The sequence below is a fragment of the Oncorhynchus clarkii genome, chromosome 23 (assembly GCF_045791955.1).
Source record: "Oncorhynchus clarkii lewisi isolate Uvic-CL-2024 chromosome 23, UVic_Ocla_1.0, whole genome shotgun sequence".
In the NCBI taxonomy this organism is placed as follows: domain Eukaryota; kingdom Metazoa; phylum Chordata; class Actinopteri; order Salmoniformes; family Salmonidae; genus Oncorhynchus; species Oncorhynchus clarkii.
This window is the reverse complement of record NC_092169.1, coordinates 26,079,215-26,151,303: the sequence shown is the minus strand read 5'-3', so window position 1 is coordinate 26,151,303 and position 72,089 is coordinate 26,079,215. Positions and strand designations below refer to the sequence as shown.

The 72,089-nt window shown below is 42.4% G+C and overlaps 3 protein-coding genes across 6 annotated transcripts in view; 2 read left to right on the top strand and 1 right to left on the bottom strand.

Moving 5' to 3' along the window:
- LOC139381066 (homeobox protein Nkx-2.5-like) overlaps positions 1-2,962 on the top strand; it is a 3,991-nt gene extending 1,029 nt beyond the window's left edge. Inside the window, exon 2 of the mRNA XM_071124274.1 lies at positions 1,761-2,962. Coding sequence (XP_070980375.1) covers positions 1,761-2,395 — 635 coding nt within the window. The 3' untranslated portion in view covers positions 2,396-2,962. The remainder of the gene's footprint in view (positions 1-1,760) is intronic.
- A 9,387-nt stretch (positions 2,963-12,349) lies between these two features.
- On the top strand, positions 12,350-13,976 carry LOC139381900 (homeobox protein koza-like). Its single transcript, XM_071125756.1, has 2 exons — positions 12,350-12,698; positions 13,167-13,976. Exons 1-2 carry the CDS (start codon positions 12,350-12,352, stop codon positions 13,679-13,681), a joined length of 864 nt encoding a protein of 287 aa, XP_070981857.1. The 3' UTR covers positions 13,682-13,976.
- A 32,272-nt stretch (positions 13,977-46,248) lies between these two features.
- On the bottom strand, positions 46,249-62,112 carry LOC139382064 (mitoferrin-2-like). Of its 4 annotated transcripts, none has more exons than XM_071126030.1 (5): positions 60,144-62,112; positions 54,857-55,085; positions 50,529-50,588; positions 49,887-49,943; positions 46,249-48,796 (listed from the first exon to the last, which is right to left on the bottom strand). In XM_071126030.1, the coding sequence occupies exons 1-5, from the start codon at positions 60,492-60,494 to the stop codon at positions 48,231-48,233; spliced, it is 1,263 nt and encodes a 420-aa protein (XP_070982131.1). In that variant the 5' UTR covers positions 60,495-62,112; the 3' UTR covers positions 46,249-48,230. The 4 variants fall into 4 exon arrangements, with proteins under 4 accessions (XP_070982131.1, XP_070982133.1, XP_070982134.1 ...); XM_071126032.1 differs by having other exon boundaries at positions 46,249-48,656; XM_071126033.1 differs by having other exon boundaries at positions 60,136-60,349.
- Between the last annotated feature and the right edge of the window lie 9,977 nt (positions 62,113-72,089).

The window sequence follows — 72,089 nt, the reverse complement described above, 5'->3', positions numbered from 1 at the left end:
AACATCCTTCGCTTTTCAGAAATAATTTAAAGAGCCATGATGTTTTTCAGATACATGTACCTACTGCACTGAAATGAACCTTTAGATAAGACAGAAATGTTGTTCCACGCAATTTATTTCCTTTTTTAGAAATTACAAGTCATATTGGGCCAAATGCTTTAATTAGGCCTATACGTTGCATATACCCTAATTATTTAATGCATTTACTCTTTAGGTTGATGTCAGCATTAGTGGGACTTCAAGTGTATTGGGACATTTGTGTTTGAGGGAACTGTACTATAGTAATTGTGCAACCCAAACACAACAAATGTCATTGGGTTTTTGCTAAATGGTTTTGTTTAGTGTGATTTCATTGCAGTGTGTGTGGTCAGGTTTCTTAGACAGGGTGACCCGTTGAAACGCACGAAAAAATACCATACATATGAAACCTTGAGCTAGAATGATAAGGCTGTCGTTCTGTCAAGTATAATTCAACGATCTAGCTTTTTAATAACCATTCATGTAAACAGAGTTGCAGGAAGTAGGAGTGCTGAGGGTGCTGCAGCACCCCCTGAGAAAACAGCATTGGATGACAGAGGAAGGCATTATAGGGAAATAAAAGAAAGGAAACACAAATATGTACGAAAGGGAGGATAGGCTCACTTTATGAAAGGGGACAGAATTTGGGGATAGTTGAGGTGTTTCGGTTATCCGGTAAAAGCTGTTCGGACGTCTTTAGTTAGATTTTCACGAAGAGCTTGGAATGTCCCGAAATCAGTGTTCTAAGGGCATGGAAAGGGTTCAATAAAATGTAATTGTATAAAAACAGAGAGTATGTTATCTACAAGCCTGTACAAAGGCTTATTGGTGAGTTAACAAGTGTGAGGTGAAGTGGAACACTAATGTATTTCTAATGAGAAAATAGTATCCCAGTTCATATTTTCTAAAGTGTCCCACCAACACTGAAAGCCACGCTTTAGCAAAAGTAGGGATCTGAGGTTGTTTTGGGAGTTTTAGCAACCCCTGAATAATAAATGATCAAGTTGTTTCATCATACAATTGTAGATAAGACCTTAATTCATTAAAATAAACATCACCTGAGTGTGGGTAGACTGATTTTGATTGTCTACATAGTGATCTACCAAAAAGTGTCCGACTTCTGCATATATCACCCTATTTAGACCAGGGGTGGGAAAGTGGTGGCACGAGGCCGTTTTGTAGACCCGCAGACCCCCCCAGCTATCATGGTTGAATTACCAACCCGGGGCACCCATTGATTTTGTTAGCCACTCTCACTCAGATATCATATTAAAAACTGAAAACATTTATCTCCATCCCAACTACATTTAACTTAGGGCCCCCAAAAGGCTAGGGCCGGCTCTGACTACATGTGTGGCGGGTATGGATGTGAGTATGCAGACCCGCAGCCACTGCCGCTATTCATGACGAGTTCAGATTTCTTGTGGCCTCCACCCCCATCAAAGTTCCCATTAAAATGAATACATATATTTGAAGTAAAACTGGTTTCAAGCCAGGGACTACACTAAAACAACAACATTTGAACAACAAATCATAGGAAGGACTATCTGATTTAATTTTCTCTGATAGGCTAAATGTATATTTGTGTCATTGATTAGTAAAGACTCGAGATTACTTTTGAAAAACATCAGTAGCCTAACTATGGACCTCCAGGATTAGAATAGCTATTTTGTATAGAATGAAATAATTGATAAATCTGTCGTCAAATATGACTAAAATCTTTCTCCCCTCTCTTTCTGGAGAATCTTGTGGCCTAATAGGAGTGAGGGACTGCGAGGAGTCCACACAGGTGCACTCGGATTTGGAGAAACCCCCAAAACAGCAAAGGGCCCGGCGGAAACCACGGGTACTCTTTTCTCAGGCGCAGGTGTTCGAGCTCGAGCGGCGCTTCAAGCAGCAGCGTTACCTATCCGCCCCGGAGAGGGAACACCTGGCCAACACTCTGAAACTGACCTCCACACAGGTCAAAATATGGTTCCAGAACAGGAGGTATAAGTGTAAACGGCAGCGGCAGGACAAGACCCTAGAGATGGCCGGACACCCACACCATCATCCCCCGCCTAGGAGAGTGGCAGTCCCGGTGCTGGTGCGTGATGGGAAGCCCTGCCTGGCTGGATCTCAGAACTATAATACATCCTACACTGTTGGAGCGGCCAGCTCCTATAGTTATAATGGCTACCCGGTTTACAATAACCCGGTGTATACTAACACTTACTCATGCACGTACTCTAGCCTGCCTGCTCTAGTAGCGCCCAACACTAGTGCTAACGCCTTTATGAATATGGGTCTTGGGAACCTGGGCGTGTCGCAATCTCAGGCCCAAACACCACAGGGAACAGCCTGCCAAGGAACTCTGCAGGGCATTCGGGCCTGGTAGCTGAATGTGTTGATCTCCAGTTGAATAACATTTGCTTTGTTGATCAAGCGTTGATGAAGTTGATAACTAACTTACAGTATTTTGAGATAAGTAAAAACCTTTATGTGTCCCTTGCAGCACAATAAGGATTTATCGTTGAAAGTCGTCATATTGAGACAAATTTTGTACAAAGAGATTAGATGTTTCATCATCAACGGCAAAAACGTGTTTTTAAAAGTTGGACTATTCCAAAGTCACTGTTGGATATAGATATATACTGTGACAGGATTGTATACTGCCTAAATACCCATGCGCAATTTGGGATAAACTATTGGGTGCTTATCACTCAGGATGTGAATGGCCTATGCTGGCAAACATTAGCAACGATTATATCTGAGCGCTTTACTTAAAAAATATGACTTTACATGTAGCCTACTACAAATGGCAAAGGGGGCGTTACCAGTGAAAACATTCTACATCATATCAGGACATCCCCAAATAAAATATACAAAATCCATGAGGATTTTGTTTTCTGTATACTTTTTTTTTTGTTAATTTGAGATGTATCCTTGTGCATCTGAACAATGCCTGCTGATTATGTTTTGTTGCTGAGGAAAATAAGCATTTATTGAGAAATAAAGTGAAACATTTTGGTATCAAAATGAAGGCATATGTTGATTATATATTCAGAGGGAAAATGCAACTGTGGTATCTTTTGCACTCTCCATCGTAGTTTCGAAAACGGTGGAAATCTGTGTGTGTGTGTGTGTGTGTGTGTGTGTGTGTGTGTGTGTGTGTGTGTGTGTGTGTGTGTGTGTGTGAGAGAGAGAGAGAGAGAGAGAGAGAGAGAGAGAGAGAGAGAGAGAGAGAGGTGTCTGGTCAAGTTCCTTCAAGCCCATTTAGAAAAGGTGTGTTGTGTTTCTACATAAACGCATAAATATGTGCGCACAAATTTCGGATTTATTCATGGCGTTTTTAAAAGGCTTTGATTGACAGTGGTTGAAACCGTAGGCCTAGCCTACTTTCTGATACTATATGTTCTCATTATTGGCCAATGGTTTGGTTTTGTACACGTTCTCCAGAAGCGCCCCGCACTTCAAGGGCGTTTGGTCTCTGCTTTGCATTCAGTTTCACATTTCTTTTCCAGAACGACGCTTATGCTGATTATTTGTAATCTAAAGATACAACTAAACTTAATAAAATATCACCAAAAATACATAACGATTAAAGCAAATTGATTGTATTCATGTTATGCTATGTTAGGCTATTCCAAAAATAAATGCTTGAGATATGGTTCTAGCATACTGTTCGCCATGGAAGGCCGTTTTCCAGCCGTCGCTTTGGAAGAGCTGAAGAGAGAGGCAAATATAGCAGAGTAGGCCAGAAACACAGACAGACACAGACAAGAGCCAGAACTCAGACAGAATGGAAAATTGAGAATTTAGGCTAGAGACGTTATCCAGACAATGCGCTATAATGGTCTGATCGCGCACCCACGGAGGGCCCACAAAGACACTATAGGCTAGCATACTATGCTGAACTGATCTCTTATTAATGGCCTAGTATAGAGGCCCACAGTGGAGGTATCTTAATACCCATAAAACCTTGCGGTCAAACAGGGAAATGGTTCCTGTCGTTTATCCAACATTAATTTTTTTAGAAACACTTCTAACAAGGGCAGTGTTTTTTGTAGGCTTACCCTGTCATGACGATTTGTTAACCATGTAAATCTCTCTCGTGACTTTTATCAACATAGTCGGTTCTATTTACGCTCAGATTTGAAAATAGTAGTTAGTATTAAATTAGAAACTATGTAAGACTACAAATCCCTGAAAGTTCCTGCACATTATTTCTAGCGGACATTTTTTTCACTTTGCTAACAGGTATTGTGTCAATTTAAAACTTGATCAAGACAGTTCAGCTTCTAATTAGGGTTGTCACTCATCTGCAAATCAGGGATGTGGCTTTTCTGGTCTACCTGTACACAAATTAGTCACAAAGAAATACATAATTATATGGTATGGGAGCGGGAGCGGGCACCAAAGGCAACTCACGAATCAACCATCCCAGGTGTCCGCTCACCTGAATACGTCATATCAATTCATTAGACATCCCACAACAAAGGACATCAAGCACAGTCATTCATAAATTTGTGGGGCCAGCTAATAAACAATATGCCAAGTCTGATATGGTGGGTGTTCTTGTATAACAGTCTAAATGTGGCTTATAGGAAGGAGGTGAAATCTAATTCATAATTTAAACCATGTGGAGACAAGCTCTCACAGTTTCACTGCAGAATAAGACGTTCATCCACATTCTCCAAATGTAAAATGTCGATGTCCTTTTGTTTTTCCTACTGCTCAATATTATTCAATTTCTCCAAATGTCAAATTTCGAAGTCCAAGGTTAAGTTAAGGAACTCACTCAATGCAAATGGTTACGGTAAGGGTTAAGGTTTGGGATAGGGTTAAAACCAAAATTAAAAAAAATAGTGTCCACGACTGGGATCGAACACACAACATTCTGATCCAGAGTCATGCATGGGATGACTCATGGGGTAATAGTGCTCCCTGTTTCCTCTATTGGCCGGTTTTGAAGGCATTTCCCTCAGGACATCATAGATGTCGAATTTCGATGTCAGTCTTGAACAATCTTGATGGTCTAGGAATGGTATGAGTGGGGAGAGGAAAACTGAAAGCTACCTGTTATTAGCAGAAAGGTTTGGAACTCTCTTTGTTATTGGTCTATTAATGAATTTACCACTGCCAAAACTCCCTCCCACCCAAAACATTTCAGGCGGTCTTTTCAAACAGCTTTTACACTAAAAAGGGCATTATCATAATTTTCACAATTTCACAGTATTATTCCAACCTCATAGTGTGGAAATATATGACTGCACCAGGCCTTTAACCTGTGAAACTGAAATCAGACTGATTTGCCTTAATTCGAGTTGTCATTGGATGAAGGCCTAAACCAATCAGAAACACTGATTGCATAGTTGGGTTTTTCCACTACTTTTGCCTTTGAGGAAATGTCACTGTGTTCTCATGGTAACTTCCATCCAACTTCCCACCTATAACATGGGAAACATCCAACTGGGCACACACTGGTTGAATCAATGTTATTTCAACGAAATTACGTTGAACCAATGTGGATAAGACATTGAATTGCTGTCTGTGCCCAGTGGGATGGTCTTCCTCACAGTCCCCAAATAAAGGATGATGTTCAATTGGACGAGAGAGTGGCATAGTTTGGGTTTACAAAGGAGGAATTCATATAACTTTGATCTCTAGGTCTCCATATCACTGCAGCTCATTACAGACAGCTAACCGTTTTAAACAAACGGCCTGCCTCTCTATATAGGCCTACACAGGACTGATCCGATACGAAGACGCCATTAATGGAGATGAATAGAAACGTAAACAGTGTTTGTCTCCAGTGATAGGCCGCTTCCCCTGGCTAGTGCACTGCCGGTAGAGGATACCTGTGTCAGGGTAAGTGGCAGAGAGACGCAAAAGTAAATAGCGATGGCGACAGGAAGGCGATGCCTGAGGACGCGCTGTGTGTATGTGTGTGTGTGTCACAGCGTGTGTGCGTGCACGTGTGTGTGTGTGGAGAGAGTAAGTGCCACAGCCGTGATTGCTATCTATTGCTGTCAAAGACTGCTCATCCAAAAGGCGCACGGCGTTAACAGAGTTTCCTATAACAGTCTCCCAGTGTTACAGAGAACAAAGGCCAAATATAGAGTAGACCTATAGACAGCTATAGGCCTAGCGGAGGAACTTAAATATTGATAGCCCACATTACTCTCTCATCCTGGTCTACCCGAGCAGCAGCAGCTGTCAGCGGGGTTGGGGAATGACAGAGATGTGCTCCGGATCCCCGGATGGAAAGAGGAGAGGCATATATAAACATGTCTAGGCTGTTAACGGCATTATATAGGCCTATTTAGGCTATATGTTTGCAATATCTATGCCTCTGTGTAAATGTGAATCATACAGTATTTTAGGAGATTGTGATGATGCTGAAAAAAGTAATTCGTCGTTATGCATATAAGCCTACAATAGCTAGCCTACAAAGATCCTGTAATATAGGCTACCATGAACACCTGTAGGTTTGCTTAACAGAATTTCCATGACTTCTTCTCCAGGCATGTTTTGACACCTTAGGGCTGTGTGTTCTCTGTCGTCAGAGCAGAGAGAAAGAGAGACCTATCTGTTTAGTCAGGGGACGAAAACAAAACACAACCAAGGAGCAAGAACACTCACCTGTCATCACATCATCACATCATCTCATAAATGAAAGGTAGGCTCGAAAGTTGCCCAATATGGACAGAGAGACAGAGAGGGAGGTGTGTGTGCGTGCGGAGGGGGACTGCGAGTTGCTGCGGATAAAGGTAATGTGTGTATTTAGGTAGACTATTTTAAATTAGGTTATTGAGCTTTTTTAAAAAGCTCTATTGCGTAAAAGGGCACTCAAGACTAGGCTAATGACAGAAAAATCCAATCACAAAAAAATATAAACAACTGAAAATGTAGGACAAAAAAAATCCCAAGAAAGTAAAAACAATGGAATGTCTCAATAAACGCATTATCAAACATGAAACATTATTAAAATAATGTGTAGTGACGTCTTATGTAAACAGTTTCCAACAATGATTGTATTTATAGGATATATAGGAAACCCTAATTATGTCATCAGGACACATTTTCATTTAAGATCCTGATTTCAGGGTTGTCTCGATCATATTCAGATTATTATTGTTCTATTGTGAAGGTGTTCTATTGTTCTATTGCTCTGTGTTGGAACCACTCCTCAAGGCGCAGGGCTGTATTTCCATACTCTCTCAAACCCATGTTATGACTGAGCCATTTTACTGAGTGTGGTAATCATTACTACCACAGGGCGGCGCTACTTACTCATTAACTAACTAACATTGACAGCAAGTTAAATGAAGGTGAGCGGATTACTTCAAGAATGTAGGCTATTATATTCCAGGGCAAAGATCCTCTGAGTCTTCCCTTTTCCAAATCAGTTTGCCATGGTTGCCAGAAGAGCTGCTGTAAGATGGATGATGATGTTCTTTCTGTTGCTGAAATGTTCTAGCTTCTAAATCACCTGTCAAACTCATTCCAAGGAGGGCCGAGTGTCTGCGGGTTTTAACTCCACCCTTGTACTTGATTGATTAATTAAGGTCACCAATTAGTAAAGAACATCCCTTGCCTGATTGTCTAGGTCTTAATTGAAAGGAAAAAACGAAAACCCGCAGATGGCATTGAGGAGTACACCACATCAGTCACTGGCTTCATCAATAAGTGCATCGATGACGTCATCCCCACAGTGACCGTACGTACATACCACAACCAGAAACCATGGATTACAGGCAACATTTGCACTGAGCTAAAGGGTAGAGCTACCGCTTTCAAGGAGCGGGACTCTAATCCCGGACGACTGTACTCCCTGTTCACTCATGACTGCATGGCCAGGCACGACTCCAACACCATCATTAAATTTGCCGATGACACAACAGTGGTAGTGAGGCCTGATCACCGACAACAACGATAAAGCTTATAGGGAGGAGGTCAGAAACCTGGCCGTGTGGTGCCAGGACAACAACATCTCCATCAATGTGATCAAGACAAAGGAGATGATTGTGGACTACAGGTTGAGAGCTTTGAGTTCCTTGGTGTCCACATCACCAACAAACTGACATGGTTCAAGCACACCATGAATGTTGTGAAGCAGACACAACAAAACTTATTCCCCCTCAGGAGACTGAAAAGATTTGGCATGGGTCCTCAGGTCTTCAAAAGGTTCTACAGCTGCACCATCGAGAGCTGGTTGCATCACTGCCTGGTATGGCAATTGCTCAGCCTCCGACCTCAAGGCACTACAGAGGGTAGTGCGTAAAGCCTAGTACATCACTGGGGCTAAGCTGCCTGCCATCCAGGATCTCTACACCTGGCGGTGTCAGAGGAAGGCCCTAAAGACTCCAGCCACCTTAGTCATAGACTGTTCTCTCTGCTACAACATTGCAAACAGCTTCTACCCGCAAGCCATAAGACTCCTGAACATCTAGTCATATGGCTACCCAGACTATTTGCATTGCCTCCCCCCCTCTCCACACCACTGCCACTCTCTGTTGTCCTCTATAGATAGTTACTTTAGTTAACTCTGCCTACATGTACACACTACCTCAACTAACCGGTGCCCCCGCACATTGACTCTGTACCGGCACCCCTCTGTATATATTGTTATTTTTTACTGCTGCTCTTTAATTACTTGATACTTTTATCTCTTATTCTTATCCATATTTGTTTTAACTGCACTGTTGGTTAGGGGCTCATAAGTAAGCATTTCACTGTAAGGTCTAAAACTGTTGTATTTGGCACAGGTGACTAATACAATTTGATTTGATATGATTATAAGAAATCCCGCTATGCCCTCCGACGAACCATCAAACAGGCAATGCGTCAATACAGGACTAAGATTGAATCGTACTACACTGGCTCCGTACTACACTGGCTCCGACACTTGTCGGATGTGGCAGGGCTTGCAAACTATTACAGACTACAAAGGGAAGCACAACCGAGAGCTGCCCAGTGACACGAGCCTACCAGACGAGCCTACCAGACTAGCTGGTATCAATATTGCTTGCTCGCTTCGAGGCAAGCAATATTGAAGCATGTATGAGATCATCAGCTGTTCAGGACGACTGTGTGATCACGCTCTCTGTAGCCGATGTGACTAAGAGCTTTAGACAGGTCAACATTCACAAGGCCGCAGGGCCAGATGGATTACCAGGATGTGTACTCAAAGCATGCGCTGACCAACTGGCAAGTGTCTTCACTGACATTTTCAACCTCTCCCTGTCTGAGTCTGTAATACCAACATGTTTCAAGCAGACCAACATAGTCCCTGTGCCCAAGAACACCAAGGTAAACTGCCTAAATGACTACAGACCTGTAGCCCTGTAGACCTGTCTGTAGCCATGAAGTGCTTTGAAAGGGTGGTCATGGCTCACATCAACACCATTATCCCAGAAACCCTTGACCAACTCCAATTTGCATACCGCTCCAACAGAGCCACAGATGATGCAACCTCTATTGCACTCCACACTGCCCTTTCCCACCTGGACAAAAGGAACACCTACATGAGAATGCTATTCATTGACTACAGCTCAGCGTTCAACACCATAGTGCCCTCAAAGCTCATCACTAAGCTAAGGACCCTGGGACTAAACACCTCCCTCTGCAATTGGATCCTGGACTTCCTGATGGGCTGCCCCCAGGCGATAAGGGTAGGGAACAACACATCTACCACACTGATCCTCAACACAGGGGCCCCTCGGGGTGCGTGCTCAATCCCCTCCTGTACTCCCTGTTCACTCATGACTATATGGCCAAGCACAACTCCAACACCAACATTGAGTTTGCAGATGACACAACAGTGGTAGGCCTGAACACCGACAACGATGAGACAGCCAATAGGGAGGAGGTCAGAGACCTGGCAGTGTGGTGCCAGAATAACAACCTCTCCCTCGAAGTGATCAAGACAAAGGAGATGATTGTGGATTACAGGAAAAGGAGCACCGAGCATGCCCCCATTCTCATCGAAGGGGCTGTAATGGAACAGGTTGAGAGCTTCAAGTTCCTTGGTGTCCACATCACCAATGAACTATCATGGTCCAAACACACCAAGACAGTTGTGAAGAGGGCATGACAACACCTATTCTCCCCCAGGAGACTGAAAAGATTTGACATGGGTCCTCAGATCCTCAAAAGGTTCTACAGCTGCACCATCGAGAGCATGGGTGCATCACCGCCTGGTATGGAAACTCCTTGGCCTCCAACCGTAAGGTACTACAGAGGGTAGTGCGTACGGCCCAGTACATCACTGGCATCCAGGACCTCTATACCAGGCAGTGTCAGAGGAAGACCCTAAAAATTGCCAATGACTCCAGCCACCCTAGTCATAGACTGTTTTCTCTGCTTCCGCACGGCAAGTGGTACCGGAGTGCCAAGTTTAAGTCCGAAAGGCTTCTTAAAGAGCAACAATAAAATAACAGTAGCGAGGGGATACCGATACAGAGTCAATGTGCAAGGACACAAGTAATATGTACATGTAGGTAGAGGTAAAGTGACTATGCATAGATAATAAACAGAGAGTAGTAGCAGCGTAAAAATGGGACAATCTAAATAGTCTGGGTAGCCATTTGATTAGCTGTTCAGGAGTCTTATGGCTTGGGGGTAGAAGGGGTTAAGTATTTGTTATTTTTATATATTTTTTTACTTCAGTTTATTTTAGTAAATACTTTCTTAACAATTATTTTTCTTAAAACTGCATTGTTGGTTAAGTAAGGGCTTGTAAGTAAGCATTTCACGGAACCTGTTGTATTCTGCGCATGTGACAAATAAAATGTGTTTTGATTTGATTTGATTTGAAACTCGGCCCTTCTTGGAATGAGTTTGACACCCCTGTTCAAAATCAATGGCAGTCACTTTACAATTCACCTTCACATTTTTCTAAAATCGCAAGCTAATTGAGGTGCTCATTGGTTTCTCAATTCCTTTCTTCACTTGACCATAACTAAGCTATGTTGTTGTTAGGCCTACTATCTGTAAACAATCTGCAGACAAAAGTCTTCTTAATACAGTTATATATCGCAAGATCCTCTGATAACAAAAGTTACTAAGGCCTAAATGTTCTGCCCATCCTTTCTACAAATACAGGAAATGCCACACCTGCGAAAATCACGAGGGTAATCAGGCTTCACTCACTTTACAAACACTGACCTACATTATATAGGTCAACTACATTTACCTGACATATGATCCGTTATGTACACAAGTAAACTTTAAATAGTACTTTGATTGAAGTCATTTCGCTGAAAGTTTTGCAGCGTTTGATCCATGGGACATGCATAGCCTACTGTTTAGGCCATTTTAGGCATTATTTCAGCTTCAAATCCTTATCAAGGCAAAAGCACAGGAAAGGTGATTAGGACTATAAAAAATGTAATCATGAGAAAAATAAAAAACACATGAAAGTAACTATTTGATACTAGTTACAACCAAATGGACAGAGGGGCGCAGTACACATTTGTGGACCAAAATTATAAACTAAATACTATATGCCAGCTCCCTGTTTTAATGTCACCCTCTTTACTAAATTTAATGTAGGCTAATATTGAAATACATAGGCCTATGCAATTCCTATAGTGTGGATAGCTTATTAGGCCTGAGGCGGTGAGGCTATAGCGCACGACGGTCTCCAAATCCATTGTTATTGATTCTTCATAACACATTAAAACCAGATAAGAGTAGGCTACACAAGTACAATGTTCTTAGATCTTGCAGAGCTCCGCGAGCCAATAGCCCATCACAGATTGCCCTCAACAAAATCACCCCAACTGCAGACCTTTCCCATAACTGTTGACGGTCACTACTTTCTCCTCATTCCTATAACAACTGATGTCAAACTGAAACATACGTTTTAAAGGTCTGAATTTGTGCTACCTCCATCCCTCATAGTCCATAACACTTATACAATCACTGCAGTTTTTTCCTCCTTGTCTTCAAATGACGCAAGTTTATCAAATGTATCTCTCCGTCCTCAAATAAAGTCAAGCGCTTGAGGGATAGACGTACAGGGCAAGGCGGTCTGGGGCGGGGATAACTAGGCCAGACAGCCAATCAGCGCAGGCTTCAATGGCAGTAGTGAGAGTTGTAGTGCAGACATGACATCCAATGACACCTCGGCTGTTGATTAGACCAGAGGCTGTTTCACCGCAATTAAATCATCTCCGGAGAAGATCGAGAGAGAAGAGCAACTGACAACCCAATCAATACCAGTAGATTTGAGACTTTTGAGGGGTCTCTGGATGGGGGTCGCACGACTTTAGAGAGCGGGTTGAGAGAGTAGCCTAACAAAACTTCGGTTGTGATAAAAAATTGGTTTTGCGTAAATGTTATCATGGCGCTGGACTGCTCCTCTTTCTCCATCAAGGACATCCTCACCCGCGGACGTGACGCGCGAGACAACATTCCAACTTCACGGAATCTGACAGAACTCTGCACGTTAAAGCTGGCCTCCATCAACCAGGACCGGCAAACCGAGAGCAGGGATGGGAGCTTGAGGGGCCCCGGATCATCCACTTCGGATTGCAGTGACGAGCACAAAGGGGATGAGATGGAGATGAAACACATCCGCCAAGGAAGTATTAGTTCCTCTCCTGGTTTGGGAGACATCAGGAACCCTACGTTCGAGTTCGGTAGTGAAGAGTCCACTGGGGAGGAGGCGGAACACATGGCATGCAAAAAAGGTACTTCGCCCTCTAACTGTTTATAATATTATTTATATCGACCATGAATCTAAATGCAATTATAAACTGGGTGGTTCGAGCCCTGAATGCGGATTGGCTGAAAGCCGTATTCCACGGGTGTGACAAAACATGACTTTGTACTGTTCCAATTGTGTTGGTAAGCTGTTTATAATAGCAATAAGTCACCTCGGGGGTTTGTGGTATATGGCCAATATATATATATAGGCCTAAGAGTACAATTATAACCCTACTTACTGGCTTTGAACTTGTAGCCTAATTTATTGAGTAATAAACATAAATGTAAGTACTTGCAGTCATCTTCACTTGAAGGACATTTTGTGGAAACACGCGATGTCCTGGAGAGATAAAGATAGGCTAGCCTACGTTGTTGCTATTTGAAAAATAAAGAGGTCGCCTGTTTGCCAAATAACCACAAGAGCTTTTACTTTTCTCTTTCTTCCAATACAGACATAAACAACAAACAACCCAGTATCTATCAGGACAAACAGAGGCAGGAAGAGGTGAATGAGAGGGAGAGTAGTCACAGCACCGTGGGCCAATCCATATCTGGTAACAAGAAGCGCTCCCGTGCGGCCTTCACCCACGCGCAGGTCTACGAGCTAGAGCGTCGGTTTAACTTGCAGCGCTACCTGTCCGGTCCCGAACGGGCGAACTTGGCGGGCGCCCTGAAGCTCACGGAAACCCAGGTGAAAATCTGGTTCCAGAACCGGAGATATAAGACCAAACGGCGGCAGATGGCGGCCGAAATTGCCGCTTGTAGCTCCTCTACACCAGCCACACTGGCTAAGAAAGTGGCGGTGAAGATCCTGGTTCGAGACGATCAGAGACAGTACCGAGGGGACGAGCTGAATCGTCCGCCTGCTCTGCCACTATATACGGCCTACCAATATGGATACAACCCCTACATGTACTGCTTCCAGACAGGAATCTCTAGCAATGCGCTTTGTGGGGGGATGCATTGACACAATGGTGTAGCTACAATTCCTCATGGCATTCATTAACTTTATGGACTTACTAAAATATGAAAAAGGCACTGGATAACCAGACGACATTTCTACATGCGTCTATGTGTAGCTAAATACTTTCTTTATTCTCTATTGGAGAGTGAGGTCGTTTCAAAGCACAGGGAGCTTTTTGATACTGTATACTGCAAGGCAAATGGGCCTATAGACATTACACTGACAACATTGATGGATACAGCAAGATGTAGTAGCCTAGAAAACAATATTGGAATTATTACGCAGGAATGTGCATCGAGTTTAATTGTATAGCCAACTAATAACTAAATAAAGCTTAAAAACTAGTTGGGAGTCATCATTATCCTAATGACATTGTTAACACACACACAAAGTTGATAACTCATTATAAAACAGGAAAGGGGTACATTCAACTGTCTTCCGCATTTAACCTAACCCCTCCAAATCAGAGAGGTGCGGGGACTGCCATAATCGACATCTACGACGCCCGGGGAACAGTACTGCCTTGCTCAGAGGTAGAAGGACATATTTTTACCTTGTCAGCTCAGGGATTCGATCAAGCAACCTTTCGTTACTGGCCCAACGATATAACCACTAGGCTACATGAGGAATATAGGTTACTTTAGGATTATGAAACAATATAGGCTAATAACAAGTGCTAAATCGAAATAAACACAATTTACATTTCTAACATTTTCATACACCTTTGATATCCTTCTCGATCTAAGCCTTGAACTTAATAGGTCTAATAACTTTTCACATTAGTCGATCGCATATATGCAATAGATTCGTTAAAACATTGATACAACACAAATACAATTGAAATACTTAGGTAAAATAAGGATTGTAATTGTCCAAATTAAGCCAACATCCATCTTCATGAAATTATTAAATTCGTAAGAGGAAAAAACAAATATATGGATTTCAAAATATTGTGGGATTTTTTCCAAACATTCTTAAGGATTGATAACGAATTTCATCATGGCAGACACAATATAAGTAACAATAATATCTGCATTGTTTCTGCATTTAGCTGCCTGTTAGAAGTTGAACCCACAATATGTGAACAGAAAACTTACACAACATGACGTGCAAAAGACGTTGCACTAATGAGGACGTAATGCGTTTGAACATGGTTATTATTAGCCCATGGTCGAGCTCTTGAAGACTACAAGTAACTAAATTGAATCACCGACATTCTAAAATCTAAACATTCTAGGTTTAAAAACAACCCCATTTTAAAATTGAATATGAGGCTTAGAATGTAAAGGTATCAAATCACATGTTATTTGTCACATGCTTCGTAGACAACAGGTATAGACTATATTTTTATTTAACCTTTATTTAACTAGGCAAGTCAGTTAAGAACAAATTCTTATTTTCAATGACGGCCTACCAAAAGGCAAAAGGCCTCCTGCGGGGCTGAGGGCTGGGATCAAAAAATATGTATCGGACAAAACACACATCACTCACTACAAGAGAGACAACACACCACAAAGAGAGACCTAACATAGCAAGGCAGCAACACATGACAACAGCATGGTAACAACACAACATGACAGCAGCACAAAACATGGTTATCTAACATTATTGGGCACAGACAACAATACATTTTACCTTTATTTAACTAGGCAAGTCAGTTAAGAACAAATTCTTCTTTTCAATGACGGCCTAGGAACGGTGTTCCTGAATCTTGTTCGTGGGAAGAACGACAGATTTGTACCTTGTCAGCTCGAGGACTCGATTTTGCAACCTTTTGGTTACTAGTCCAACTCCGCTACATCACGCAACGCAGCCACAACTGTCAGTAAGTGTCCATTATTGAGTCTTTGAATGACTCAAAGACGTGCACTGACTAAGAGTGAAATGCTTACTTCGAATCCAAAGTTGTTTTATTTATGTTGATTTTACTAGGCAAGTCAGTTAAGAACAAATTCTTATTTTCAATGACGGCCTAGGAACAGTGGGTTAGGGTGTGTGTGTGTGCGTGTGTGTGTGTGTGTGTGTGTGTGTGTGTGTGTGTGTGTGTGTGTGTGTGTGTGTGTGTGTGTGTGTGTGTGTGTGTGTGTGTGTGTGTGTGTGTGTGTGTGTGTGTGTGTGTGTGTGTGTGTGTGTGTGTGTGTGTGTGGCGTCAGTATGCATGTGTGTGCATGTTATGTGTGTTTCGGCGTCTGTAGTGTGTTATCATAGAGGAGGATAGACTAGTTTGGTTAGTTTATATTTATTACATTTTCATTTTAGACACTTTCACGCTTTCAAAATGTTGAGCCAAAAATCACAATGAATCTAACTAAATACGTGCTGTTGACACGGCCCTGATTTGTTTTGTGGTTAAAGTGTGCAAATGTCCCCTACCTTCTCCACAGGGTTGTAAGTGATTTTCCAAACAGTTCTCGGATAGTATTGTCATTAAGGACCATAAATAGTGACCGTGGTTGAATGGTAGGCCTAAATCAATATCATATTAATAGTATACCTGTAATTCATATAGGCTAATCATACATTTCCCTATTGATAATACAGGTACAACAAACCAATCGTAATACAATCATAATAATTTTCATTAAAATACATATTAAAAAGTATAATTTAAGTTACTCATTTAAACTTGAATCCTGACCTAATAAACCTGGATGAAAGTGTATAATCAAAAACGTGTAATGTTCACAAAATATAAACATGTGTACACGACTTACACCCCTGCCTGTTCAGGGGCAGAACGACAGATTTGTACCTTGTCAGCTCGGGGGTTTGAACTTGAAACCTTCTGGTTGTTAGTCCACCGCTCGAACTACTAGGCTACCCCGCCGGCCACATATAATATAAGATAATATATTATAATATAAAAATATAAAAAAATATATAAAAAATAAAATACAAAATTGAAATAGTGACACGAGGAATAAATACACAGTGAATAACGAATAAAAATAACGAGTCAAAATAACATGACTAGCCTTTATATAGGGAGTAGAAAATAACATATATACAGGGAGTACCAATACGAAGTCAATGTGCAGGGTGCAATGTAATTGAGGCAGCTATGTACTGTACATATAGGTAGGGGTAAAGTGACGAGGCAACATGATAAGATAATAGACAGTAGCAGCAACTTATGTGGTGAGTGTGGAAATAAAAATAAAATATAAAATATATATTAAATATATTTAATACAACAGGATGTCCCTTAGCTGTGTGTGTGTGTGTGTGTGTGTGTGTGTGTGTGTGTGTGTGTGTGTGTGTGTGTGTGTGTGTGTGTGTGTGTGTGTGTGTGTGTGTGTGTGTGTGTGTGTGTGTGGCGTCAGTATGCATGTGTGTGCATGTTATGTGTGTTTCGGCGTATGTAGTGTGTTATCATAGAGGAGGATAGACTAGTTTGGTTAGTTTATATTTATTACATTTTCATTTTAGACACTTTCACGCTTTCAAAATGTTGAGCCAAAAATCACAATGAATCTAACTAAATACGTGCTGTTGACACGGCCCTGATTTGTTTTGTGGTTAAAGTGTGCAAATGTCCCCTACCTTCTCCACAGGGTTGTAAGTGATTTTCCAAACAGATCTCGGATAGTATTGTCATTAAGGACCATAAATAGTGACCGTGGTTGAATGGTAGGCCTAAATCAATATCATATTAATAGTATACCTGTAATTCATATAGGCTAATCATACATTTCCCTATTGATAATACAGGTACAACAAACCAATCGTAATACAATCATAATAATTTTCATTAAAATACATATTAAAAAGTATAATTTAAGTTACTCATTTAAACTTGAATCCTGACCTAATAAACCTGGATGAAAGTGTATAATCAAAAACGTGTAATGTTCACAAAATACAAACATGTGTACACGACTTGCAAATGTGTAGTGTAGGGCTGCCTACACACATAATAAAAACACGTGATGTACACAAAATAAAAAAAAGTGTGTTCCCCACGAATTAAAAAGTGCACTACATAAACTTGTACAGTGCTTTCAGAAAGTATTCACAACCCCTGACTTTTTTCTCATTTTGTAGGTGGAATTTAAATGGATTTGTCTTTTTTTTTTCAAGACAAAATATTTTTCTACACAAAATATTCTGTAATGTCAAAGTGGAAGAAAAATTCCAACATTTGTAAAAAAAAAAATGTTTTTTTTAAATAAAACACTAATATAACTTAATTATGTAAGTATTCAACCCCCTGAGTCAACACTTTAGAATCACCTTTGGCAGAGATTACACCTTAGCGTCTTTCTGGGTGTACAATGTTTGCACATTATTATTACAATTCTTCAAGCTCTGTCAAGTTGTTTGTTGATCATTGCTAGACGGCCATTTTCAAGTCATGCCATAGATTTTCAAGCTGATTTAAGTCAAAACTGTAACTAGGTTATTGTCCTGCTGAAAGGTCAATTTGTCTCCCAGTGTCTTGTTAGAAATCAGACTGAATCAGGTTTTCCTATAGGATTTTGCCTGTGCTTAGCTCTATTCCGTTTCTATTTATCCTGAAAAGTCCTTGCCGATGACAAGCATATCCATAACATGATGCAGCCACCACCATGCTTGAAAAAAATGAAGAGTGATATTCAGTGATGTGTTGTGTTGGATTTGCTCCAAAATTAACGCTTTGTTTTCAGGACATAAAGTTAATTTCTTTGCCACATCTTTTTCAGTTTTACTTTAGTGCCTTATTGCAAACAGGATGCATGTTTTGTAATATTTGTATTCTGTACAGGCTTCTTATTTTCACTCTGTCATTTAGGTTAGTATTGTGTAACTAATGTAACTACAATGTTATTGAGCAATCCTCAGTTCTCTCCTATCACAGCGATTCAACTCTGTAACTGTTTTAAATTCACCATTGGCCTCATGGGGAAATCCATGAGCGTTGTCCTTCCTCTCCGGCAACTGAGTTTGGAAGGACGCCTGTATATTTGTAGTGACTGGGTGTATTGATACACCATCCACAGTGCAATGAATAACTTCACCATGCTCAAAGGGATATTCAATGTCTGCTTTTTTTTTTTACCCATCTACCAATAGGTGCCCTTCTTGCAAGGTATTGGAAAACCTCCCTGCTCTGTGTGGTTGAATCTGTGTTTGAAGTTCACTGCTAGACTGATAATTGTACAGAGATGAAGTAGTTAAAAAAAAAAATGTTAAACACTGTTATTGCAGACAGAGTGAGTCCATGCAATTTATTATGTGACTTGCTAACATTTCAGATGGACATTTTTTTTATAAATGTTTTAATTCAAAATGTCTAAAAGCATAATTCCGGTGGCACTGTATCTATTCCACTAAATTATCATAAAATGTATGTCTTACTCTGTGGAGTTTTGTCTGCTGTGTTTGTAGCCTAGCTTGTTAACTCTTGTTCTGAATCCGCTGTCTCTTCAGATGTATGAGTTGAGGTCAAAAATAATAACAAAAAATGATCCGAAAGTGTAGACTTCACTGACTTGTGTTGATACTTGATCATTTTGGGTGTTGGGGCTATATTATGGGGTGCTGTTAAATTTTACAAATGGCACCCCATACCATATACTCTTACATACACTGAGCATACAAAACATTAAGAACACCTTGACACAAACCGGTGTGCTTGGCACCTACTACCATACCGCCCGTTCAAAGGCACTTAAATATTTTGTCTTTCCCATTCACCCTCTGAATGGCACACATAAACACACATTGTCTCAATTGTCTCAAGACTTGAAAATCTTTCTTCAACCTGTCTCCACCCCTTCATCTACACTGATTGAAGTGGATTTAACAAGTGACTTCAATAATAGATTCATAGCTTTCACCTGGATTCACCTGGTCACTGTATGTCATGGAAAGAGCAGGAGTCCTTAATGTTTTGTACACTCAGTGTATTACAGGTATGAATGTGTGTTTACTGCTGTTGTAAATTCCCTGCTCTAGGCCCAGCTGCATGAGTCAGATAGCTTCAATAGAGCGTGTCGGTGTTGCACCACACAGCTCTGCTGCTCAGGACAGATCTACATTAATCATGCTATGCTGAAAAGACTGTACAGACTAAACCCTCATCTCACTGTAATAGGCCCTGCTGAGCAACCTGGACTCAGTGGTAGACGTAACATAGTAAAGGTCGATCCAGGACGCTGCAATTAGTAGGATATGTTACCTTTCGTATGGTATGTATTCGTTTGTGGATGTCCATCATCCATTTCATATAATATGTTACAAATTACAATTAATATGATAAATTACAAATTGCAATTCATACAATATGTTACAAATTTGCAAAACATATGCTATGAATTCCAAATTGTTGTGACTAAAGTTAGCTAGGTGGCTAACGTTAGATAGGCTAGAGGTTAGAGTTAGGGGTTAAGCTTTGGGTTAAGGTTGGGATTAGGAGTTAGGTTAAAGGGTTAAGGTTAGGGTTAGGGGAAGGGTTAGCTAACATCTTAAGTAGTTGAAAGTAGCAAAAAAGTAGTAAACAGTTTCAAAATTGCTAATTAGCTAAAATGCAAAGGTTGTCCATGGTGAGATTCAAAGATACCCAACCAACCAACCAACCATCCTACTCTCGTTTTTGCCTTAAGTAATCTTCTGTGTTATTTTGCATTTTGTTCCACTGTTCCGAATAGCTAAGTAAAGTTCTGAACCAGTTCGTTCATACCCCCAAAAGTACTAGTTTAAATTGTTCCTTTCTGTTCATTTTTCAACCTGTGAAATCAACAGTTTTTTACATTTAGCTCATTAAATGACTTCACCAATCAGTGCAGATAGAGCAGGCAAGCTAGTTGTTTACACGTGTGGTGGAAAGACAAGTGTAGACTATGGTGCAAGATGCAACTGAAATTGTGCGGGTGGGGGGATGTTGAGAAGGAGGCTTGAAGAGCTGGGCATCTTGTTATGACATGCATTATATGAATTAGGTCCACAGAATTATACTAGGGAGGAGTGGCTTCTATGGAGGAACTTTGAATGTCCTTTGAGCTAGCTAGCTAACAAGCTTGTGTGTGCAGAGCGGCACCAGAACTTTACACACGTCTTACATGGAACGTGATAACGTGACAACTAGGCCTATAGTATCCTTAACTAGCATTGAACACATTCATCCATTCTCTAGCTAATTTAACATCTTTCTCCCTTTCTTCTGAATCAAGCTTGTAACGTTAGTACAGTAGCCTATGCTTCGGATGGGGAGGGGCAGGTAGCACACACAGGCAAAGATTTAGTACAGTATGGATCACTTTCTTTCCAAGTTCCGTTTCTGTTCCTGGTCTTACGCAACCATACTAAACGTAACACATCACTAATTTGAGTGTCCCAGATTTACATTTACTATGCTATGTCTAGTCTATGAGACCAGGCTGTGTCGAGGGGTTAGCTACTGCAGTTTAACTAAATATAAATATGTATGTTGGATGGAGTTAAGGGGCAAATGGGATATAGAACAAGGAATGAGGAATGCTCAAAGCGACATTAGGCCTACTTTAAGATGGGAACTTCGTAATGTTGTGTGCATTCTACATAGTCAAAGAATAATGAGTGCATTCTCTGTAGGCTAAATTATTGTGGTTTCAATGCACATCTAGAGGTCTGCTTTTAAAAAAAAGCACAGATGTGATTTCCTGAGTTGGCAGTTACCCAGGTAAGTCAGGTTGTAGAGTGCTTCTCACGCCTCATGCTATGTCTGCTAATTGACATGAAAAATGATTCACTTCTCTCTTAACTGATGCGTGGGGAGAGTTTGGGCAGAAAATGGCTGCCGTGGCATCCCTTAGGTAGGTGAAACCTCAGTACTTTTGGATAAGGTGAGTTCTTCTCCCTAACAACATAAATCAAGTATTCATCATTACTTGAAGTATTCCAATGCTTTATCGGTAGTAGTTGTATTGCAGCTGTAGTGAAAATCTCCATCACCCTGTCTGCCTACCTACATGCGACACACCCACTAGGCCTCCAACCTGTTTGTAAGACAGATTTACTCTCACCTTGGGCATGACACTGGCAGCTGCCCAAGCCTCATTCATCTCTTTCAGATCAGATTTACCACTCTAAGCTATCAAGTGTAGCTGGTATTGTACATACATGGTTCTGGGGAGGAGAGACAACACCTTGTAATTAATGGACCATCATCAAGTGACATCTATTGACATTTACAGGGTGGTTACATTCATGTGACAACAGAACACTTGGGTGATTAGAGTTATCATTACATCATTACATCATTGACAGCATGGTCATGGTCCCAAATCCCAACTGAAGACCATGATTAGTTTATTACTGAAACAGGTGTGTTAGTGCTGGTTGGACATTGGATCAAAAGCCTGCATATCTAGACCCTTCAGCCTCTTTTGGTAGTGGTTAGGTGAGAGACGGCCTGGGTCAGCAAGCTAACGTCTGTGTTTATCTATACATATATAATGCACAAGTATGTAAACATTCAGTCTGAGAGCGAGAGCCAAGTATCGCCTTCACGCTTCCCTGCTGTTTGACGTGAAGAGGCTCGTAAAACAGATAGAGAGTGAGTGAGTGAGACAAAGAGAGGACCCACTAGGCACACAGTGGTTGAATCAACTTAGTTTCCACTTCATTTCAATTAAGTTGAACCAATGTGTAATAGACGTTGATTTGTGATGTCTGTGCCCAGTGGAGTGATAGAGATGAGTGGGAGAAAGGTGAGTAGAGAAATAGAGAGGATGCGAGAGGGAGGGCAGAGACAGACTGACAGAGGGGGGAAAAACTCAGTGAGAAGAAAGCGTGTTTGGAGAATAGACTGGATTTTTTTTAGTGTGAAGAAAATGGGACTAAAAACAAAGTCAATGTTGGGGAGAGATTTCTACCTGTTTTAACACCACGTCGGGACAGGCAATGTACCTGTACTTAACACAATTAATTAATTAATTGCTAGATTTCTCATCTGTATTGGAAACACTAATCCTTTGTTGTCTTAGAAGTTTGCTACAGTAGCGCAGCTCTCAGCAGGGTGGAATGTACTGAGGGTGAGACATAGATACAATGAAACACTCACCCAGACAGCACACACACATGCATACACGTACGCGCACACACACAGAGGTGTCATGCACATAGGAAATATATTACATTTTTTGTGGTTGTTGTTGTTGTCTCTCTGTAATACTACTGGCCACCTAGCAATTTTAGGAAGATTGGCTTCAGCTAGCCTGGATAGTTTCCCAGTCTCAACCAGAGAGGAAGACACATTTTAGGCTATTTTGGAAAATTGGCAAGGCATGCAAGACAAGAAATTGCTAGATACAGATTATTAAGACATAGGGGTATGTTTCAATCTGCCTGCACCCTCCTTGATCTCTCTCGTGCTGGCTTGCCTACTCTTTCTCTTCATTAATGATGAGAGTATGTGTTCAGTCTTCGGTCTGTTGTGTGTAGATTATCCTAGCCTATTGATTGATGATAGGCCCTGCTTTACCAAAATTGTGAGACATTGCCAGCCAAGAAATTGTGAGATACAGCTTTTGATTGCCAATAGATAGGCCTAGTGCACAGTTCTGACGGTCTGCGTGGCATCCGACCTGCCTATACTGTGCCCCTCCCCTCTCTCTCCATCCCTTGCTAGCTCACTATGGAAATGGCTGTTTAAACAGTAAGATTTTTTTTTCAATTTTTTTTTTCAATTTTTTTTCAATTTTCAACATCCCTACTCTCAATCAAGTTAGCAAGCCTGTCTAACTACACTGAACAAGAATAGAAACACAACATGTAAAGTGTTTGTCCCATATTTCATGAGCTGAAATAAAAAAAATCACAGAAATGTTGGCATATCAAGAAGCTGATTTAACAGCATGATTATTACACAGGTGCACCTTGTGCTGGGGATAATAAAAGGCCATTTTAAAATGTGCAGTTTTAGCATGCTGACTGCAGGAATGCCCACAAGAGCTGTTGCATGATAATTTAATGTTAATTTTAATGTTAATTTGTCTACCATAAGCTGCCTCCAACATAATTGTAGAAAATTTGGCAATACATCCAACCGGCCTCACAACCTCAGACACGTTTAACCACGCCAGCCCAGGACATCCACATCTGTCTTCTTCAACTGTGGGATCGTCTGAGGGGGTTGGGGGGATGCTGAGGAGGATTTCTGTCTGTAATAAAACCCTTTTGTGGATAAAAACTAATTCTGATTGGTTGGGCCTGGCTATGCCTTCCCAGGCCCACCCATGGCTGCACCCCTACCCAGTCATGTGAAATCCATAGAATAGGGCCTAATTAATGTATTTTAATTGACTGATTTCCTTACATGAACTGTTACTCAGTAAAATCTTTGAAATTGTTGCATGTTACATTTATATTTTTGTTTAGTATATCTTAGCTGACAAGCCTGCTGACAAGGTTGGTAGACTTTAGAAACGCAAGCAATCACTAATTATACTGAATAAAAGTCCTTTCAATCTTTTACCCAGATTTTAGCAGAGATGCATAGAAGCATATTTAGTTTCTTAAAAAAAAGAACCACCAGGATACAGACAGCTCAAGAGGTATGCTTAGATATGCAGAAAAATATACATGTTTTATATAGAATTAAGAATAATGATTATGGCTCTAGATGGCAGGAAAAATCTGTTTCAGATGTTTGAAAAATGACTTTTTTTTTTTCAATTTACAACCTCCCAGCCATCCTCACGTACTTTGTGCTCCCATAGGTTTTTGGAGTGTATGATGCCACTGCACACACACAAACACACATGTATGGACGTGTGTGCAGACACAAACACACAGACACACTGCAGTCTCTGCTACACTACAACGCTTTGTAAGAGCTAGGCTCAGAGATCTCACACTGTTCACAATCTGTCTTATATCTCCCTCACTAACTTTAAGCATCAGCTGCCTGAGTAGCTTAACGATCATTGCACCTGTACACAACCCATCTGAAAATAGCCCACCCAACTACCTCATCCCCATATTGTTATTTATTTTTTTGCTCCTTTGCACCCTGGTATCTCTACTTGCACATTCATCATCTGCACATCTATCACTCCAGTGTTCAATTGCTAAATTGTCATTATTTTGCCACTATGGACAATTTATTGCCTTACTGCCCTAATCTTACTACATTTGCACACACTGTACATAGATTTTTCTATTGTGTTATTGATTGTACGTTTGTTTTTCCCATGTGCAACTCTGTGTTGTTTGTGTTACACTGCTTTGCTTTATCTTGGCCAGGTCGCAGTTGTAAATGAGAACTTGTTTTCAACTGGTCTACCTGGTTAAATAAAGGTGAAATAAAAAAACAACTATACAACAACTGTAAGCACTGACTGTCAAAGGATATTTCCATTACAAACCTCCCACAGATGCTGGGTGAGGATGGAACAACATCAATCTATCCAAAGAGATTTAACTAGGCCTACTGAACGTGGAGTGTGTGTGTTTAAAGGTGAAAAGGGTGGTGTGGGGGGAGTGTGTGTTTAAAGGTGAAAGGGTGGGGTGGGGGGAGTGTGTGTGTTTAAAAGTGAAAAGGGTGAAGGGGGGAATGTGTTTGTGTGTTTAAAAGTGAAATGGGTGGGGGGGAAGTGTGTGTGTTTAAAGGTGAAATGGGTGGGGGGGAGGTGTGTGTGTTTAAAGGTGAAATGGGTGGGGGGGAAGTGTGTGTGTTTAAAGGTGAAATGGGTGGGGGGGAAGTGTGTGTGTTTAAAGGTGAAAAGGGTGGGGGGGGGGGGTGTTTGAAGGTGAAAGGGTGGGGTGGGGGGAGTGTGTGTGTTTAAAGGTGAAAAGGGTGGTGGGGGGAATGTGTTTGTGTGTTTAAAGGTGAAAAGGGTGGGGTGGGGGGAGTGTGTGTGTTTAAAGGTGAAAAGGGTGGTGGGGGGAATGTGTTTGTGTGTTTAAAGGTGAAAAGGGTGGGGTGGGGGGAGTGTGTGTAAGTGTGTGTGCAGGCGTTAATGTGTTGTCCCAGGGCAGACTTGGGTCAGGACTCAGGAAGTAGATGGGTCATGGTTAATACCTCTGTTTAAAAGACAGAGCTGCTTCCCCGGACCCTGTCTCCCCAGCCGCATTAGTGCTTCACACACACATGCACACATAGACACACACACGCACACACAGACACACACACACACACAGCCAATATTCCCACTCAGAGGACTGCTCTGTTCTGTTCCAGAAACTATTAGCTGATAGCATCGCAGCATGTAGGAATGTAAACATTTACAGTAAAACCATAAGAGATCTCCTCCCCTCTGGGTGTGTTGTATCCATCACAGACAACCACATTTTCCCCCAAAGACGAGGGTTTTCTCTCATATTTCACATAAAAATGGATGGTTCATTGAATGATTACTCATGATACGTGATTTCCTCTTATATTACATTGGTGTCGGCTGTGGGATTGTATTATATGCTGTTAGGTAACAATAATAATCTTTTAGATTTTACCTAGGAAAATTGACTGTACTTCATACAGAAATAACTTTTTGACCCAGGAACATTTCCCTAAATACGGCTTTGATTGAATTCTCCCTTGACCTTTCTGAAATGTTTGCAGTCTCTCTTAAATTAACTTGTTTTGATTTCATGTCATTCTGAAGTTCGAAAATTCACATTTTTTCCTCTCTCTCTCTCTCTCTCTCTCTCTCTCTCTCTCTCTCTCTCTCTCTCTCTCTCTCTCCCTCTTTCCCTCTTTCCCTCTCTCTCCCTCTTTCCCTCTTTCCCTCTCTCTCCCTCTTTCCCTTGCTCTCTCTCTTTTACTCTCTCTCTCTCTCTCTCTCTCTCTCTCTCTCTCTCTCTCTCTCTCTCTCTCTCTCTCTCTCTCTCTCTCTCTCTCTCTCTCTCTCTCTCTGTGTGTGTGTGTTCTAAAGCATTGGGAGGGGTCATAGTGAGGATTAGTAAAGGCAGTCTGATAGATGAGACCACCCAGGGGAAGGAGAAATCAGGGTTATTTATGATCACTAGAAGGACTATAGTGTTTGAGTGGAGTCCATTAGATTATGAGGAAGTAAGTTTCTTCAGATAGATAGACACTAGACAAGATGCACTAGACTGGACAGACAAACTTTCCCGAGTCTGATAACAACACTAACAACAATCCCTTGTCGCAGATCTAAAAGAGCCCGAGTTGTGCAGTTGATCTTGGTTCAAAACCCAGTGGTATTTTATCAAAGTAGAAACCTCTAAAACCAAGCTTCAACCTGGACCTTCCTCCCGCCCTCACATCTATGTTATCTAATATTTCTAATATGATCTACTTATTTGTTTACTTACACCATGTGTTGTTTATTTCTGGTAAAAACAGGGGCAACATGCGTAAATATGGCACTTTGCTTGGACATAGAAGTAAATATTTCTCAACTCAACTTAAAAAGAAACTCATGGCTACACTTCCTTCAGGAGAGATACTCTCACAGAAACATCTACAATATGTTCCCTTGTCTTGGACATGCTATGTGTGTGTGTGGGGGGGGGGGTTCAGGATCAGGAGTAGCTTTTCAAGGAATGTGTGTCCGGGGGGCGGTGTGTGTTTGTGTGTGTGTGTGTTTGTGTGTGTGTGTGTGTGTGTGTCACCGGCCCCCTCCACAGGTGTGAGCTGTGAATGACACTGACCCGAAACTTGGGTTCCCAAAATAGAGGCTCACACTATGACTCAGGGGAGTGTGTGTGTTCTTTCGTATACTATATATACAAAAGTATGTGGACACACCTTCAAATGAGTGGATTCGGATATTTAGCCAGCTGCCTTTTGGCAGGGCAGGCCAGGCCAAGCCAGGCCAGGGTGAATATTTGTGAAGCCTCCTGTCCATAGAAGGCCAGCTAAGTGGATGATATCCTCCAACCTGCTACATCGCCTCTGACCGCTCCCACACACTCTCTCTCTCTCTAACACACACTCCCTCAGCCCAGAGCTTTGACCAGAGGAATTTAGATGTTTTAATTAGTGGTGATAAGCAGAGACAAGTAGAGCATTGAGAAGCTTTGACACAGAGCAACATCCACTATCACAAACCGATAACAACCACACTCACTCAGAAACTACTTACCACCTCTCTTCCTCTACTCACCCTGTCTGCCTAGTCCTCCCAACTCAGGCTTTACCCAGCAAACTTGACCCCATTGGCCCAATGTGGGTATTTGGTGGGCAAGGTGGGCATGGGCTAGCCCACATCAAGCCCACACCAGCCCGACATGGGCTAGCCCACACCAAACCCAATACAGGGTAGCCCACACAGTTTCTCTTGTAAAAATTATATGTATGATAGTAACAACTTGTTGGTTGTATTTCTGATACACTGTATCTCTTTCCCTAAATACCTTTAAGGCTTGAAAATTATGGAATTCATGCATTGAATTAAATAAATTATAAATTAATACATTCCTATTAAATAGCAAAGGCGTATCGGCCCAATGTGGGCAGCCTACATGGGACCAATATTTTAGCTCGCAATGTGCCCACATTATGCCAATGAGGACATGTTTGCTGGGTACTTACTGCCTCTCACGAGCCTCTGGTTAACAGGTCAGACTCCAAACCACTCTCTTCTTCTGTTCTCACAGCCTTCTCCACTCCCTCCCTCCTTCTACTCCTCCACCGAGTGACTGTGGTCAGGTTACACACATACAGTACACAGTGTCCGACAGGTCAAGGTCTGGGCAAGTGTGTGTGCGTTTGAGAGAGCTCACGGGGGGGGGGGGGGGACCGCCTGAGACTTTGTCCGACCTTGAACTGAAATTGTCTCTCTAAGGAGGTCTAGTCACGTAGAAGGTACTCACACGTGCGTGCCCACACACACATATGCACACAGGCATGCACACAACACACACACACTAGTCACATAGTGGGCTGCAGAGCGAGACGGGAGGTTACTAAGTGTTCCTCTGTAAGACTTTCTGCAGGAGAGGAGTTTAGCGGATGAAACTGCTATTGTTAATTTTAGGACATGGAGTGATAACAGCTAGGTCACCGTTCTGACATGAGACTCTGATAGCTTGTTTAGTGCTAAAGACTGTCCAAGGTATTCTACGTGTGAGAGCATCAACTACTGTACGCCACCAACAACTCCTCACTGCTCCAAAGTAGCTACAGTGGGGCAAAAAAGTATTTAGTCAGCCACCAATTGTGCAAGTTCTCCCACTTAAAAAGATGAGAGAGGCCTGTAATTGTCATCATAGGTACACTTCAACTATGACAGACAAAATGAGAAAATAAAATCACCATAATTTGCAAATAAATTCATAAAAATCCTACAATGTGATTTTCTGGATGTTATTTCTGATTTTGTCTGTCATAGTTGAAGTGTACCTATGATGAAAATGACATGTCTCTCTCATCTTTTTAAGTGGGAGAACTTGCACAATTGGTGGCTGACTAAATACTTTTTTGCCCCACTGCATATGTGACAGGGACTTAGTGAAGAGGAGTAAAAACACGCTCCAAAAACCTCATAGCGTGCTCACAGACACACTCATTGTGTCAATGTGTGTTCACCAAAGTTACTGTGGGATTTATTTATTTTTTACCCCCTTTTCTCCCCAATTACGTGATATCCCATTGTAAACTTGTCTCATCGCTGCAACTCTGGTGGTGTTGAGAGACGTTTCTAAACAGGCAATAAAGGGGGAGGATAAAGAGACAAAACATTGGAGACGTACAGACTTATCAGAGGTCTGAACAATCTTCATACGCCAACAGGAGACCATGTGCTGGCCAAGACATAGCTTATCATTGGCAGAGGCACGGTCAAGTCCCTGTTTCCATGAAAAAACTATGTATTTAATTTACATTTCAACAACAGCTGGCTAAATGTGTATTATGTGTAAGTATTTGTGCAGGTTGCAACTCCCCAATGCGCTCGGGAGAGGAGAAGGTCAAGTCATGCGTCCTCCTGAACATGACCTGCCAAGCTGCGATTCTTAACACCTGCTTGCTTAACCTGTAAGCCAGCTGCACCAATGTCTCGGAGCAAACTGACAACTGAAATGAGTCTGCAGGCGCCCGACCCGCTACAAGGAGTCGCTAGAGCGCGATGAGCCTAGTAAAGCCCCCCGGCCAAACCCTCCCCTAACCCGGACGACGCTGGGCCAATTATGCACCGCCCTATCGGACTCCCGGTCGTGACACAGCATGGGATCAAACCCCAGGCTGTAGTGACGCCTCAACACTGCGATTGCAGTACCTTAGACACCTGCACCACACGGGAGGCCCCAAACGTATGTTTTAACAATGCTCATGAGAACACAGAGATTATTTATGCAGTTGGAGTAACCAATGCAAAAATGTGTTGCATGTGATGGGTAAGTATTCCAAACTATTTTTTTTAGGTGAAGTTCAAGTTCTGCAGATAAAGTCTAAAACCTAGTCATTATACATACTTTGGTCCTGGCCTTGCTGTGTTGACTAGTTGACTAGTGCTGCAGGCAGATTGTTTGACAGGAGAGGAAGACAGAATTTCTTTTATAGTTGAAAGTACAGACGGCCTCTCTCTGTGTCCCTGACTGCACCTGCGCTGTTAAAGCCAGACACACACCGTTCCGTCTTGTCCACACCTCTGACAGATCAGTGACCTTGTTTTAAGCCTGTGGCAGGGTGTGTGCATGTGTGTTCATGCCTGTGTGTGCATGTGTTGCTCACTAAAGAGCTTGTCGGAAGATTTTACGACCTTGTTTACCTTTTGAAGGAATTTTGTCACAACACCTGAGATGGAAGAATGGGTTGGAGGGGCAGACAGGGAGGGAGGGGTGTATGAAAGGGTAGAAAGAGAGAGTGGTGGACACCTGCACTCATCTGCAAGAATGCTAGTTTTCACCAGACCCTCTACAGGCTTAACCCTTAATGCCGAAGGGAGGTATGTGTGTGAGAGAGAGCGAGAGAGCGCGCGAGAGAGAGAGAGAGAGAGAGAGAGAGAGAGAGAGAGAGAGAGAGAGAGAGAGAGAGAGAGAGAGAGAGAGAGAGAGAGAGAGAGAGAGGGAGAGAGAGAGAGAGAGAGAGAGAGAAAGAGCGAGAGAGAAAGAGAAGACATGTATTGCCTGGGGACGTATAGAAGGAGGAACACTTAGCTGACTCTCACACAGTACTTTCATCATCAAAGGCACTGCAATACAACCTACCCAATACACACACACACACGTCCCGAAGCAACAGATGCCTTTGTGACATACAGATATAGAGTACCAGTCAAAAGTTTGGACACACTTACTCATTCAAGGGTTTTTCTTTATTTGTACTATTTTCTACATAATAGAATAATAGTGAAGGCATCAAAACTATGAAATAACACATATGGAATCCTGTAGTGACCAAAACAAATGTTAAACAAATCAAAACATATTTTACATTTGAGATTCTTCAAAGTAGCCAACCTTTGCCTTGATGACAGCTTTGGACACACTTGGCATTCTCTCAAACAGCTTCACCTAGAATGCTTTTCCAACAGTCTTGAAAGAGTTCCCATATATGCTGAGCACTTGTTGGCTGCTTTTCCTTCACTCTGCAGTCCAACTCATCCCAAACCTACTCAATTGGGTTGTGCTCCGGTGATTGTGGAGGCCAGGTCATCTGACGCAGCACTCGATCACTCTCCTTTTTGGTCAAATAGACCTCACATAGCCTGGAGGTGTGTTGGATCATTGTCCTGTTGAAAAACAAATAATAGTCCCATTAAGTGCAAACCAGATGGGATGGCGTATCGCTGCAGAATGCTGTGGTAAACATGCTGGTTAAGTGTGCCTTGAATTAAAAATAAATCACTGACAGCATCACCAGCAAAGCACCCCTACACCATCACACCTCCTCCTCCATGCTTCACGGTGGGAACCACACATGCAGAAATCATCTGATCACCTACTCTGCGTCTCACAAAGACACGGTGGTTGGAATCAAAAATCTCAAATTTGGACTCGTCAGACCAAAGGACAGATGTCCACTGGTCTAATGTCCATTGTTCATGTTTCTTGGCCCCAGTCCTTCTTCTTATTGGTGTCCTTTAGTAGTGGTTTCTTTGCAGCAATTCGACCATGAAGGCCTGATTCATGCAGTCTCCTCAGAACAGTTGCTGTTGAGATGTATTACTTGAACTCCGTGAAGCATTTATATGGGCTGCAATTTCTGAGGCTAGTAACTCTAATGAACTGCAGCAGAGGTAACTCTGGGTCTTCCTTTCCTGTGGCGGTCCTCATGAGAGCCAGTTTCATCATAGCGCTTGATGGGACTGCACTTGAAGAAACTTCAAAAGTTCTTGAAATGTTTCATATTGACTGACCTTCATGTCTTAAAGTAATGATGGACTGTCATTTCTCTTTGTGTAGTTGAGCTGTTCTTGCCATAATTTGGACTTAGTCTTTTACCAAATAGGGCTATCTTCTGTATACCATCCCTACCTTGTCACAACACAACTGATTGGCTCAAACGCATTAAGAAGGAAATAAATTCCACAAATTAACTTTTAACAAGGCACACCTGATAATTGAAATGCATCCTCATGAACCTGGTTGAGAGAATGTCAAGAGTGTGCAAAGCTGTCATCAAGGCAAAGGGTGGCTTTGAAGAATCTCAAATATAAAATATATATTTTTTGGTTACTACAGGATTGGATATGTGTTATTTTATCATTTTGATGTCTTCACTATTATTCCACAATGTAGAAAACAGTAAAATATAGACAAACCCTGGAATGAGTAGGTGTGTCCAAACTTTTGATTGGTACTGTATATACACCGATCTACACATTAAGACACACCCACCATTTCTTTGTCCATATTTGTCTTCCTCTCTGATCCTGTATTTGAAGAAGTAAACAGAAATCCTCCTGTCCTTCCGTCCCTCGCTCCATCTTTCCTCTTTCAGTATCACCATTAGTCTTTGCACGCTGATGCCAGCTTGCTGTGGGGTGGCAATAAATCATCTTAGCCAATGCAGGACCGTTCACAGTACCACGTACATCCCCCCCACTGTACCACACACACACACACACACACACACACACACACACACACACACACACACACACACACACACACACACACACACACACACACCCTTGACTGTACCCTCCCAGTTGTAGCCCATTAGATATGGCGTGTCTCTCTAAACATTTAGATGTTTTAGATTTATTGGGGAAGCCGTCTACTCACTGCAAGTCTAGCATGATGTCTTTTATTGGACGAGAAGTGTGAGGTATCCCGTTTCACAGACACACAAATGTGTATGCACGCACGCAAATACACACACACACATGCAAACACACGAATGCACGCACGCACACGCACACACACACACATTTTCTCCCATAATCTCATGATATCTTCCACAGCATAGACAAACAGTTAAGCCAGCTGTGCTCCATGCCTCGACAGCTCTATCCCATAGGGTGTGTGTGTAAGTGTGTTGTGTGTGCTAATCATTTTCAGCTTGTATACTTGGTGGTGGGAAGAATATGTCTCTGTGCTCATTATCTTTAGTGCAGGTGCACTTTCTCCTCCACATCTGAATTCTCTGACACACATCCATAGATGAATGTCAATGGGAGAATATCTCTGCTGAAATTGAAGTTATCAGATTTCTATCCACAGTAACTCATGACTTCCTCTCTTTCTCTCTCCTTTGCTATGTGCAGGGAAGGCGGTCTCTCTGTCCAGAGTAACTCTATCTGTGACTTTATCTGTGTGTCTGATGGTATCGTTACAGGTTGTGTTGTCCAGCCTGCTCCTGTGGTCAATAATGGGGATTAAACCTGATCACGACAACAGATAGCATCTTTACTCACATCTCTAATTCACTCACACATTGTCTGAATCGTCAGATATGGTCAGTGTGTGCCTGTGTAATATTTGACTTGCTGCCAGTAAGGAATGGATCACTCATTTGCAGTTAAAATCTGCTAGGGTTTTTGAATAAAGATAAGCTGAAAGCTGGGTTAGTTGGTTTACTACAGGGAGAAGACTAATAGGGAACTGCATTAGAGTCCAAACCTCCCAATGCTCTTGTCTTCTACTCTCCTGAAACACTCCTCTTTGGACAAAACACAGACCTTAAAGCACCAGCTACAACTATAACTGGCCGTTCCAGCAATTGGTTGCCTTTTGAGTAGTGTAACTTGTAGTGTAGCTTGTAGTGTAACTTGTAGGATTAAAACAAATGCTTCTAATTTTAACATTCTGTCATGAAGATCACGTTCAACTTAATTAAAAATGTTTTCCCATTTCAAGAGGTTGAAAAAAAAAAAGACTATACTAAGCGCCTATTAAGGTAACAGGGTTGATCATTTAATCTTAAATCAGCCATAAATCCCCTTGTGAGAGGGGCAATTGAATGCTAGCTTCACAAACCAAATGCAATTCGTAAAACATTTCTGTCCTGTCTATCTATGGGTAACAGTTTTCCACCACAAAACACCAGAAAATTGCCAAAAGAGTAGAACCAGCTCACCTGCTTTTACTTCTTCATATTTAAAAAGTAATAGTTTCACCATATTAAAATGAGAGTTCAGTTCACGTAACAAGGTGGACCTTAAAATGAGGGACAGGATTTGTTAACCTTAAAATGAATCACTCATCACATAATAATCGCCAGAAATAACTTAGTCAAAGAAACATAATAACTATGGCTTTTTAATGATGGTGAAAACTTGAAGTGTTTGGGTTACTAGAGGTCACAGAGGGACATGTCAAAATGCTGAATTCTGGCACTTTAGCAAGTCTTATATTCATATTAAAAATCATATTTATAGAATTTTCCATGTGGTCTATATTAAAGGACACCTAATTTAATATAACAGACTTGTAAAACTCCACATGAACAATTTCTACTTAAAATATCAAAGGGACGCAAAAGGCACTCATTTCGTGGAACAACCCAACTGTTACACACACACACATACACACATGCACACACGTGCACAGAGAGCAAGTAAGAGCATCACTCTCCCATCACTATCCCGTTCATGCCCTTCATTGTTTTTCCAACAATTGTTTACAGACAGATTATTTCACTTATAATTCACTATATCACAATTCCAGTGGGTCAGAAGTTTACACACACTAAGTTGACTGTGCCTTTTTAAACAGTTTGGAAAATTCAAAAAAATTATGTCATGGCTTTAGAGGCTTCTGATAGGCTAATTGACATCATTTGAGTCAATTGGAGGTGTACCTGTGGATGTATTTCAAGGCCTACCTTCAAACTCAGTGCCTCTTTGCTTGACATCATGGGAAAATCACAAGAAATCAACCAAGACCTCAGAAAAAAATCGTAGACCTCCACAAGTGGTTAATCCTTGGGAGCAATTTCCAAATGCCTGAAGGCACCACGTCCATCTGTACAAACAATAGTACACAAGTAGAAACACCATGGGATCACGCAGCTGTCTTACCGCTCAGGAAAGAGACGTGTTCTGTCTCCTAGAGATTAACGTACTTTGGTGCAAAAAGTGCAAATCAATCCCAGAACAACAGCAAGGGACCGTGTGAAGATGCTGGAGGAAACAGGTACACAAATATCTATGTCCACAGTAAAACGAGTCCTATATCGACATAACCTGAATGGCCGCTCAGCAAGGAAGAAGCCACTGCTCCAAAACCGCCATAAAAAAAGCCAGACTACGGTTTGCAACTGCACATGGGGACAAAGATCGTACTTTTTGAAGAAATGTCCTCTGGTCTGAGGAAACAAAAATAGAACTGTTTGGCCATAATGACCATCGTTATTTTTAGAGGAAAAAGGGGGAGGCTTGCAAGCCGAAGAACACCATCCCAACCGTGAAGCACGGGGTGGCAGCATCATGTTGTGGGGGTGCTTTGCTGCAGGAGGGACTAATGACATCATGAGGATTGAAAATGATGTGGATATATTGAAGCAACATCTCAAGACATCAGTCAGGAAGTTAAAGCTTGGTCGCAAATGGGTCTTCCAAACGGACAATGACCCCAAGCATACTTCCAAAGTTGTGGCACAATGGCTTAAGGACAACAAAGTCAAGGTATTAGAGTGGCCATCACAAAGCTCTGATCTCAATCCTATAGAAGATTTGTGGGCAGAACTGAGAAAGCGTGGGTGAGCAAGGAGCCTACAAACCTGACTCAGTTACACCAGCTTTGTCAGGAGGAATGGGCCAAAATTCACCCAACTTATTGTGGGAAGCTTGTGGAAGGCTACCCGAAACGTTTGACCCAAGTTAAGCAATTTAAAGGCAATGCTACCAAATACTAATTGAGTGTATGTAAACTTCTGACCCACTGGGAATGCGATGAAAGAAATAAAAGCCAAAATAAATAATTTTCTCTAATATTATTCGGACATTTAACATTCTTAAAATAAAGTGGTGATCCTAACTGACCCAAGACAGGGATTTTTTACTGGGATTGAATGTCAGGAATTGTGAAAAACTGAGTTTAAATGTATTTGGCTAAGGTGTATGTAAACCTCTGACTTCAACTGTATCTATCTGAAGTGACCGTGTTTTTATGCATTTGATGATATAATCTTGAAGCCCATTCGAAACAGGATGGGACTGGATACAGAAGTAAGGCAGAAAAGGCGGTCACTTTCCCACTGTATTAAGTAGTAAGACACAAGAGGCATTTGGAAACGATTTAGACCCCTTCACTTTTTCTTACATTACAAACTTATTTGCAAATAATATATAAATATATTATATATATAAATATATACTCCTGCCCTGTCTTGGCTGTGTGCTTAGGGTCATTGTCCTGTTGGAAGGTGAACCTTCGCCCTCGTCTGAGGTCCTGAGTGCTCTGGAGCAGGTTTTCATCAAGGATCTCTCTGTACTTTGCTCCCTTCATCTTTCCCTCGATCCTGACTAGGCTCCCAGTCCCTGCTGCTGAAAAACATCCACCATGCTTCACTGTAGGGATGGTGCCATGTTTCCTCCAGACATGACAGGCCAAGGAGTTCAATCTTGGTTTCATCAGACTAGAGAATCTTTTTTTTCATGGTTTGAGTAAATTCCGGCAAATTCCAAGCAGGCTATCATGCACCATTTACTGAGGAGTGGCTTCCGTCTAGTCACTCTACCATAAAGGCCTGATTGGTGGAGTGCTGCAGAGATGGTTGTCCTTCTGGAAGGTTCTCCCACCTCCTCAGAGGAACTCTGGAGCGCTGTCAGAGTGAACATCGGGTTCTTGGTTCCCTTTCTGACCAAGACCCTTCTTTCCCGATTGCTCAGTTTGGCCGGGCAGCCAGCTCTAGGAAGAGTCTTGGTAGTTCCAAACTTTTTACATTTAAGAATGATGGAGGCCACTTTCTTCTTGGGGACCTTCAATGCTGCAGAAATGTTTTGGTACCCTTCCACAGATCTGTGCTTTGACACAATCCTGTCTCGGAGCTCTACGGACAATTCCTTCGACCTCATGGCTTGGTTTTTGCTGTTAACTGTGGGACCTTATAAAGACAGGTGTGTGCCTTTCTAAATCATGTCCAACCAATTGAATTTACCACAGGTGGACTCCAATCAAGTTGTAGAAACATCTCAAGGATGATCAATGGAAACAGGATGCACCTGAACTCAATGTTGAGTCTCATAGCAAAGGGGCTGAATAGTTATGTAAATATGGTATTTATGTTTTTTTATTTTATTATAAATTTGCAAAAATGTCTAAAAACCTGTTTTCACTTTGTCATTGTGGGGTATTGTGTGCAGATTGGTGAGGGGAAAAACACAATTTGATCAATTTTAGAATAAGGCTGTAACGTAACAAAATGTAGAAAAAGGAAGTGGTCTGAAGACTTTACAAATTCATTGATCTCACAGTTAAATGACGTTGTTCAGCCAGGTGTGCTAGAGAGAGGAACAGCTTCTGTAGACGAAACACCATACATCAGGCACACTTTAAGCTACCATTACCAGTGCTGTCTAGTAGTCTTTGTGTTCATCATTACTACTGCTGTCCAGTAGTCTTTGTGTTCATCATTACTACTGCTGTCCAGTAGTCTTTGTGTTCATCATTACCACTGCTGTCCAGTAGTCTTTGTGTTTATCATTACTATTGTCCAGTAGTCTTTGTGTTCATCATTACTACTGCTGTCCAGTAGTCTTTGTGTTCATCATTACCACTGCTGTCCAGTAGTCTTTGTGTTCATCATTACCACTGCTGTCCAGTAGTCTTTGTGTTCATCATTACCACTGCTGTCCAGTAGTCTTTGTGTTCATCATTACCACTGCTGTCCAGTAGTCTTTGTGTTCATCATTACCACTGCTGTCCAGTAGTCTTTGTGTTCATCATTACTACTGCTGTCCAGTAGTCTTTGTGTTCCAGCTAGTCTTTGTGTTCATCATTACTACTGCTGTCCAGTAGTCTTTGTGTTCATCATTACCACTGCTGTCCAGTAGTCTTTGTGTTCATCATTACCACTGCTGTCCAGTAGTCTTTGTGTTCATCATTACTACTGCTGTCCAGTAGTCTTTGTGTTCATCATTACTATTGTCCAGTAGTCTTTGTGTTCATCATTACCACTGCTGTCCAGTAGTCTTTGTGTTCATCATTACTATTGTCCAGTAGTCTTTGTGTTCATCATTACCACTGCTGTCCAGTAGTCTTTGTGTTCATCATTACTATTGTCCAGTAGTCTTTGTGTTCATCATTACCACTGCTGTCCAGTAGTCTTTGTGTTCATCATTACCACTGCTGTCCAGTAGTCTTTGTGTTCATCATTAGTCCATCACTGCTGTCCAGTAGTCTGTCCAGTAGTCTTTGTGTTCATCATTATTACTGCTGTCCAGTAGTCTTTGTGTTCATCATTACTATTGTCCAGTAATCTTTGTGTTCATGTGTCCTTTGTGTTCAGTAGTAGTCTTTGTGTTCATCATTACTATTGCTGTCCAGTAGTCTTTGTGTTCATCATTACTATTGTCCAGTAGTCTTTGTGTTCATTATTACTATTGTCCAGTAGTCTTTGTGTTCATCATTACCACTGCTGTCCAGTAGTCTTTGTGTTCATCATTACTATTGTCTAGTAGTCATTGTGTTCATCATTACCACTGCTGTCCAGTAGTCTTTGTGTTCATCATTACCACTGCTGTCCAGTAGTCTTTGTGTTCATCATTACTATTGTCTAGTAGTCATTGTGTTCATCATTACCACTGCTGTCCAGTAGTCTTTGTGTTCATCATTACCACTGCTGTCCAGTAGTCTTTGTGTTCATCATTACCACTGCTGTCCAGTAGTATTTGTGTTCATCATTACCACTGCTGTCCAGTAGTCTTTGTGTTCATCATTACTACTTCTGTCCGGTAGTCTTTGTGTTCATCATTACTATTGTCCAGTAGTCTTTGTGTTCATCATTACCACTGCTGTCCAGTAGTCTTTGTGTTCATCATTACCACTGCTGTCCAGTAGTCTTTGTGTTCATCATTACCACTGCTGTCCAGTAGTCTTTGTGTTCATCATTACTATTGTCCAGTAGTCTTTGTGTTCATCATTACCACTGCTGTCCAGTAGTCTTTGTGTTCATCATTACTATTGTCCAGTAGTCTTTGTGTTCATCATTACTATTGTCCAGTAGTCTTTGTGTTCATCATTACTATTGTCCAGTAGTCTTTGTGTTCATCATTACTACTGCTGTCCAGTAATCTTTGTGTTCATCATTACCACTGCTGTCCAGTAGTCTTTGTGTTCATCATTACTATTGTCCAGTAGTCTTTGTGTTCATCATTACTACTGCTGTCCAGTAATCTTTGTGTTCATCATTACTATTGTCCAGTAGTCTTTGTGTTCATCATTACCACTGCTGTCCAGTAGTCTTTGTGTTCATCATTACTATTGTCCAGTAGTCTTTGTGTTCATCATTACTATTGTCCAGTAGTCTTTGTGTTCATCATTACCACTGCTGTCCAGTAGTCTTTGTGTTCATCATTACTATTGTCCAGTAGTCTTTGTGTTCATCATTACCACTGCTGTCCAGTAGTCTTTGTGTTCATCATTACTACTGCTGTCCAGTAGTCTTTGTGTTCATCATTACTATTGTCCAGTAGTCTTTGTGTTCATCATTACTACTTCTGTCCAGTAGTATTTGTGTTCATCATTACCACTGCTGTCCAGTAGTCTTTGTGTTCATCATTACCACTATTGTCCAGTAGTCTTTGTGTTCATCATTATTACTGCTGTCCAGTAGTCTTTGTGTTCATCATTACTATTGTCCAGTAATCTTTGTGTTCATCATTACTATTGTCCAGTAGTCTTTGTGTTCATCATTACCACTGCTGTCCAGTAGTCTTTGTGTTCATCATTACCACTACTGTCCAGTAGTCTTTGTGTTCATCATTACCACTACTGTCCAGTAGTCTTTGTGTTCATCATTACCACTACTGTCCAGTAGTCTTTGTGTTCATCATTACTATTGCTGTCCAGTAGTCTTTGTGTTCATCATTACTATTGTCCAGTAGTCTTTGTGTTCATCATTACTGTTGTCCAGTAGTCTTTGTGTTCATCATTACCACTGCTGTCCAGTAGTCTCTGTGTTCATCATTACTACTGCTGTCCAGTAGTATTTGTGTTCATCATTACCACTGCTGTCCAGTAGTCTCTGTGTTCATCATTACTATTGTCCAGTAGTCTTTGTGTTCATCATTACTATTGTCCAGTAGTCTTTGTGTTCATCATTACTATTGTCCAGTAGTCTTTGTGTTCATCATTACTATTGTCCAGTTGTCTTTGTGTTCATCATTACCACTGCTGTCCAGTAGTCTTTGTGTTTATCATTACTATTGTCCAGTAGTCTTTGTGTTCATCATTACTACTGCTGTCCAGTAGTCTTTGTGTTCGTTATTACCACTGCTGTCCAGTAGTCTTTGTGTTCATCATTACTATTGCTGTCCAGTAGTCTTTGTTTTCATAGTTTACATACCAAATACACTCATGTCAGATGAGAGGCAAAACGTTAATTTGATTTCAAACTAGTTACAAAGACACGCACACCCACAGACCAACATGGCTTAGCTCCAGACTAAATAGTTTATTTTAGGATAGGCTGGGAAATGGTGTCAGAGAGACTGTATCCCCCCACACACACCCAGTCAGGCTCTCATGAGGAGCATCACCAGAGGCACGGGTGAGCCATCTACACCACAGACAGGAAGATATATGCAGGGCCAAACACACACAGTGAGAAACAGATAGACACACACACACAGACGGTTCATTATAACTTGCTGTTTGAACAGGTGTCTGGCTGACAAGAGACAGTGTTGTGTGTGTGTGTGTGTGTGTGTGTGTGAGTGAGATGAGTCAGTGAGACATCACTCTCCACCTGAACCTGTGAAAGCCGATTCTTTCTAAAGCTGCTTGTCCAAAACATCACTGTCTTAGCTAACCGGAGGACACCATGCTTTAGGCTACTTCTCCTCGCTCTGTTCAAATGACTAAGACAACACACGCACTAAAGGACCTAACAAGGGGAAATACTGGGAGAGATCACTTTCTAACATTTAAATGCTAATGGCTTTATTTTATTATCAGCATCCAGGAAGTACATTCCCCTGCCATGTGCTTTACAAAGACAACGGAGACACAGTTGAAGTTAGAAGTTTACATACACCTGCCAAATACATTTAAACTCAGCTGTTCACAAATCCTGACATTTAATCCTAGTAAAAATGTCCTGTTTGAGGTCAGTTAGGATCACCACTTTATTTTAAGAATGTGAAATGTCAGCATAATAGTTGAGAGAATGATTTATTTCATCTTTTATTTCTTTCATCACATTCCCAGTGGGTCAGAATTTTACATACACTCAATTAGTATTTGGTAGTATTGTCTTTAAATTGTTTATCTTGGGTCAAACGTTTTTGGTAGCCTTCCACAAGCTTCCCACAATAAGTTGGGTGAATTTTGGCCCATTCCTCCTGACAGAACTGGTGTAACTGAGTCAGGTTTGTAGGCCTCCTTGCTCACGCACGCTTTTTCAGTTCTGCCCACAAATCTTCTATAGAATTGAGGTCAGAGATTTGTGATGGTCACTCCAATACCTTGACTTTGTTGTCCTTAAGCCATTTTGCCACAACTTTGGTAGTATGCTTGGGGGTCATTGTCCATTTGGAAGACCCATTTGCGACCAAGCTTTAAGCTTTAACTTCCTGTCTGATGTCTTGAGATGTTGCTTCAATATATCCAGATAATTTTCCATCCTCTTGATGCCACCTATTTTGGGAAGTTCACCAGGCCCTTCTGCAGCAGTTCTTCAGCTTGCAAGCCTCCAACCTTTGTCCTCCAAACATAACGATGGTCATTATGGAAGCTAATCATAGAGCTACACTATATATATACAGAGGTATGTGGATGTAACAGTATAATTTTAAACCGTCCCCTCGCCCATACCCGGGCGCGAACCAGGGACCTTCTGCACACATCAACAGTCACCCTCGAAGCATCGTTACCCATCGCTCCACAAAAGCCGCGGCCCTTGCAGAGCAAGGGGAACAACTACTTCAAGGTCTCAGAGCAAGTGACGTCACTGATTGAAACGCTATTTAGCGCACACCGCTAACTAAACTAGCCGTTTCACATCCGTTACACTCACCCCCCTTTTGACCTCCTCCTTTTCCGCAGCAACCAGTGATCCGGGTCAACAGCATCAATGTAACAGTATATTTTTAAACCGTCCCCTCGCCCATACCCGGGCGCGAACCAGGGACCTTCTGCACACATCAACAGTCACCCTCGAAGCATCGTTACCCATCGCTCCACAAAAGCCACGGCCCTTGCAGAGCAAGGGGAACAACTACTTCAAGGTCTCAGAGCAAGTGACGTCACTGATTGAAACGCTATTTAGCGCACACCGCTAACTAAACTAGCCGTTTCACATCCGTTACATGGACACCCCTTCAAATGAATGGATTTGGCTATTTCAGCCACACCCATTGCTGACAGGTGTATATAATTGAGCATACAGCCATGCAATCTCCATAGACAAACATTGACAGTAGAATGGCCTGTACTGAAGAGCTCTGTGACTTTCAACGTAGCACCATCATAGGATGTCACCTTTCCAACAAGTCAGTTCGTCAAATTTTTGCCCTGATAGAGCTGCCCCAGTCAATTGTAAGTGCTGTTATTGTGAAGCGGAAATGTCTAGGAGCAACAACGGCTCATCTGCGAATTGGTAGGCCACACAAGCTCACAGAACGAGACCACCGTGTGCTGAAGTGTGTAAAAATCTTCTGTCCTCGGTTACAACACTCACTTACTGAGTTCCAAACTGCCTCTGGAAGCAACGCCAGCACTATAACTGTTAGTCGGGAGCTTCATGAAATGGGTTTCCATGGCCGAGCAGTCGCACACAAGTGTAAGATCACCATGTGCAATGCCAACCGTCAGCTTAAATGGTGTAAAGTTCTCTACCAATGGGCTCTGGAGCAGTGTAAACACGTCCTCTGGAGTGATTATTCACGCTTTATCATCTGGAAGTCTGACGGACAAATCTGGGTTTGGCGGATGCCAGAACGCTACCTGCCCGAATGCATAGTGCCAACTGTAAAGGTTGGTGGAGGAAGAATATTGGTCTGGGGCTGTTTTTCATGGTTCGAGCTAGGTCCCTTAGTTCCAGTGAAGGGAAATCTTTATGCTACAGCATACAACGACATTCTAAATGACTCTGTGCTTCCAACTTTGTGTCAACAGTTTGGGGAAGGCCCTTTCCTGTTTCAGCATGACAATGCCCCCATGCATAAAGCAAGGTCCATACAGATTTTTTTTTTGAGATTGGTGTGGAAGAACTTGACTGGCCTGCACAGAGCCCTGACCTCAACCCAATCTAATGCCTTTGGGATGAATTGGAACTCCGACAGCGAGCCAGGGCTAATCACCCAACATCAGTGCCTGACCTCAACAATGCTCTTGTGGCTGAATGGAAGCAAGTCCCATTAGCAATGTTCTAACATCTAGTGGAAAACCTTTCCAGAAGAGTGGAGGCTGTTATAGCAGCAAAGGGGGGACCAACTCCATATTAATGGACATGGTTTTGGAATGAGATGTTCGACGAGCAGGTGTCCACATACTTTTGGTAATGTAGTGTACATTGCCTTGCGAAAGTATTCGGCCCCCTTGAACTTTGCGACCTTTTGCCACATTTCAGGCTTCAAACATAAACATATAAAACTGTATTTTTTTTGTGAAGAATCAACAACAAGTGGGACACAATCATGAAGTGGAACGACATTTATTGGATATTTCAAACTTTTTTAACAAATCAAAAACTGAAAAATTGGGCGTGCAAAATTATTCAGCCCCTTTACTTTCAGTGCAGCAAACTCTCTCCAGAATTTCAGTGAGGATCTCTGAATGATCCAATGTTGACCTAAATGACTAATGATGATAAATACAATCCACATATGTGTAATCAAGTCTCCGTATAAATGCACCTGCACTGTGATAGTCTCAGAGGTCCGTTAAAAGCGCAGAGAGCATCATGAAGAACAAGGAACACACCAGGCAGGTCCGAGATACTGTTGTGAAGAAGTTTAAAGCCGGATTTGGATACAAAAAGATTTCCCAAGCTTTAAACATCCCAAGGAGCACTGTGCAAGCGATAATATTGAAATGGAAGGAGTATCAGACCACTGCAAATCTACCAAGACCTGGCCGTCCCTCTAAACTTTCAGCTCATACAAGGAGAAGACTGATCAGAGATGCAGCCAAGAGGCCCATGATCACTCTGGATGAACTGCAGAGATCTACAGCTGAGGTGGGAGACTCTGTCCATAGGACAACAATCAGTCGTATATTGCACAAATCTGTGGCAAGAAGAAAGCCATTTCTTAAAGATATCCATAAAAAGTGTTGTTTAAAGTTTGCCACAAGCCACCTGGGAGACACACCAAACATGTGGAAGAAGGTGCTCTGGTCAGATGAAACCAAAATTGAACTTTTTGGCAACAATGCAAAATGTTATGTTTGGCGTAAAAGCAACACAGCTGAACACACCATCCCCACTGTCAAACATGGTGGTGGCAGCATCATGGTTTGGGCCTGCTTTTCTTCAGCAGGGACAGGGAAGATGGTTAAAATTGATGGGAAGATGGATGGAGCCAAATACAGGACCATTCTGGAAGAAAACCTGATGGAGTCTGCAAAAGACCTGAGACTGGGACAGAGATTTGTCTTCCAACAAGACAATGATCCAAAACATAAAGCAAAATCTACAATGGAATGGTTCAATAATAAACATATCCAGGTGTTAGAATGGCCAAGTCAAAGTCCAGACCTGAATCCAATCGAGAATCTGTGGAAAGAACTGAAGACTGCTGTTCACAAATGCTCTCCATCCAACCTCACTGAGCTCGAGCTGTTTTGCAAGGAGGAATGGGAAAACATTTCAGTCTCTCGATGTGCAAAAATGATAGAGACATACCCCAAGCGACTTACAGCTGTAATCGCAGCAAAAGGTGGCGCTACAAAGTATTAACTTAAGGGGGCTGAATAATTTTGCACGCCCAATTTTTCAGTTTTTGATATGTTAAAAAAGTTTGAAATATCCAATAAATGTCGTTCCACTTCATGATTGTGTCCCACTTGTTGTTGATTCTTCACAAAAAAATACAGTTTTATATCTTTATGTTTGAAGCCTGAAATGTGGCAAAAGGTCGCAAAGTTCAAGGGGGGCGAATACTTTCGCAAGGCAATGTATGTGTCTAAGGGTAACTTCTACCTGTTGTCTTTAGAACAGCTTATTAAACAAACGTGGCATGTTCAGAAACCTTTAAATGGACCATTGGAAGTTTTGCATCATGAGCTCTTTCCTTCTTGACATTTTAGTTAGTCAGGGCCAAACCCGAACATGAGTAGGGCTGGCACAATTATTGTATAATCATGTAACTGACAATTATGGACAGTAACCATGAACTAAAATAAAGTATTGTCCTAATACATTTATTTTAGGAGAAGGGAGGATTCAACTTTATATTCAAGTAGATATACAGTATGTACAGTACAATTTCAAATATTTCACTGAGTTACAGTTCATATCAGAAAATCAGGCAATTGAAAAAAATAAATTAGGCCCTATTCTATGGATTTCACAACTGGGCAGGGGTGCAGACATGAGTGGGCCTTGTAGGGCATAGGCCCACCCATTCCGGAGCCAGGCCCAGCCAAACAGATTAGTTTTCCCCATAAAAGGGCTTTATTACAGACAGAAATGCTCCTCAGCACTGGTCCCCCCCCAGGCAATCCCGCAGGTGAAGAAGCTTGTTGTGTGGAGGTCCTGGGCTGGCTTGGTTAGACGTGGTCTGGGGTTGTGAGGCCAGTTGGACGTACTGACAAATTCTCTAAAACGACACTGAAGGCAGCTTATGGTAGAGAAATTAATATTAAATTGTCTAACAGCAGCTCTGGTGGACATTCCCTGCAGTCAGCATGACAATTGCACGCTCCCTCAAAACTTGAGTCATCTGTGGAATTGTGTTGTGACAAAACTGCACATTTTAAAGTGGCCTTTTATTTTCCCCAGCACAAGGTACACATGGGTAATGATCATACTGTGTAATTAGCTTATTGGTATGTCACACCTGTCAGGTGGACGGATTATCTTGGCAAAGGAGAAAAACTCACTAACAGGAAAGTAAACACATTTGTGCACAACATGAGAGAAATAATCATTTTTTAAAGAAACATTTCTGGAATTTTTTATTTCAGCTCATGAAACGAGGCCACACATTTATATGTTTGTGTTCACTGGTTACCCAATAGCAGTTTTACAAGAAATGGGTAATGTTGGTAATAATTTTAAGAGCAGCACGGCATGATCGGGAGGAGAAACTTAAATTTACAAAAGATGCATGCAGTCAAAACCATGTATTTTTTTTGACACAAGTGTGTTGTATTCATGGTCATAGCCAATGTTTAAAGATTACAAGCTCAAAACTTCTTTCAACAAAAATGACAAGGACAACCGTGGCTATTTCCATGACAATTAATCGTTACCCAACATTCCATAATAGTCCCTAAGCATGAAGACTGTGTGTAAACCATGCCAATAGGAGATTCTCATGAAATTCCATCATGTAAACATGGTTCTGGAGTTTGGATTTGGCTGTTAATGCATGGGAATCCATATCCTTTGTGTATGCCTGTTGGTCTCTGCTTTAGCCAACCTGTCCTGTCTAAACCTTTGTGTACTTGTTAATACTGGGACAGTCAGGCAGTCAGGCTAGGTAAAACAAGGGTGTGACTCTAAACCGACAGAAAATGTAAGTGTTTGTGGGTAGGTTATCCCATCCAAGAATTTGATCTACTCAAAACAAAAATACGTGCGATCTGGGAAAACAACATTTCCTTACATCAGTACCAATCAGAAGACAGGATGGAGTTTATTGGCCAATGAAATGGAAATTATTTCTAGAAGTCAATCATGTCGCTTTGGATCTAGAAAAGTGGTGTCAGCCAACTAAAGGTTAGTTCTTTGTGTTCCAGAATCAATACAAAAATAACAACTCTCAATAGTTCCTCAGAATAGAGCTAACATACTTAACAAAATACTGGCAGAAATAAATTAAGTCTATTTCAGCATTTTACATCAAATCTGATCCGATTAAAAAAAAGTTACATTTAAATTCACATATATAGTATGCAACTATTTTGAGAGCAATTCCTGATTTCAAACATTGAGAGGACTCCCTTTGTGTCTCTACCAGTTCTGAAGCGAAAAGGTATAAGTTGCTCCTAACCATTGGTCTAGGATTAGATATTATTTTATACCCTCAACAGTTAAGATAAGAATTGAGAAATGACAAACTGATTCTTGATCTGGGGTTAAGGCCAACTTGTACCTGAAGCCTTTTAACTATTGCCTAGGTTTACAAAGCAACACTAACGCCCCCTTAAGGCAGACTGTCACTCACTCTATTACTACAGCTCTATTGAGAGGAGCACAGTGGCCCCTGGTGGGGTTTACAGTGAACAACATTCTCATCCACATACAGTTAAACGCAATAATTAACTTTACAGGTACTCTGCAATATAACATCATACAAAGCTGGGACACTTTCTGCTTACACACATCAACAAAAACCGAATCAAAATCTAATGGCTCTTTTAATCTGCACCTCAATAAGGGAATTTTGTTCATTTCTATCAGAATGAATTGGCCCAGGTGTGTAGAATGAAGTTATATTGCTGAGTCTACCTTTAACACGGACAGTTAGGACAGCGGTTGTCAAATTCATCACAACAATACGTATGAAAGGGATTGGAAACTCATTAGTAAAATATTTAACAAAACTCACTGGAGACTAGCAAAACAGAATCAACAATGATTCTGGTTAGCATTTATGTGCGTTGATAAAGTAGTGTCAATATATGACATTCACTTTCATAGGAAATTGTAAATTTTAATTTGCAAACAGTTTAGCAGGGATGTTATTAGTTGAACCACATCTGGAAGACTTTCTTATTGGCTGTCTGAACGGGGTAAAGAGGGTATTGGTTGGTTTATGTGCGTATCGATTCTTCCTCTCCACTGTTCCTCTCAATTCTTCCTTGCTCTGAACACCTGCTTGCTCCGAAGGGCAGAGGAAGGGGGTTGATAGAGAGAAAACGGAAGAGATGGCAAAGAGAGATGGCTGAATGAAGAGGATTTTCTTTATTTTTTCTTCTCTCCCTCCCTCCGCTGCGCTATCCTCTTCTCATGCTGGTGCTTGGTGATTCCGTACTTGAAGAACTCATAGACAGACCAGCTGATGGCTGTGGAGGGCATCTGATAGATCACCCTGGCCTGGACTCCTTTAAAGAACCCAGGCAGGCCACCCAGCCTGTACACTGTCCGGAAGGCATGGGCCAGGCCTGTGATGTGTCTGTGTGTCCCCTGACCTCCACCCTGGCCTGCAGCGGGGAGCCCCACCAGGGACTCCTGGGTGTTGAGCAGAGTCTTGCAGACATCCAGAGGGGTGGTGGCTGCAGCAGCGATGGCCCCGGCCAGGGCTCCAGACACCATGTGTGAGGAGGGGTTGTACTGTCTGTGGGGGTTGAGGAGCTCCTGGAGGGACTCGTAGGTCATGAAGTGGAGCACCTGGAAAGGCACGTTCATGGTGAGCTGAGTGGTGTAGGAGCGGTAAAAGGCCCCAGGGCCCTCTCTCTGCCACACGGCACGCACACAGTCCATCACGCCGCGGTACGGCGAGTTATACATCTGCAAACGCTGCTTCACCACTGGACAGGGAGGGAGAAAAACAGATAGGAATATCCAGAATAGAGCATAAGAAAGAGAATGCAGGCAGTAGAGGAATGGGGGAAAGCGAGCGATGAGAGCAGTATAAAGGAAGAAATAAGGGATAGTGAGGCAGAGAGGAAGGGATGGATAGGTGAGTAAAGAGGAATAGGGGGGAAAGCGAGCGATGAGAGCAGTATAAAGGAAGAAATAAGGGATAGTGAGGCAGAGAGGAAGGGATGGATAGGTGAGTAAAGAGGAATAGGGGGGAAAGCGAGTGATGAGAGCAGTATAAAGGAAGAAATAAGGGATTGTGAGGCAGAAAGGAAGGGATGGATAGGTGAGTAAAGAGGAGTAGAGGGGAGGATTGGAGGGATGCCAGGTGTGTTTCCACCATTAGGGACCAGGAACATAGCCCGGAGGATAAAAAAGAAAGACAAATTATTGACCAGATATAATTTTTTTTGAAAATGCAGTCATAACATCCTCCAAGGCTGAGGAGGGCATTAGGATGTTCAGATTAATTAAGACATTAACATAGATTTTTATTTAGACTGCTAAAGTTCAAAGCAGTGACCCAGGCGTTACCTTGGAATTTGAGACTAGCACCTATGTCCCTCGCCTCCACCCTACACAGCTGCCTGAGGATCACCTGTCCAGGCATTTCAGTGGAAGGATACCCATCAAAGTCTGCTGTAGTCTACAGACGGTGGTTAAGTTCAATACAAAGGCGACAGGACCCAAGGGAGCATCTTTCTCCACGTCTCCCCCCTCCCTCTCAACCCTGCTCGCTCCCTCAATCTCTATCCCAGTCTCTAATCTGATTTCATTCTGATTTCATTCTGCTCCTCCCCACCACCCTACCCTCTTTCTCTGTCTCCCCCTCCACCTTGCCCTCCCCTCCCTAGCGAGCAGTGCAGAGTAAACAGGCTAGGCCTTTGAGGAGGCCCTAGGAGCTACAGCTGTAGAGGGAGCTCTGCTATAGCCATTTATCTACAGCAAAGAACATTTGTCACCTTAATACATGCCATGTGTGAGATCAAGAAAGCAGGTTTAAGAGAGGGAAAAATACTTATAGATGGATGTATTTACCTTCAGATGGGTTCATGGCTGCGTCGTGAAGCAATGTGGACACACACCCCGCCACACCTGTAACACATACACACTCAATGGTTAAAACACACAGAGAGAGACAGAGACACAGAGCGAGAGACACAGAGAGAGAAAGACACACAGAGGGAGAGAGAGAGACACAGAGAGAGATAGAGAGAGAGACACACAGAGGGAGAGAGAGACACACACACAGAGGGAGAGAGAGACACACACACAGAGAGAGACACACACAGAGACACAGAGAGAGACACAGAGAGAGGGAAATAGAGAGAGACACACAGAGGGAGAGAGAGACACACAGAGGGAGAGAGAGACACACAGAGGGAGAGAGAGACACACAGAGGGGGAGAGAGAGAGAGAGACACAGAGAGAGAGAGAGAGACACACAGAGGGAGAGAGAGAGAGAGAGACACAGAGAGAGACAGAGAAGACCAGAGATATAAAAGGAGAAAGATTGCAGAGAAGAGTAGAGGAGAGGGAGAGAAGGAAAGATGAGGAGAGAGGGGTGAGGAGAGGCCAGATGACAGAAAATGCTCTAGCTCTCCCTAGCGGTAAAACAGGCCATCACTACTCCTGCTGAACCAGAGTCAAACATCCCTTCCTCTACTGGGCAGGTCTTACCCTGCCTCTCCCTAGACCTGGAAACCAGGGAGGAGGGAAGAGAAGAGACAGTCAGCTGACCTGGGAAGAAGGGAAGAGAAAGAAAGAGCAGAGAACAGATACAGGGATAAAAAGAGCAAGTATCTCTAGTACTAGCTTCGTCTGAGCAAAATTAAATATGTTATTGTCATGCAAATTAGGGATGTGCAAGGTTATTTGAATATTCAAATGTCGGAACGGACGTTAGTATTTTCTCATTTAAATTAAAATAGCCAACACTCACCGGACAGTTTTAGGTACACCACCACTTTCAAGAAAATGGGTCGCTCCTACAGACTGAGTCACATGGCCATGGCTTGTTTTATAAAGCAAGCAGACAGGCAGAGGCATTCAGTCACTGTTCGATTGAACGTTAGCATAGGCAAAACGAGTGACCGAAGTGACTTTGAGTTTTGGTGGAATGATCGTCGGTGCCAGGCACGCTGGATCTAGTATCTCAGAAAAGACTCCCACCTGGGCATTTCACGCACGGTAGTGTCTAGGGTTTACCAAGAACGGTGAATAAAAAAAACATCCAGCAAGCGGCAGTCTTCTGGGCGATGAGAGAGGTACAGTTGAAGTCGGAGGTTTACATACACCTTAGCCAAATACATTCAAACTCAGTTTCACAATTCCTGACATTTACTCTGAGTAAAAATTCCCTGTCTTAGGTCAGTTAGGATCACCACTTTATTTTAAGAATGAAATGCCTGAATAATAGTAGAGAGAATGATTTATTTCAGCTTTTATTCTTTCATCAGATTCCCAGAGGGTCAGAAGTTTACATACACTCAATTAGTATTTGTTAGCATTGCCTTTAAATTGTTTAACTTGGGTCAAACGTTGTAGGTAGCCTTCCACAAGCTTCCCACAATAAGTTGGATTAATTTTGTCCCATTCCTCCTGACAGACCTGGTGTAACCGAGTCAGGTTTGTAGGCCTCCTTGCTCACACACGCCTTTTCAGTTCTGCCCACACATTTTCTATACGATTGAGGTCAGGGCTTTGTGAAGGCCAATCCAATACCTTGACTTTGTTGTCCTTAAGCCATTTTGCCACAACTTTGGAAGTATGATTGGGGTCATTGTCCATTTGGAATACCCATTTGCGACCAAGCTTTAACTTCCTGACTGATGTCTTGAGATGTTGCTTCAACATATGCACATAATTTTCCATCCCCATGATGCCATCAATTTTGTGAAGTGCACCAGACCCTCCTGCAGCAAAGCACCCCCACAACATGAAGCTGCCACCCCCGTGCCTCATGGTTTTGATAGTGTTCTTCGGCTTGCAAGCCTCCCCCTTTGTCCTCCAAACATAACGATGGTCATTATGGCAAACAGTTCCATTTTTGTTTCATCAGACCAGAGGACATTTCTCCAAAAAGTACAATCTTTGTCCTTATGTGCAGTTGCAAACCGTAGTCTGGCTTTTTTATGGCGGTTTTGGAGCAGCGGCTTCTTCCTTGCTGAGCGGCCTTTCAGGTTATGTCGATATAGGACTCGTTTTCTGTGGATATAGATACTTTTGTACCTGTTTACTCCAGCATCTTCACAAGGTCCTTTGCTGTTGTTCTGGGATTGATTAGCACTTTTCACACCAATAGATGTTAATCTCTAGGAGACAGAACGCGTCTCCTTCCTGAGCGGTATGACGGCTGCGTGGTCCCATGGTGTTTATACTTGCGTACCATAGTTTTTACAGATCAACGTGGTACTTTTAGCCATTTGGAAATTGCTCCCAAGGATGAACCAGACTGTCAGAAGCTTCTAAAGTCATGACATCATTTTCTGGAATTTTCCAAGCTGTTTAAAAAGGCACAGTCAACTTAGTGCATGTAAACTTCTGGACCACTGGAATTGTGATACAGTGAGTTAAAAGTGAAATAATTAGTCTAAACAATTGTTGGAAAAATTGTGTCATGCACAAAGTAGATGTCCTAACCGACTTGCCAAAACTATAGTTTGTTAACAAGACATTTGTGGAGTGGTTGAAAAACAAGTTTTAATGACTCCAACCTAAGTGTATGTAAACTTCCGACTTGCATTTTATCGATGGTAATTTGAATACTGTGATGAGATCCAGAGGCTCATTGTCATGCCAATCACCCTCCGCCATCACCTCATGTTTTAGCATGATAATGACAAGGATTTGTACACAATTCCTGGAAGCTGAAAATCCCCAGTTCTTCCATGGCTTGCATACTCACTAGACATGTTACCCATTGAGCATGTTTGGGATGCTCTAGAATGACGCGTACAACAGCATGTTCCAGTAGCCGCCAGTATCCAGCAACTTCGCACAGCCATTGAAGAGGAGTGGGACAACATTCCACAGGCCACAATCAACAGCCTGAAACTCTGTGTGAAAGAGATGTGTTGAGCTGCATGAGGCAAAATGGTGGTCACACCAGATGCTGACAGGTTCTGATTCACACCCCCATCTTTTTTGAAAGACATCTGTGACCAACAGACGCATATCTTAATTCCCAGTCATGTGATATCCATAGATTAGGGCCTAATTTATTTCAATTGGCCGATTTCCGATTTCCTTATATGAACTTTTTATATGAATTGTTGCATGTTGCGTTTATATTTTTGTTCAATATAATAAAATAAACTTTTCAATGTTTTATTGACATGCACCCTTCACGTGTGTGGCTTGTTTATGTTGGCCAATCAAAGTTTATGCAATGCAATGAGTACACTAATGCAATGCAAGTTGGGAAAAAATAAAAATACGGAATTAAAAGTGAGACTGAGTAGACTACAACGAGCAACCAACAAGCAGGCAGTTGTTTCATCTGAATGGGGTTGGGAGAAAGTGCAGCATGTGGCATCAATTAGCCTAGCCAGCTGTAGTCAAGACAAATAATTGCCGAAGATTAACATTTTATCGTCATCCAATGTCTGACATGTATCTGGATGAAGTCGTCGCTGCTCCCTGTGCACACCGAGTGCTAGTGCGCATGTGGGCCGAGTGCTAGTGCGCATGTGGGCCGAGTGCTAGTGCGCATGTGGGCCGAGTGCTAGTGCGCATGTGGGCCGAGTGCTAGTGCGCAAGTTGGGCCATGTAAACAGGATGCAACACGGATATAGACGGTTCATAAATCGCCGTATGCAAACGCCAGCAGATTATGTTGAAAACAACGGACGCAGTCCCCACTTCTTTTATACCTCAGTGGCTCGCTCCCATCGCTCACACACTGCCCCCTCCTCAGCTGCAGCAATAGTGCCAGCCTCTCTCCTCACGCAGCAGTGCTCAGGTTCAACTTTTCTCTGACGCATGTCTGTAGCATGGACCTGGACACCGTAGCATGGACCTGGACACCGTAGCATGGACCTGGACACCATAGCATGGACCTGGACACCATAGCATGGCATGTAGTCAGTCAGAGGCCCTGGTCTATTTGTGGACCTGTCTGACTCTGCAGAACTCTGACCTCAGAGCATACAGACAATGTCAGATCAGCTCCATGGCCAGAAAGATATCCCTCCTGCTGCCCTGCTGGGACGGAATTAGCCCCGGCCAACAGCTGATCCACCACCTGAGTGGCTGGTGATGTTTATTACACTGGCAGGTGGCCCAACAAGTTAGATTCAGTCAAATCAAATGTATTTATAAATCCCTTTTTACATCAGTAGTTGTCACAAAGTGCTATACAGAAACCCAGCCTAAAACCCCAAAGAGTAAGCAATGGAGAAGCACAGTGGCTAGGAAAATCTCCCTAGAGGGCAGGAGCCTAGGAAGAAACCTAGAGAGGAACCAGGTTCTTAGGGCCTGCTTACTGTACTGGGTATGAGAGAGCCTGAAGTATTGCGCAGGCATTTGTCCCCTCTACTGTCCAGGGGATGGGGGTATTAAGGGTGTGGCACCACCACTCTGCTCCAGCTGTTAGAACTGGCAGGCTGACTCACCCACACACATAACTCAGTGTCTGAGACCAAGGTTCATCTAGGTTAGTCCGAGCAGCATCCACTTAGTGTCCAGAGGAGAAGGGGGTCTTCTTGCCCTCTCTCTATGTAGTGTGTAACAGAGATTATCTCTACAGGACTACAGCAACATAGCTGTAAAAATACAGCAAAATAGTTTAATTGAAGTTGCTAAAAATAGAATATTGGAAAAACCAAATGAACTGCTAGCATTTACTAGAAAAAACAATGTCATATAGTTATATTTCCAGGAAGTCAACAAGTAATCCAAAGAGTGGTTGCAGAGAAGCACAGGATTGGTGTGTGCATGTGCTAGTGTGTGTGTGTGTGTGTGTGTGTGTGTGTGTGTGTGTGTGTGTGTATATCTTTCTGGTATACCGTTGGCCAGATGGCTGTTAGCCCCGGGGTGGATGATGTCACCCAGACTCTTCTTCAGTTTCTCGTAGCAGGCGAAGTAGAGGGCGTGCGCCGGACCCGCACCCACGGCTGTGGCATTCAGCCCTCTCATTGGTCGCCAGACACCCTCGGTGGTTATGATTCGCCGAAGAGCATCCATCACATTCCGGTAACGGGCAGCAGGATCAGGCTGTAGGCTCTGCATACGCGTCTACACAGGGAAGAGAGGTTAGAGGTCACACGCCTACTGGTTACCCTATTCATAACCTAACCATAAACTTCCTGCCATACCTAACCTTACTGCAACCATAACATTTTAGTTGAAATTTGAGAACTACCATGTTAACAACCAATGAAATCTGAGCAGAGGTGGGATGAATACATTGCTAACCAATCAAAACACAGTAAGTAATAGTCGGTGCATTTGCCTTCCACCCGCTAAATATTTTGAAAATGTTGAGTAGTCATGCCCACTCCCAGTTGAATAGAAGGAAGTGTTGAATAACGACACCCAGGGTAAGCATCTGTCCCACCAGCAACACTCAAACAACCTGACTCCACACACAAACACAATCTATATCGTTGGGCCAGTGTCAGGATTCATCCCCTCACAGTAAGTCTAGTCTAGAGACTAGACAGTAAGTCTAGTCTAGAGGGTCTTCTAAAAATGACCACATCACCACAAGCAAAGGAGGCCCTGGGCTCCCACATGTGGATTGTTTTCTGCACTGGTGTGTGCACGCTTTCCAGGAAATGTAAACAGGGCCTCAGGCCACCGTTATAGGCTGTGTGGAATTCTAGCCCTGTAAGAGATTTACATGCATCTTCGCAGATTGCTGCCATCTTGAAAAGGTCTTTCCTGCGATATATTTGATGTCAATGTCACAATGTGACTAGTCTGTGAATAAAAGTTCAATTAAATGAAAACAGTCCCCTCGGCCCTGACACAGGTATATACAGTACCAGTCAAAAGTTTGGACACACTTACTCATTCAAGGGTTTTTCATTATTTTTTTTACTGTTTTCTACATTGTAGAATAGCACTGAAGACATCAACACTATGCAATAACACAGGCCTGACAACAACAAAAAAGTGTTAAATCATTTTACAGTTTAGATTCTTCAAAGCAGACAACCTTTGCCTTGAGAGCTTTGCACTCTTGGCATTCACTCAACCAGCTTCACCTGGAATGCTTTCCCAACAGTACTGAAGTAGTACCCACATATGCTGAGCACTTGTTGGCTACTTTTCCTTCACTCCGCGGTCCAACTCATCCCAAACCATCTCAATTGGGTTGAGGTCGGGTGAATGTGGAGGCCAGGTCATCTGACGCGGCACTCCATCTTGGTTAAATAGCACTTACACAGCCTAAAGATGTGTTGGGTCATTGTCTTGTTGAAAAACGAATGATAGTCACTAAGTGCAAACCAGATGGGATGGTGTATCGCTGCAGAGTGCATGCTGGTTAAGTGTGCCTTGAATCCCTTGAATTCTAAATAAATCACTGACAGTGTCACCAGCAAAGCACCTCCACCATGCTTCATGGTGGGAACTACACATGCAGAGCTCATCCATTCCCCTACTCTGTGTCTCACAAAGACGCAGAGTAGGTTGGAACCAAAAATCTCAAATTTGGACTCATCAGACCAAAGGACAGATTTCCACCAGTCTAATGTCCATTGCTCATGTTTCTTGGGCAAAGCAAGTCTTTTCTTATTGGTGTCCTTTAGTAGTGGTTTCTTAGCAGCAATTTGACCATGAAGGCCTGATTCACACAGTCTCCTCTGAACAGTTGGTGTTGAGATGTGTCTGTTACGTGAACTCTGTGATGCATTTAAACTCAGCAAAAAAAGAAATGTTTCTTTTTCAGGACCCTGTCCTTCAAAGATAATTTGATTTTTACGAATTAACTTCGCAGATCTTCATTGCTACCAGACCTTCTGTTTAAAACTCTAGAGACAGCAGGAGCGGTAGAGATACTCTGAATGATCGGTACAGCCGGAAGAGGACTGGCAACCCCTCATAGCCTGGTTCCTCTCTAGGTTTCTTCCTAGGTTCTGGCCTTTCTAGGGAGTTTTTCCTAGCCACCGTGCTTCTACACCTGTATTGCTTGCTGTTTGGGGTTTTAGGCTTGGTTTCAGTACAGCACTTTGTGACATCAGCTGATGTAAGAAGGGCTTCATAAATGCATTTGATTGATTAACAGACATCACTAACACAGAGAGGCTGCTGCCTACTACAGACTTGAAATCATTGGCTACTAACAAATGGATCACTTGTCACTTTTTTAATTAAATTTTAATGATAATGTTTACATATCTTGCATTACTCATCTCATGTATATACTGTATTTTATACCATCTATTGTATTTTGCCTATGCCGGCCGGTCATTGCTCATCCATATATTTATACGTACATATTCTTAATCCATCCCTTTACTTAGATTTGTGTGTATTAAGGTACCTGTGGAATTGTTAGATTACTCGTTATATATTGCCGCACTGTTGGAACTAGAAGCACAAACATTTTGCTACTCACAATAACATTTGCTAACCATGTGTATGTGACCAATAACATTTGATTTTAAGCTGTCATCAAGGCAAAGTGTGGATACTTTGAAGAATCTCAAAGATATTTGACTTGTTTAACACCTTTTTGGTTACTACATGATTCCATATGTTATTTCATAGTGTTGTCTTCACTATTATTCTACAATGTAGAAAATAGTAAATATCAAAGAAAAACCCTTGAATGAGTGTCCAAACTTTTGACTGGTAAATGGACACTCTTACTGACAGTTGTGGCTGCTTTGCGTGATATATTGTTGTCTCTACCTTCTTGCCCTTTGTGCTGTTGCCATGTTGTGTTGCTACCATGCTATGTTGTCATGTGTTGCTGCCATGCTATGTTGTCTTAGGTCTCTCTTTATGTAGAGTCTCTATTGTTGTAATGTGCATTTTGTCCTATATTTTTAATCCCAGCAGGAGGCCTTTTGGTAGGCTGTCATTGTAAATAAGAATGTATTCTTAACTGACTTGCCTAGTTATAGAACGGTTAAATAAATAAAAATGGCCATGGTTTTGTATTGCAGGGAGCTTGCCTGGAAAGAGCATGTCTAATCTCAACCTTCGGATTGAGTGTAAACAACAAGTTACGACATTATCTCTACTGTGCAATCTGTCACAACCCCTGCAAGGTATTTTACAAAGATTTTTAACTGTGTTTGTGTCCGTGCTAGTCCACTGGGGTCAGCTGTCAGCTTGAGCTAGGTCTCCTCCATCTGTACAGATCTGTTAATGTGTTTAAAAGTAGGGCCGGTTAATGCCATGTTTGACCGGTGACGTGATTTATAGATTAGTGAGTCTGTGTAGCATCTAGCTCAGGCTGCCCTTCTTCAGCAGGCAGACAATTTCACTGTCTGGGCTGCACCTCAAAACTCTAAAGATACATCCTCGCCTCCTCTCAGTCTGTCCGGATCTGAAAACACAGTATATGTGAAAGCAACATGGTGGCTGGATGCACACTGGGAACATGCTTTGTTTCAACTGTCCTTTCTTGTCATTGAAAAAAGAAGAGACAGGGAGAGGAAGCCACTTCTGACTATTGAGACACAGCCCAAGTTGTTTGAGCAGCACCTGGAGCAGAGGTGGGAACTACAGCTGGGAAAGAAGATGAATCTCTGCTTTGTTCTGAGAGCCCTGCTCTCCCACCTGACACAAACAGTTGACTCCTCTCCCCACCTACCATACCACTCTCACGCTGTTGATCTGTCTCTGCATAGCAGTAAACAATCATTTCAATCAAGGACCAACTCATGACTCTCTCTACAGAAGGTCTCTCCAACACTGGTCCTGGAGAACTACTGTCCTGTAAATTCACTCCACCCCTAATCTAGCACACCCGATTCTAATAATTAGCTGGTTGATAAGGCGAAACAGGTTAGTTTACAACTGGGGTTGGAGCGAAACAATACACGAGGGTAGCTCTTCAGGAACATGGTTGGAGACCCCTGCTCTACAGGGACCACAAGATGGGAAGAAACCAGACATTGTAAAGGGCTGTAGCACATGCGCCATGCCAGAGTAGATCTTAATCATTGAATTTATCATCTCTTGTTTACATAACACCAGAGTCATCCCAGCTAAGTACATAATCCAAAACTAATTTATAGTCTTATGATAGCATAACTTTTCTTAAATGTGTGCAGTGGTAGAGCCAACTTGTCAGCCAGAATTAGTACAAAATAGTAGCATTGTACTCTTAATCCCAGAACATCTAGCCCTGTATTTTCCGTAAACAATAAACAGTTCCACCCCACCTAAATCCTGCTAGCCAGGCAGCAGATAACATTGCCTTAGAAGACCACACCAGCGTTAATGCATTCTCTGCCTAGTTAAAAGCTACTTGTAGCTCGGCTATGTTTTTGGTGCTGCAGAGTGTAGACTATTTTGACAGAAGGTGGTTTCTCCCACCAATGGGTTCTCTTCTTGAATAGGGTGAACGTTCGGGAAATACAGGGAAGTAGTTAATAGTAGTATGTACTAGTATGTAAACAGCGCTATCCCGGCTATCAATGCGCTGTACATTGGTATGCCTTGACTTGTATGTACAGGAGGGGAACACGTGCTGCTTCGTGCTAACTCTGTCTCCTTCCCCAAAGGAAATAACACTCATAACTTCTCGTTTCATTTTAGAAGTATCGAAATAGCTTCCAAAATCTGCTCATGAAAATACGGAATAAAGTAGTTAGCTAACATTCATTGTCAAACTGATAAGCCTAACCTATTTTCTAGCAGGCGCTAGCTCGCTTCCTACTAGCTAATCAACATTGACCCCCAGGCTCGAGCTGATGCACAGGCCGAGCTTGTTGGTAAATTAGTTAGCTAACGTTAGCTGATATGTATTTTTAACTAAGCAGATGATGCTAACAACTGCAACACACACTGTTCACTAAAAGTTTTCATATCAACTCCAATTAAATCCTGTACGCCAAAGTTATTAACCTACTACAGAAATTATGCCGACTAAATAATTCGCAGTGGATGAGTTTATTAGCATGTTCAATTAGTTTCCTAGCTGAAATGCAAGCCTGTCCGGATCGACCTTGCCTCGTCCGTGTTGTGACCTGCCAAACTTATTGACAAGTTGAAGCCACATGTCATGACGAGCCAAAGGAATGTCCAACCCTCATGTGCCCAGTTTCCAATATAAGTCAGTTCCAACTAGTTTACTTTTAAACGTTAGCCCAGCATAGCCTACCACGTTACCTTGACACAGTCGATGGGGAACATCAGGCAATGCTCCATGATCCCAGCCACTGCTCCTGCAACCATGTGGGTGCTGGTCGAAGCGCCCTGCGGCAAACCTTCATAGTCGGGTTCCGAAGTATCTGCTAACGTTACTTCAGGGGCCCCGCCACTGAACTGAATTACAGTCTTAATCTCGGTCTCGCCTCCGATCCTGGGAGACAAACTCCCAACGAGGCTCTCCGACACTCCCCAGATCCTTCCCCCGAGCCATCGGACCTCTGCGCCGGCTGAGGCTCCAGCAACCCCGGCGTCCCTGCCTGCTCTCTCTGCTGTCATCCGACGTCTTCTCAAGAAACCATCCGCTTCCATTGGAAACCTGATGTACAGTCTTTATGCCCAAATGGCACTAAAGCTATTTCGTGTTCCCGTTTGTAGTTCGTTTTTTTACATTCCCGTCCCAGATGTTTACCGGTCGTACAGTTTCCACTCCTGGCCTCAGTCCCCAGGGCGGACAACACCACGCAGTGTTTGGGACACACTCTGACCGTTTGACGCTGAAGGAAATGGGAACCGCCCATTGGCAGAATTTAGACATTCTGATGTATTATAGATTTTTCTCAAATATAAATGATGTGTGTGTGTGATTTGATATGGCTCATAACAAATATGTTTCTAATACATGCTATTTTGTTAATCAATGTATATTACAAGTTGACAGGTTTCAAAAGTTGTGTTCTTGGATAACAACATCTGAAGAAGGCGGGAACAGAATAAAAAAACGATGTTATGATTGGATAACTCGGTTGACGCCGTTGTTTTTTTCTCCCCTCTGAGGCGTAGTAGCCTACCCTTGGTATTACGCTGGAAAAGCTTGTCAAGGACAATAGGTCATGACTAGGTCGCAACTTCTGCTCAAAAACAAATACGGCCAGATGGAATGTATAATACCGGTAGTCAACTCAACCAAAGGCAACCTTATTTACTCTATTCTTTTCCCATGTCTCCTTTGTTGTGATATAAGGCTATGTCTTGGGTTTATTGAGATGCAACAGATGGCAAAGTTTCTTATTATTCATTCAATAGTGCTAGCGTAATTGTATGTATTTCCACTTACCTTTCTTTTCAAGGATGTAGTTTAGTTTATTTATATACTGTTATATAAACGCAACAATTTCAATGATTTTACCTAGTTACAGTTCATAATAAGAAATCAGTTAATAGAAATGAATTCATTAGACCCTAATCTATGGATTTCACATGACTGGGCAGGGGCATAGCCATGGGTGGGCCTGGGAGGGAGCCAGACCCAGCCAATCAGAATGAGTTTTACCTCACCAAAGGGCTTTATTACATATAGAAATGCTACTCAATTTCATCAGCTGTCTGGGTAGCTGGTCTCAGATGATCCCGCAGGTGAAGAAGTCGGATGTTGGCACGTCGTCTGCGGTTTGAGACCGATTGGACGTACTGCCAAATTCTCTAAAATGAAGTTGGAGGCGGCTTATGGTAGAGAAATTAACATGAAATTATCTGGCAACAGTTCTGGTGGACATTCCTGCAGTTAGCATGCCAATTTCACACACCATCAAAACTTGAGACATCTGAGGCATTGTGTTGTGTGACAAAACTGCACATTTTAGAGTGGCCTTTTATTGTCTCCAGCACAAAGGTGCACCTGTGTAATGAAAATGCTATTTAATCAGCTTCTTGATATGCCACACCTGTCAGGTGGATGGATTATCTTGACAATGGAGAAATGTTCACTAACAGGGATGTAAACAAATTTGTGAACATAATTTGTCAGAAATACGCATTTTGTGCTTATGGAAACATTTGGGGATATTTTATTTCAGCTCAAGAAACATGGGACCAACACTTTACATGTTCGGTTATATTTTTGTTCTTTATACAAACATTCACATTTTTCATTATAGCTTGATCCCTAAATACCAACCAAGGCTTACTAGCACATTTCACATGAGGGAAATTCCACAGTAATTACAGTGCCTTGCGAAAGTATTCGGCCCCCTTGAACTTTGCGACCTTTTGCCACATTTCAGGCTTCAAACATAAAGATATAAAACTGTATTTTTTTGTGAAGAATCAACAACAAGTGGGACACAATCATGAAGTGGAACGACATTTATTGGATATTTCAAACTTTTTTAACAAATCAAAAACTGAAAAATTGGGCGTGCAAAATTATTGGCCAGACAGAAGCCACTCCTCAGTAAAAGCCACACGACAGAGTTTGCCAAAAGGCACCTAAAGGACTGTCAGACCATGAGAAACAGGATTCTCTGATGACACCAAGATTGAACTCTCTGTTCTGAATGCCAGGCGTCACATCTAGAGGAAACCAGGCACGGCTCATCACCTGGCCAATATCCCTACGGTGAAGCATGGTGGTGGCAGCATCACACTCTCCATCTCTCGTAGTGGGAATAGGATCTAATACATTTAGATTTCCTAGTACCCAACTGTCAAGGCTGTGGGTAACTGGTGAAAGGAGTCAGGCGCAGGAGAGCTGAGATATTTGGACAAGGTATTTAATACAAGATAACACCAGTACAAACACAATACTATGGTGCGGGGAAAATACCGGTACCACAAAATAAACGGGCGTAATAACAAAACCCAGCAACAAAATACCAGCCGTCAGTAACAGCCAGAACAATAAAACAAACACGCACACAAACATGGGGGAAAACAGAGGGTTAAATAATGAACATGTAATATGGGAATTGAAACCAGGTGTGTAAAAAACAAAGACAAAACAAATGGAAAATTAAAAGGGGATCGGCGATGGCTAGAAGGCCGATGACGTCGACCGCCGAACGCCGCTTGAACAACGAGAGGGACCGACTCCGGCGGAAGTCCCACATTGCGTGGACAACATTCCTTTACTCCACTAAATGAACCAAACAATGTTTGCCAGTCTTCCAGTCTCAGGCCATGACCATGAGCAACTGATCTTCCATCAGGGAGACAATAGGCCTACTTTGGCCCTTGGCTCTTTAAGTATATCATGGATACCCCCTAGAGAAGGATGTGCATCTATGTTATCAGGTTCATCGCACCAGCAACATCAGCAGATTCTTCAGGCGGTTAAAAACAAGCTGCGTGTTGCAGATATTTTGTTAACTGTATAATAGAAAATGCATGATGCTCTTTTCATGGGGAGCTGGCCTAGGGAACAATGTCCTTTCTAGGCTTAACAGGGTACTTCTAAAGTCACTGATCTGGATAAGCTCTGAACACTCCCCAGGTTAGTTTGTTAAATGAAGGCTCCAGCTTTAAAAGCTGGAGCTATAAAATACTTATTACCTTTTGTTTATCAATCAGTTGTGAGCCTTTCTGGGTAAGTCTCTAAGAGCTATGTACACCTACAATATTTTTCAGTGACGCCAACCATGACGCAGGGCTCAAGTAGCTTGTTAGCTACAGGGATGGTGGTCTTCAGACGTCTGGCCAGAAGGCGTTGCGCTGGGCTGCTGTTTTCGGTGGGTGTGTTCCTCCACTGTAAGATGGCTTTCCAGGGGTTGTTGCTGTTACGCAAAGCCTTGCGTAACAGTTTTTTTGCAATCTTGACAACTGACTCTGCCTTGCCTTTTGCCTTTGGGTGCCTTGAAGAGGAGGTCATGTGGTCAAACTCCCATTCTGAGGCAAAACACTTGAACTGTGCAGTGAATTGTGGGCCATTGTCCGTGATGACCTTGTCAGCGCTTTATGACCGTCTCTGCAGACAAGTCAGGGAGCAGTTCAATTTCCCAAAACTCAGAGTAGTGTTCAATGATGAGAAGTTAGTCCTTTTGTCTGTGGCTGCATCAATCCATGCTGACGATTTGCCAGGCCCTTGTGGGAAGTTTGTGCGACATCATGGTTTTCTTTTGCTGATCATGAGCGTACTCATTGCATGTGGTACAGCTGCTGACAAAGTCTTTAATTTCTGCTTGCATGTTTGGTCAGTATAATGTTTTGTGTGCCTGGCGGTGGCATGTGTCACATCCAATGTGACTGCAGTGTATGCAAGTAAGCATCTCTGTACGTAGTGATTTGGGGATCATGACCTTCTGACCTCTGAACAAGATGCCATTCCGTTCACTGATCTCATCTTGAAAGGTCCAGTATTCTCTCAATGTGAAAGGTGTCTCCTCTTTCAGGTATGGCCAACCTGTGAGAACCATGGACTTCAGTGACTGTAGGTTTTCGTCCTTGTCAGTGTGTTGCCTGAACTAAGCTAGGCGGTGATCTGTGACTTTTAAGTAGTCCACCTGATTGATCTGTTGATCTGTCCACTTTGGCTGGAGTCGCTCTGGATTATGACAGGATTCATAACGTTGTAGTAGTGCAACACTGGCATGGATGAAGCTAGAGATTTCATCTCCTGCACCGCTGCTTCGTGTTTGGGTAGCCAGTGCCATGGTATGTTTTTGTCCAGCAGCCAGCGCAGAGGCTCATAGACTGCTGATAGGTGTGGCATGAACTTTGCAAGATAGTTTGCAAAGCCGATGAGACACTGCACTCCTTTTGCATCAGACGGATTTGGCATGTCGAGGATCGCTCTGATCTGGGTCCAGCTTCAGGCCTTTGGCTGAGAGAATGTGGTCATGGAAGTGGGCGTCTTTCATCTTGAACTGATTGGCAGTGCTCCATCAGTGCTATGAGCTTCACATCACGTAAATCTGCGTAAATCACGTAAATCGCGTAAATCACGTTCTGCTTCTTTGTCTGTGTCACCACAGCCTACGATCAGGACATCATCAGCTATAGGTTCAATGCCCTTAAGTCCAGCAAGTAACTCATGCTGCTGGCGTTGGTATACCTCAGGCGCCACAGACACACCAAACGAGAGTTTGAGCCAGCGTTTCCGACACCAGGGTGTCCAGAAGGTAGTCATGAAGCTGCTTTCTTCGCCCAGCTTGCATTGCAGGAATGCATCTCGGGTGTCCATCAATGGGAAAATCCTGGCCTTGGGAAGCTTATAGAGGACATCCTCCAGTGTTGGTATGATGTTGTGGGAGTATTTCAGTGCTTGGTTCAGATGCTTTGGGTCGATGCAGACCCTCATCTTCTCTGGCTTTTTCACTATGACCATATTTCTGATCCAGTCAGTCAGTTCAGTCCAGTCACAGATGTCATGTGTCCATCAGCCTCATACTTGTCCCGCTGGGCCTTCATTGCAATGGGCACATTACGAGGAGCACACTGGACTGCAGTGACGCTCTCATTCAATTCAAAGTGTACCTCCCCAGGTACTGATTCAACAGACCCGTTGAATACATTGTCATATCTGCTGAGTAGTTGTTCTTTGGACAGGGGTCCATGCTGGACATGCTCCACGATTTGCAGGTAATTTGGTACAGTGCACTGCATCAGTCACACGCGTGCACATGTAGAGCCTGAGAAGAGAGGATGTTGACTGGATGTTGACAGACACAAATGTCAAGTTCAATAGCTATGTTCAAGCAAGTCCCTACATACGGGGTCCGAGGAACAGCCCAGCTAGTCGATTATCTATCAACTAGACTTCATAACAGATGCCTCTATCTTTGTAGTGACTGGGTGTATTGATACACCATCCAAAGTGTAATTAATAAGTTCACCATGCTCAAAGGGATATTCAATGTCTGTTTTTTCCATCTACCAATAGGTGCCTTTTTTTGCAAGTCAATTGGAAAACCCCCCTGGTCTTTGTAATTGAATCTGCATTTTAAATTCACCGCTCAACCGAGGGACCTTACAGATAATTGTATGTGTGGGGTACAGAGATGAGGTAGTCATCTCTGACTTGCTAAGCAAATGTTTACTCCTTAACTTATTTAGGCTTGCCATAACAAAGGGGTTGAATACTTGACTCAAGACATTTCAGATTTACATTTTCACCTGATTTGTAAAAAATTCTAAAAACATCCTTCCACTTTGACATTATAGGCCAGTGACAAACAACAAAATGTGGAAAAAGTCAAGGGGTGTGAATACTTTCTCAAGGCACTCTACATGCTTCTGCACTGTTGCATTATTCAAGAGTAATATGGTTTGGTGGCATTATTTAATAGTGTAATATGTTTTAGAAGAAACGTTTCATTGTTGAATAGTTTGTGCTTATTGGCTAGTGGCTATTGTAATATTTATGATCAGTTTGAGCTGCGGAGTAAGAATGTTGCGTTACCAGGCACAACGAAAGGTAAGGCAAAGATGAAATTTGAATTGAAATGTAGAAATCACTTTCGATACCCCACTCCTCAGATTCCTTCATATCTCGTATTGGGAATGAGGCCAGAGATTTCTACATTTCAATTCAAATTACAACCTTGTCTTACCTTTTTTTGTGGCTGGCAACGCAACAGTATTGGTCCGCAGCTCAAATTGACCGTAAATATCACAGAATGCAATGAGGATTTTATATTTGTATTTATTGAGGATTCCCATTAGCTGCTGACAAAGCACCAGATACTCTTCCTGGGGTCCAAACACATTAATGCACTTACATAACACATAAAACAAAAGATAAAACAGTACATCATATGACATTATTACACCACTAAATATCTACAATATAAAATGTATAATACCACCATACAACAATAGTACAATGTACAGTATGTGTGTGTAGAGTGCGTGTGCTAGCATGTGTGCGTATGCCTGTCTGTACCTATGCGTGTGTCTCTTCACAGTCCCCGCTGTTTCATAAGGTGTATTTTTATCTGTTTTTTAAAATCTGATTCTACTGCTTGCATCAGTTACCTGATGTGGAATAGAGTTCCATGTAGTCAGGGCTCTACTTAGTACTATGTGCCTCCCATAGTCTGTTCTGGACTTGGTCATTGTGAAGAGACCTCTGTTTGTATGTCTTGTGGGTTATGCATGGGTGTCTGAGCTGTGTGATCGCAGTTTAAATGCACAGCTCTGTGCATTCAGCATGTCAACACTTCTTACAAAAACAAGTAGTGAGGAAGTCAATCTCTTCTCCACCTTGAGGCATGAGAGATTGACATGCATATTATTCATGTTAGCTCTCTGTGTACATTTAAGGGCCAGCCATGCTGCCCTGTTCTGAGACAATTGTAATTTTCGTAAGTCCCTCTTTGTGGCACCTGACCACATGACTGAACAGGTGTCCAGGTGTGAGAAAACTAGGGTCTGCTTTGTTGATAGTACTGTTAAGAAGGAAGAGCAGCGCTTTATTATGGACAGACTTCTCCCCCATCTTAGCTACTGTTGTATCAACATGTTTTGACCGTGACAATTTACAATCCAGGGTTACTCCAAGCAGTTTAGTCACTTCAACTTGCTCAATTTACACATTATTCAATACAATATTTAGTTGAGGTTTAGGGTTTAGTGAATGATTTGTATCAAATACAATTATTTTAGTGTTTGAAATATTTAGGGCTAATTTATTCCTTGCCACCCACTCTGAAACTAACTGCAGCTCTTTGTTAAGTGTTGCAGTGATTTCACTCTCTGTAGTAGCTGACATGTATAGTGTTGAGTCATCCGCATACAGTACATAGCCAGTGGTGTGTCATTAGCAAAGATTGAAACAAGTAAGGGGCCTAGACAGCTGCCCGGGTGAATTCATGATTCTACCTGGATTATGTTTGAGAGGCTTCCAGTAAAGAACACTGTCTGTGTTCTGTTAGACAGGTAACTCTTTATCCACAATATAGCAGGGGGTGTAAAGCAATTACACATACCTTTTTCCAGCAGTAGACTATGATCGATAATGTCAAAAGCCACACTGAAGTCTAACAAAACAGCTCCAACAAACATTTTCTCATCAATTTCTTTCAGCCAATCATCAGTCATTTGTGTAAGTGCCATGCTTGTTGAAGGTCCTTCCCTATTTGTATTTATTATGGATACCCATTAGATGCTGCCATGGTAGCAGCTACTCTTCCTGGGGTCCAGCAAAATTAAGGCAGTTGTACAACATTAAAAAACATTCACAACAGATTTCACAACACATTAAGTGTGTGCCCTGAGGCCTCCTCATTACACACCACATACCAGAACATATTATGTACATCATCAACATAGGAATCACCAAAAAACGTATTTTATGACTTCTTAAACACTATATTAGGCCCAGGTTTTCTGCAGCATTAGTAAATATGTGATCAACACATGTTGATGAGTTCATTTAATCAATCAAATGTATTTATGAAGCCCTTCTTACATCAGCTGATGTCACAAAGTGCTTTACAGAAACCCAGCCTAAAACCCCAAACAGCAAGCAAATCAGGTGTAGAAGCACGGTGGCTAGGAAAAACTCCCATGAAAGGCCAGAAGCTAGGAAGAAACCTAGAGAGGAGGCTATGAAGGGCTATGAAGGGTGGCCAGTCCTCTTCTGGCTGTGCCAGGAAGAGATTATAACAGAACATGGCCAAGATTTTCAAATGATCATGGTTGACCAGCAGGGTCAAATGATAATAATCACATTGGTTGTAGAGGGTGCAACAGGTCAGCATCTCAGGAGTAAATGTCAGTTGGCTTTTCATAGCCGATCATTCAGAGTATCTCTACCGCTCCTGCTGTCTCTAGAGTTTTAAACAACAGGTCTGGTAGCATGTCCGGTGAATGGGTCAGGGTTCCATAGCCGCAGGCAGAACAGTTGAAACTGGAGCAGCAGCACGACCAGGTGGACTGGGGACAGCAAGGAGTCATCGGGCCAGGTAGTCCTGAGGCATGGTCCTAGGGCTCAAGTCCGAGAGAGGGAAAGAGAGAGAGAGAGAGAGAATTAGAGAGAGCATACTTAAATTCAAACAGGACACTGGATAAGTCAAGATAAATACTCCAGATATAACAGACTGACCCTAGTCTCCCGACACAAACTATTGCAGCATAAATACTGGCGACTGAGAACGGAGGGGTCGGGAGACACTGTGGCCCCGTCCGACGATACCCTGGATGGGGCCAAACAGGCAGGATATAACCCCACCCATGTTTCCAAAGCACAGCCCCCACACTACTAGAGGGATATCTCCAACCACCAACTTACCATCCTGAGACAAGGCAGGGTATAGCCCACGAAGATCTCCCCCACGGCACAAACCCAAGGGGGGCGGCAGTGACAGGAAGATCACGTCAGTGACTCAACCCACTCAAGTGACGCACCCCTCCTAGGGACGGCGTGGAAAAGCACCAGTAAGCCAGTGACTCAGCCCCTGTAATAGGGTTTGAGGCAGAGAATCCCCGTGGAGAGAAGGGAAACGACCAGGCAGAGACAGCAAGAGCTGTTAGTTGCTCCAGTGCCTTTCCGTTCACCTTCACACTCCTGGGCCAGACTACACTCAATCATAGGACCAATTGAAGAGATGAGTCTTCAATAAAGACTTAAACGTTGAGACCGAGTTTGCGTCTTTCACATGGATAGGCAGACCATTCCATAAAAATGGAGCTCTATAGGAGAAAGCCCTGCCTCTAGCTGTTTGCTTAGAAGTTCTAGGGACAGTAAGGAGGCCTGCGTCTTGTGACCGTAGTGTACGTGTATGCATGTACGGCAGGACAGAATTGGAAAGATAGGCTTGCTCCTACCTATGTAACGCTTTGTAGGTTAGCAGTAAAACCTTGAAATCAGCCCTTGCCTTAACAGGAAGCCAGTGTAGAGAGGCTAGCACTGGAGTAATATGATCAAATTCTTAGGTTCTAGTCAAGATTCTAGCAGCTGTGTTTAGCACTAACTGAAGTTTATTTATTGCTTTATCTGGGTAGCCGGAAAGTAGAGCATTGCAGTAGTCTAACTTAGAAGTGACAAAAGCATGGATACATTGTTCTGCATAATTTTTGGACAGAAAGTTTCAGATTTTGTGGTGATCGATGGTATCAAAAGCAGCACGGGGGTCTAGGAGCACTAGGACAGACGCAGAGCAGATGCAAAGCAGATGCAGATGTAGAGCCGATGGTATCAAAAGCAGCACGAAGGTCTAGGAGCACTAGGACAGATGCAGAGCCTCGGTCTGACACCATTAAAGGGTAATTTACCACCTTCACAAGTGCAGTCTCAGTGCTATGATGGGGTCTAAAACCAGACTGAAGCGTTTCCTATACATTGTTTGTCTTCAGGAAGGCAGTGATTTGCTGCACAACAGCTTTTACATTTTTTTTTGAGCGGAATGGGAGATTCGATATAGAACCATAGTTTTATATATTTTCTGGGTTAAGGTTTGGCTTTTTCAGAGAGGCTTTATTACTGCCACTTTTAGTGAGTTTGGTACACATCCGGTGGATAGAGAGCCACTTATTATGTTCAACATAGGAGGGCCAAGCACAGGAAGCAGCTCTTTCAGTAGTTTAGTTGGAATAGGGTCCAGTATGCATCTTGAAGGTTTAGAGGCCATGATTATTTTCATCAATGTGTCAAGAGATGTAGTACTTGAGTGTCTCTCTTGTTCCTAGGTCCTGGCAGAGTGGTGTAGACTCAGGACAACTGAGCTTTGGAGAAATACGTAGATTTAAAGAGTAGTCTGTAATTTGTTTTCTAATGATCATGATCTTTTCCTCAAAGAAGTTCATGAATGTATCACTGCTGAAGTGAAAGCCATCGTCTCTTTTGGAATGCTGCTTTTTAGTTAAACTGATACCATCACAAAGCTTTTTTTTTAGGATTGTTCTTATTTCCCTCAATTAAGTTGGAAAAAAAGGATGATCGAGCAGCAATGAGGGCTCTTTGATATTACACCGTACTGTCTTTCCAAGCTAGTCAGAAGACTCCAAGTTTGGTGTAGGGCCATTTCCGTTCCAGTTTTCTGGAAGCTTGCTTCGGAGCTCGGGTATTTTCTGTATACCAGGGAACTGCTTTTTGTTTTTAGGTGTGAGACTGAGTCTAGGGTATTACGCAAGGTTAAATTGAGTTCCTCAGTTAGGTGGTTAACTGATTGTTGTACTCTGACGTCCTTGGGTAGGTGGAGGGAGTCTGGAATGGCATCTAGGAATGTTTGGGTTGTCTGAGAATTTATAGCACATCTTTTGATGATCCTTGGTTGGGGTCTGAGCAGATTATTTGTTGCGATTGCAAACATAATAAAATGGTGGTCCGATAGTTCAGGATTATGAGGAAAAACATTAAGATACACAACATTTATTCCACGAGACAAACTAGGTCCAGAGTATGATTGGCAGGGAGTAGGTCCGGAGACATATTGGACAAAACCCACTGAGTCGATGATGGCTCTGAAAGCCTTTTGGAGTGGGTCTGTGGACTTTTCTATATATTAAAGTCACCATTAAATTGTAATATTATCTGCCATGACTACAAGGTCTGATAGGAATTCAGGGAACTCAATGAGGAATGCTGTTTATGGCTCAGGAGGCCTGTAAACAGTAGCTATAAGAAGTGATTGGTTAGGCTGCATAGATTTCATGACTAGAAAGACAAAAACGTTGTTTTTTTTGTAAATTACAATTTGCTATCGTAAATGTTAGCAACATTTCCTCCTTTGCGGGATGCGCTGGGGATATGGTCACTAGTGTAACCAGGAGATGAGGCCTCATGTAACACAGTGAATTCATGTTTCAGTCAGGCCAATCACATCAAGATTATGATCAGTGATTAGTTAATTGACTGTAACTGCCTTGGTAGTAACTGCCTTCATTCCTGTGCTGTTTATAACTACCTTGGTACTGTAGGTTGACTGATAACCTGAACCAAGTTGCAGGCACTGGTTACAGTTTGAATGTTTAACAATGGTAAGGATTAACTGAACTGGGCTTGGGTCATTGATAAGTCATTCTCTCAACGCAGACTTTAAATGTGTGGGCAGAGTCCATTAGCCAAGATGATTTGGATGGACTGTCATTCATGTAGAGCATCGTCTGTTTCCAAAAGGTCTCAAAGTTATCTATAAAAGTGATTCCAACAGAGCTAATGTTATCTTTTAGCCATGTTTAATGCCAGTGGCATTAAATCCCCTCTGCATTTTTCCTATTTTGTTGCCTTACAACCTGGAATTAAAATATATT

Bases quoted from the DNA above. Each gene is read 5' to 3' on its own strand.
- LOC139381900 (XM_071125756.1), top strand. From the start codon at position 12,350: ATGGCGCTGGACTGCTCCTCTTTCTCCATCAAGGACATCCTCACCCGC. The intron at 12,699-13,166 runs GTACTTCGCCCT...CTTCCAATACAG, and splicing joins ACACATGGCATGCAAAAAAG to ACATAAACAACAAACAACCC.
- LOC139382064 (XM_071126030.1), bottom strand. From the start codon at position 60,494: ATGGAAGCGGATGGTTTCTTGAGAAGACGTCGGATGACAGCAGAGAGA. The intron at 50,589-54,856 runs GTATACCAGAAA...CCTTCTTCCCAG, and splicing joins TAACAGCCATCTGGCCAACG to GTCAGCTGACTGTCTCTTCT. The intron at 48,797-49,886 runs GTAAATACATCC...CTCCCTGTCCAG, and splicing joins AGCCATGAACCCATCTGAAG to TGGTGAAGCAGCGTTTGCAG.